This window comes from Ixodes scapularis, unplaced genomic scaffold (assembly GCF_016920785.2).
Source record: "Ixodes scapularis isolate PalLabHiFi unplaced genomic scaffold, ASM1692078v2 PGA_scaffold7__128_contigs__length_106722199, whole genome shotgun sequence".
In the NCBI taxonomy this organism is placed as follows: Eukaryota; Metazoa; Arthropoda; class Arachnida; order Ixodida; family Ixodidae; genus Ixodes; species Ixodes scapularis.
The window spans coordinates 51,613,649-51,685,737 of record NW_024609882.1 but is presented as its reverse complement, the minus strand read 5'-3'; the positions used below and the strand labels follow the sequence as shown (position 1 = coordinate 51,685,737).

The 72,089-nt window shown below is 45.6% G+C and overlaps 1 protein-coding gene across 1 annotated transcript; it reads right to left on the bottom strand.

Moving 5' to 3' along the window:
- Positions 1-12,492: 12,492 nt before the first annotated feature.
- On the bottom strand, positions 12,493-56,047 carry LOC115328376. Its single transcript, XM_029989567.4, has 6 exons — positions 55,966-56,047; positions 47,767-47,975; positions 36,820-36,961; positions 22,264-22,481; positions 20,264-20,399; positions 12,493-13,321 (listed from the first exon to the last, which is right to left on the bottom strand). The coding sequence occupies exons 1-6, from the start codon at positions 56,015-56,017 to the stop codon at positions 12,897-12,899; spliced, it is 1,182 nt and encodes a 393-aa protein (XP_029845427.2). The 5' UTR covers positions 56,018-56,047; the 3' UTR covers positions 12,493-12,896.
- Positions 56,048-72,089: the final 16,042 nt, after the last annotated feature.

Below are 72,089 nucleotides of genomic sequence, written 5' to 3'. Positions count from 1 at the left end.
TTGTCTACAGAAGACGTAATAAAGTTTGAGGAGAATTGAAAACAATCTTTTGTGTCTGTTTTCCTGTCCATTTGCAAGCACCTACGTGAGCACACTTGTTCTACGTGTTTCCTCCATGTTATAAATATGTTTATGAGTTTCGGAACGTCTTAAGTAAGTTTAAGATAACCAACCCACGAGACGATTCCCATTTACGGCTAGCGCATAATTTCCCGATTCGAATGGCACGTTCAAACGTGTCGTCACGTACAAGGTCAAACGGGAACCTGTATCAAATGGCTGCCGTTTCGAGCGGGTACGGTTTCAAATGGGTACCGTTCCGAGCGGGTACCGTTTCAAACGGCTACCCGTATCCCATAATCACGTTTGATCCAAACGGGTCGACAAGTTTGCACCCGTTTGATTTCCCAGTTTGCCACCCGTTTGAATTTCAAATGGTTTTTTTCAGTAGGGTGCTCAACATTCTACGAACGTTCGTTGGCGAACATTCGTAAACACAATGTTCTCGGAACGTTCCCTTTTGAAGATTCGTAAGCGCAACATTCTTGGGACGTTCGCTTGCAAACATTGCTAGAATGTTCGCAGGTGACGCCAACTTTACGGAGCTCTGACGCAATCTCTGGTTCTAGACACCATCCACTATATGCCACTTTGTGCCAAAAATATGCAAATTAAATGGAGTTTCTGGAACCTTAACTGAAGGGATAAGTTTTATCATATATGAGTCTACCGAGGATTGTGATATAAGGTGTAGTAGAGAAGCAATGGTTTTCAAAACTTGATAATGAGCTTGGCACTCACTGCATATGTAGAGGGGCAGTTTTAAATGGACCAGAGGTTTATACATCACATTGTGAATGACAGAAGTTGACAAGTGACAGGTAGTAGTGGACTGTCATTGATATGTGCCCAGGCTGGTGCGCTTGAAAAGCTGCTAGCTTGTGCTTGTGCCTTCTAAAAATCTGTTTTTATTAAACAATATTGCGCTGTGAGGAGGTTTATCACATCCATCTACGATAGTGCGGCTCATTGTGGCTGTAGCTCAAGCAAGCCGTAATTATGGAATCTTCGTAAATAGTCCTCAGAGAATGTTCCCTGAATGTAGTGATGTACCTACGCCACGTTCTGAGGAGATTGAAAGGATGTCCCTAGATAAATTTGCAACATTTCAAGAAAGTTGCAGAAGTTCTTTGGATGTTTTGAGAACGTTCTTAGAGCCTTGTTGGGATATTTGAATGTTGATTGAGCGTCCTGGTAATGTTCTATGCCGTTCTCAGACTGTTCTAAGAATGTCCCTTAGAAAACATTTCCCGAAGGTATTCGATAATTGTGCTTGCACCACATTCTGACAACGCTGGTAGAATGTTCTTATCTAAATTTGCACCATTTCAAGAATGTTGCCTATGTTCTTTTGAACATTCCCGGAATGTTCTCAGAACGTTCTCGTGCTACGTGGGTAGCGCGTGGACTCGCACAGGGTAGGGTGCTACATGTATATCTTTCTCAGGGTGAAAACATCCTCTGCTGCACTTAGTGGGCCATCACCTGACATGCTGGCGTGCTCAGTGCGTGACTCCTGCAATAAAATGGCGTCTCTGCCTTAGCCAAGGCTACTCGCTCGAGCCGAGTCACACCGTACTCTGCACACTTAAAAAAAAAAAGCACAATTAAAGGAAAAAGAACAAAAAAAAAGTTTGGGTGGAAAAATGGTTCAGATGTCACCACTTAGGCAAAATTTGGCGTTTTTGCAGGAGTTCTACGCATGCAAAATGCATAGCGGCATCTATACTCCATTTAATACTTAGTGTATGCGCTTACAAAGATGCCGACGCGAGCGTGTGGCATCACCTTGCGGTTAATTTTCACATGCTCGCGCGCAGCTTGATGCTATGGAAAGTATTCCCTGGCGGCCATGGCTTTGGGCGCGACTGCTGAACGCAGTCTCATGGCGAGCTTCCACAGTTGTTCTGACACGTGCATTCCACACCCTCAAGATCGGCGGTTTTAGCAGCCTATTAATGTGAGCCCCTTGTGAGCATGTGCTCTAAACAGCATCTCACATACGGCGTCCAATGAATGCTCGCTATACTCCGTTCACGCTTAAGCTGAGACTGCATCCAATGCCACATGCACGAGAGCTCGAGGTCACTGCTTTGAAGCGTTCTTTCGCAGAACGAGCGCTCGCGCTACAAAGGCATGTCTCAACGGCAGGATCGCGGGCTAGCTTGCGCTTGTAGCTTTGCCTGCAGTCTCAGCGTAAGGTTGGGCGAAGTAAAGGTGAACATTCGAGGCCGCGGCCGCAGCTTTGACAGCATTGCAGGCCAAGTATAAAACAAACTGTGGAGCATGCGCCAAGAACTACGTCTATCATGTGCGTAGCGGCGAGAAAACGAAAGCAGCGACCGGAGACCGTCGACGAACACATGTAAACAAGCGAACACGCCTCGCGCTACAGGTGCAGTGCCAAAACGTGGCTGCGCTCCGCTGTGTAAGCAGCGAGGGCCATCGAGTCCTGCGGAAACAACTTTAATTTAATATTCCAATTCGTTATTTTTTTATTTCCGTTTGGAGAAGGGAGACAGAGGAAACAGCAACTCTGTTGATGCCTGACGAGCCTCTGGCTCCACACAGCAGCATAGAGGACAGCATGTACATATACGCAATAGTTAATGATTGTCTTGCTTTGTGCGTTTATAGAGCCGTGATGTTATACGCCTCAAAGGGTGGCCAGTCTCTTAGCTGTAGTTGAGAAATTTAGCCAGTGCAGTACAACCGCTAACCTGGGTTTTTTAACGTGCATCACGCGGTAGTGATTATACGAACGCGCGCCGGTACGAAGCTCACCCAGAACGAAACTGGCGGGGGAGGTGGGGATTAAAGCCAAGAGGTTCCCAGCGCAAGCTTTTCTCTCCATGCTCCGAGCTGAGACGCGTTAGTCCACTCTGCCACCGATTCCCCCCACGCAACATTTTAACAATAATGCTTGCGACACAAAAAATAAACAGCAGGTGGTAGGGAGGAGAACGGTAATCGATTGGACCCAGGTCTTAAAGATTCACAAACCCTACGGACACTTCCTCACAAATCATTGAGCGAATACTTTGCCGGGTATTACGCAACACATCCCTATTCAGTTCAGTCAAACGATTAAAAAAACGGACCACTGCGTATTCAACAACCGATTACCATCCCTTTAAATAAATTTATATCTGGCCAGATCTGAAGACTTCAGATATGGCCCATATAAAAAATTGGCCACATATAACCTGATATGGTATACCTGCCAGGTATAGCCTCATATTGCCAGATATAGTCTGATATCCCTGGCCAGGTATGGAAATCACAGATCTGGCTAAGTATGGAAATTCCAGATCTGGCCAGGCATATCAAAAGGACACAAACCTGAAATCAGCACCCTATACCTTTCTATTGTCTGCAATTCTCCCAAGCGCCCTGGCCCGCACTAGAGAAATCATGGGAACAGTAATCCTTCAGCTCTCTAGTGATCGCTAATTTTGACGAATTCCATGGCTAAACAGTTTCGAGTGTAATTCGTAGTCACTCTGAAAAATCGCCCCATAGAGCTCGAGGACCTGTCATATCACTTTTAAAATTTCTCGTCAACGGCAGCGTGTATGATATTGTGCTTGCGATCCACCTTTCAACCTGGCTGAGCCGCAGAAATCTTACAATATTATCACTCTCGTGATTGTTGCTTTAGCAGGAATTACTTAAAAGCCGAGAAATCACCACCAAAACCGGGATTTAGCTCGGATTCAGCAGAGCTGTTTATAGCATTTTTGGCGTTTCTAAATTAGTATCAGCGTCTTTGAAGCTGTACGAGAATGATAATAATGTAAGATATATGTCTGCAGCTCATCCAGGTTGAAGGTTGTACAGAATGCACGGTACTGACATTGGCGAGAAATTTTAAAAGTGATGTGACAGGTACTTGGGTTCTATAGGACACTTGTTCAAGGTGACTCCGAATTACACTCAAAACTGTGGAACCATAAATTGGTCGAAATTTCCGATCACTAGGCAGCTGAAGAAACACCCTCCCCATGATTCCTCGAGTGCGGGCCGAGGCGCTTGGGGGATTTAGCAAATTGTCTAATCGGGTGTAATGTTAACACTTCGAAATAATTAAGCTACATTAAAATCCTCGTGAAAATTAGTGCAAACAATCCCAAACTTAAGGTTGCCAAAGCTGAAGTTTGGGATTATTTCTGCTAATATTTAGCTCGCGAACAATGAGTCATTCACAGTTTGCTAACAAAGCACTTTTTTTACTTTTTTTAAACTTTTTTATCTACTAAAAACCGGCCGCCAGATAAAGCTGTATATACACCAGATAACGAAGTATATACCTCAAGGCTGTATATATTCCAGATAAGTCTGTATATACACCAGACTAGGCTGTATATATTCCAGATGAGGCTTTATATTCGACAGATAAGGCTGTATTAGCGCCAGATAAGGCTGTATATACGCCAGATAAGGCTGTATATACTCCAGATAAGGCTGGATATAGGCCGTTTATAATCATATAATGTTTGATATTTGTTTGTTTGAATGAGTTTATTTGAGACAAACTTACAGAGAGTCTCAGGGGACATGGCTAAAGGCACTTTGAAGTGCCTGACGAGGCCACGCCACCCTATTTGGCAACAGCGGTAGCAAGACAAAACAACAAGAGTGACATGCTTTCACTGCTATACAATGAAAAACAAACACAAACGAAAACAAATAAACAACCAGTGGTGTGCGAACAGATGTGGGCTAGTTATCTATAATATTACATTTCGCTTCAACCGATATGTAATAAATTACATTTTGTGCTATTACATGCATTTATTATTCAAGAAGTTTAGGGCATATTTTTGGTTGTCTCATTCATCCGTTAATAAAATTTCTTTCACACTTTTTTATAGTTAAGGAGTGACCGAGCACTATTTAGAAAGTCTAAAATAAATGGATGTTGGTTCGAAAATTCTGGTATCTGAAAACTTAGCTTCTGATCTCCATAATTTTTCCGTGAACGAGATTTCATTATTACATCTTGTCTTACATTGTACGGGCCAATTTTTATGGGGTACTTTGCATGGAAAAACAATTTGTCAGTATGAAATTGCCGCCGAATCTCGAGGAACAGTTTATATTTGTGTAGATCTCTTAAGCTTAATATTTGGTATGCTCTAAAGTATGATGTGGCATTCCCCAAAAAATGTATGTTTCCAAATGCTCGTAATGCTCGCTTTTGTATAGATAAGAGACGATCTGAATTTTTTTGGGGCGTACTTGACCACACCAAGAGACAATAACTTATGCGGGAGTGTATGAGAGCGAAATAAATTTGAGGTTTAGCTTTTTGGGGAGATAATATCATAATATATTCAAAAGACGAACAGCTCGACAAAGATTTGTTATGAGCGAATCAATATGCGGTGTCCATAATAAGTTTTCGTGGAATAGAACTCCCAAGAATCGAATTGTTGAAGACTGTTGGATGAAAGAGTCCTGGAATTCTAATTTAAAATTTGACGGTAGTGTAATTCCTTTCGGTTCAAATAGTAAGTACTTAGTTTTGTCTACGTTTAAATAAAGTTTATTTGATTTAATCCATATGTCTAACCCCATCAACCATCTTTTTGCCCTTCCAAAGAGATCGTGTATGTCTACAGCCAGATATGCCCCAGATCTAAAATTTCCATACGGGATAGTTCGTTTGAGAGTGCGGCACTATCCGCCTGTCTACAGAGACAGTCTCATACTCAACCTCCCTCAACTATAGAGTTGGAAGTTGACATGAATACATTTTTTTTCGTTAGCGACGTTTTTAATGCAACAAAAATTTATAAAGATAGTGATTTGGGAAGTTCACAATATTTAACTATTAAATAATGGACTGGTATGTGCATCGTGCGCAGTGTTAGGTATATTGCGAACAGCTTCTCTTTTGTAGAGTATGCATTAGTTTAATGTTTGTGATGGCCGTGTTCCCTTAAACTAAGAATCAATAATTATACTTTGAGTTAAAAAGGAAATTGTATATAAGAAGCTTAACCGAAATTGTGATGGTAGTGCGACATTTAAACATAATACATACAACTCTTGATAGCTTTTGGTATGTCTGATGTACTGTTTTGTTCCATCACGTGTACTTATGAAATATAATTCCTTAAAGTTTTACGCTTTACGCTATATCTATACATTGTTTTCAAAAAGAAAGAATACAGGAATAAAAAGAGTTCGCATTTCACGATCTGAATATTACGGTTTTGGTTTTATTACATTTTATTTGAAGAGTTTTGAATCTGTCCAAGCATTTCACTTTTCAAAGAATGTACACATTTGCACTACTTAAAATCTGATCAGTATTAGAACTAGAAACAAAAATACTGGTATCATCAGCATAGATGATAAGACTTACGTTGCTATCAATAATTGCAATGTCATTTGTTTAACGTTGCTATCAATAATTGCAATGTCATTTGTTTACAGATAAAAAAAATAGTCCTAATATATTTTTCTGCTGCACGCTGGCACTTTGTGGCCCAAGATCAGATTGTTTTCTTTAATTTATTGCAACGAACTGATAGCGATCACGAAGAAAACTTCTAATAATATCCAAAACAACATCACGAATACCGTAGAGATCCAACTTTCGAATATGATTGATGCGGTCAAATGCCTTTGAAAAATCGAGAAATACTCCAAAAGTTGCCAACTTTTTCAGTCCGCAGCTCTTAGGCGCGCATTTCTGGGTTGAGCGGTTAGCGGGAACCGCTTGCGGTGCGCGCGCATTATAGGAGGTTTCCCCGCTAAAGTTAGTGGGGAAATTTTCCCGCTAAATGTAGCGGGATAATTTTTCTGATAAATTTAGCTAGAAAATTTCCCGTTGAAGTTAGCGGGAAAATTTTCCTTGTAAACTTTGCGGAAAACGTTTCCCGGTAAATTAAGCGGGAAAAATTTTATGCCATATTTAGCGAAACAATATTCCCACTAAATTTAGCAGGGAAATTGACGTCACGTGACCTCACCACAAATTCAATTTCCCCACTAAATTTAGCGGGGAAAATGACGTCACTACTTCGTGTCACGCCACCCATGGACAAATTGAGCTGGAGGAGAGGAGGAAAAAGGACGAGGAGGGGGAACTAGGACTAGGATAAAGGGGGAGGATAACAAACGGAGAGGAGGAGGAGAGGGTGCAGAGGAGGAGGAGGGGCACCACCCTTCCCTCCGTACGCTCCCCTTTTTAACCTCAAGAGCTGTGCTCTGTTTCGCATTACAGAGATTTGTAAACGCCTTTCATGTTTTCAATATTGTTTAGAATAAGTTCCTTGTGTTTTAACAGAGCATGTTCCGTAGAACAACCCTTCCTAAATTCATACCTACTGGGCGTTGGAATGAAATTGTTTCCGCAGAAATTATGTAGTCTGTAATACACTATTTTTTCTAGACTGAAAATATGGGTTGAACAGGAAGAGGTCTATGGATTCCGAGGTAGCTTCTATCCCTAGATTTATATAACACAGTCACCTGTGCCCCTTGTAATAAGTTTCGTTCTGAAGCGCTGGAGTAAAAATAAGCACTAGACAGGGAACAGTCGACAAAAACACATCCTTCCGTTTAATTTGAAAATCATTTATATAAAAAAATCGTACAATTTAAATTAAAAAAAAAATTAAAAACAGAAAATATCACATCATTGTCACTTGAAAACAGAAAGAGACTATGAGAGACGATGTGTACATTCCTAACGGCATGTGCAGTGTACATCTGGGACGAGTTTGACAAATAAATCATGAAACTTTTGCGCCAAAGCAGCTTCTTTTACGGCGATACCTTCTTTTTTATCTGTTACCCTATCCGCGTACGACCCTTGTTTTATTAATCCATTTAATTTTTTCCATACATTTTATTTCTTGTCATCTTTATGTAAATTGCTGAAATACATGAGTTTGACCTGCCTTAAACTCTTCGTTAAATTGTTTCCATGTTTCTTAAATGCAAACAAAGTATGAATGTCTCTAGTTTGTAGAATTCTATGGGAAATATAATTGTTTAACTAATTTTCTTTTATTTGAGGCAAAACCTAGGTTTTACCACAGTTTTATTGTCATTATGCAATTTGTAAGGGAGGCAACGATTATTAATAATCTTAAACATTTAAAGTAAACAATTAAACGGTTCGTCGGCAGACACGCTAGACAGCACCCACCTCCAAATTTCAGAATTTATCTGAGTTTCAAAAATATTAAGGTGTCTAGAGCTTATATTTTAAAAAAAAGTATGAGGATCACATATCTTTTCTAGATGTAGTTTACATCAGAAAGCGTGTATATTGGAAGGTGGTCACTAATAGTTTTCCAGATCACGCCAGCAACTTGTCCGTTTCTGAAACATTTGGTAGAAATAAATCCAGCAAAACCTTATTTTGAAGTGTCGTACGAGTATGTTGAAAGACAAACATTAAACAATCCATATGAGTGATAAAAAGACAACAATTCCATCCATTGTGTGTATGACGCCAGCCAGTCTATATTGAAATCACCGCCAAAATTGGCAGTCAATTTAGTTTCCCCAATAAACTTAAAATGCCCATCGAGAAACTCAGAAGAGGAGGATATATTACCACTTGGATGGCGATAGACAACAGAGAAAATAATTGTGTTTGCTTGTTGTATAGTTAGTATCTCATCGCCGTTTGAAATATTTGTAAAGTAATTAAGGAAGCTACAACACATACTGGTTTTACATGTATACATACACCCACTCCTAATTTATTGTTCTGTTTGCACTAAATATTTTGTAATTATCGAGCCTATCTTCTTCACCGGCACTTTTATACCATGTCACAGTGAGCATAACAACGTGAAACAGAAAGTCAGAACCGTCCAGAAAGGTGTTTAATTGATCAAACTTATTCCGTATCGACTGTAAATTTATGCGAAACAAAGAAAAAGGCACCTTCGGTTGGTTTCCGAAGATGATTCAGATTTCACTTCACAAGGAATAGGTCGTGCCATTCATAGTAAGAAGAAAAAAAAAAGAAGAAAAAGCATTCCACTGAAACCACCAGCAGCAGAAGTACTCAAGTATCTGCAAGTCACTCACAGTTTTCCCTACATGTGCTTGTGCCCCATGTTTCTCCCTTACTGGTACTTTTCCACGTTAGTACTGGTATCGTTTTGCCTTCGTCCATTTCTTCGTTTCCTAAAGAAATGTTTTGTCCTGTTGTGCTAAGTTTTCCACGGGATGGGCTCTGCTTTGAGCTTGCTTCAGGTTCGCCTGTTTCTTGAGCCACAAGCCCCGTCTCGCTTGGCTTGAAAAGCGAACGATGATTCCGGGCATCTTATCATGGCGGGAGGGAAGCCGATGCGCGAGTTTGATTTATCCTTCTATTAAATCGGGCACTTCTGGTTTCTTTGCTATTACATTTATCTTAGCCATGAGGTTTGCATTTTTGCACTTGGGAATCCCGTGTATTTTGATGTTTTGTCTGCGGCTCCTGCATACAAGGTTCTGAACGTTTTATTTGAAATCATGAAACGGGAACAGCGCGAAAATAAACGAGGGCCGAGTAGAAGGGGTAACGACCGACACGATGCTTTTCATGACGTCTAACCAACTCGCCCAAATTTATGCGTTGTTGCACTTTTTATTTGAGCCTGTCCACTTCTGCTGTCGGCTCCGTGTTTTCCAAGTGTATAGCCCTTTTCTATAATTGTTTTATTTTCTCATCATTTTCACCCATTTGCTTCAGTACTGCATCATAATTCGCTGACATGTGGTGAAGTGAATGCTCTTTTTCATCCACTGTTTCTTTAGGTCCACTTTAGCGTTCATGGTGACTAGTATAAGGGCTACATCTGGTTCCTTGTTTTGTTTGCCGCTTTGGCCACCTCGCTACTTAGCCGCTTTAGATTTATGGCAACGCCAAGATTTAGGTGAAGCAAAACCTGGCTCTTCCGAGATACCAGAACAAGTACCTATATGGTAAGAGTATGGGAAGTCAACGCACGTTATTTGCGAGCCTTTTTCCGAAGCGTCTTTGGTGCAGTTCAGAGAGATATCGTAAGTGTATTTTTGCCATTTTATACCATCTGTCAATATATCACGGCACAGTAACAACAATAGAACGGATAGTTGCAGCAGCAGCAGAAGCACCAGCAGTTAGTAAGAGATAAATATCAGTTTGTACAAAGCAAAATATAGTACCAACTTGCAATGCTGAAAACAAACGCGGATTAGGTTCCAGGGTAACCCGCTGCCACTGCTCTTGTGCAAAGATCAGGTTATATTTTTATTTTATTTGGTCGGCACGTTTGTTGCGGTGAATAGAAGACCTACAATTTATTTGAAATTAGTTTCTTGATCAAGACAAAAAACGCCAGCAAGGTGCAAGCTTTGCAAGGCACTTGTTCTTGCGTGGTAGAATTAGCTTCGCTGAATAAGAATTCTGGCTTGAAACGTGCTCGAACGTTAAAAATAAATTTAGCTGAAGTTAAAAAAAAAAGCGTGACACGTCGCCAATGTAATTTACCGTTAGTGAAGGACTATAATCTTAATGGAAGAGCGAGTGTGCAGTGGGGCTGAGCAACGCACCATCATAGATAAAATCTGACACACGTACACACGTGAGCGCACATTCACGCACGCACAGACACACGTACGCACGCACGCACACACATACGTACACACGGACGTATGCACACACACACAAACAGAATCAAATCTGTGTGCTTGTGCCCATCTTTTAACGTGCCTTTTCTGTCGCTTTCCTTCTCTCATGTTTTGAATGGTTTCGGTTGGAAAAAGAAGCTATAGGAAAATCATAAGTGATCGTCGGTTGAACCAACACCATCTAGAATATGCGGGGCCAGCGAACATTCTAATAATCTTCAACGTCATCACAACGGATGACGTCAACTCAAATATTGGAGCCCAGCTCGACGTCGAGTGTCCTTCGACGCGTTCCTTAGACACGAAGCCAAGCCCAACGCTCACGCAGCTCACATTTCGATCGTGTAGTTTCGCTCGATCGCGCTGTGATGGCGTACAAATGCTAATGCACAGGCTTTGATTGCAGTACTAGGTGGTGTTGATCGAAGTTGGCAAACAAACGTAAAGACCAAAAGTTCACCGCGAAGAATCTCGTTCGGCACGTCCTTGACAGCCAAACGCCCGCAGATGTGGGAACCCGCGTACCCAACCTATGCCCCAAGAAACTAGAAAAAGAGAAGACGACAACGCGGAGGGACGTCAGAATGCTGAGCTCTGGTCCGAATGATTAATGGGTGGACCGAAAACTAGCCGCCTCTGTCTAAATTGCACTTGCCGAACGCGTGCGAAGCCGAGAGGCAAATGCCGGACGCCGGCGGTTAACGTTCTAACGCACTCCACGAGTGCATTGTAGACAAACCTTTGAATTCAAGATGCCTCTTATACTTAGATCAGCGCCCTTCCTTTCGCAAGTGGGCGCACTTAGGAATCATAAATCGCCGTTTCCTTATATTGGCTCCTTTAATATACGTTTTTCCTACTCGTTCCTTTACAAATCGAAGAAAGCGACGTAGTTAACTTAGATGCTTCTTTCCTCTCCGCCTTCAAGATTACGACGTTCTGGGTTATTAGTGGTTTTTCCCACTTTCTTGATTAGTGGAACATTGTGCAAGAATAGGGGCAGTAGCGTAAACGGAACCAGCTTTTGATGGCTGTCATTACGAGCGGTGCGAGAAGGGACAGCGTTCTTTGCGTCTAATCTTCAACGCGTCTGCTGAGGGTAAGGCTGGCAGTGCACTTCTGTCTCGTGTGAAGTTCGGCTTTTGGGCCTCGTTCCGTGAACCGGCGAGGTTCGAATGTGTGCATGGACTCTATTTCCAATCAGCGAATTCCAAGAAACGTCTGCCCCGAAGCAAAATTGCAAAGGATTCTGATCTCGCGATTAGACTATGCACACCGAATCTGGGGTGAGTATATTTAGGAATGCCAAAATTTAACCTGGATGCTGTCCACCGAATTTACATAACACTCCTGCTCATTAGGTAAAAAAGAACGAAACTGCCATTCCAGCAAGGAAGGTACCATTGTTGACTTCAGACAAACCTGCTGTAGTGTGTGGATGAGCGATCGCAAGCGCCTCTGCTTTAAGGGAGATCACAACATCTTAATTGAACCTCTCAAACCACATTTTGATCTCTTGACTTATATGGAGCAACTCAAAAGGTATGACGAGCCAGGTGATCCTGACTAGCCCCCCTTGTGTAACAGTGAACTTGTTTCAGGTAAACCGAATCCAAAGTGGCGTTCAGTTTTAACTTACCATAGATCTCTTCAATAATTGATCTTTGGAGTCGTTGTATCTCTTTACTGGTTGAAACTCTCGACTTGTGGAACTTCTTGACTTGTATTAAATCTCTTTACGCGTTTTATCTCTTGAATCGTTGAATCTCTTGACTCATTAAATCTATTGACCCGATCCGATTCACTGGAATCTGACGACCCCTCTTATTTATACTCTGTTTCGCTACAAACATGAATAGAAGAGAATCTACAGGAGCAAGCACAACACGTTGAGCGGGCCTTCTATGCACGCGCTCTCGTCAAGTAAAAGCAGGCAAACGCAGCTCCCGCTGTTAAAAGAAATACCGTAGAGGCCGGCATCGTCGGGCATACGTAACTACCCCTACAAAGTGGCCACCGCAAAATGTGGCGTTTTGTCGCCTTTCCGTGCTGTGAAGTGGGGGTAATGCATTCAGTTGGTGATGGCATACACACAAGACAAGGAGCGCCGTGAAAATACACTTTTAACTCTGCTTGGTTGGTTCCATCAGATTGTGGAGTCGGCTACGGTCGAACTTACAGTGAAACGGGGCATATATATGTTTTTACCGATAGGAAGCCCATACTTTCCTAATGATTGAAATCAACTTGGAAAGGCACTCGTCGTCAGCACTCTTGGTTGGCGTTGTAGCATCTGCACCATCAGACCTTTGGTGAACGACCTTCTCGTCGGACCCTATGTACACGTTGGGAATGCTAGCCACGCATTTGATGGAGACTGTTCCATTGATAAATAGGTCGTCACTGATCTTGAAGCGGAGTCTGCTGACAGAAGAGTCGAGGCCTTCGACGGTCGGAGTTGCCAGGTTGCTGATCTCGGAGTTCGTCGGATCGGGGGGAAGCCCATTGAGGTACCAACTGTAGTTGACCACTGGCCTGGACCCGAGGGAAACGCAGGCGATGTCCACGGTGTCGCCTATGTTGTAATGCGTCTGGGCGCCTCTTATCTTTGGACCCACCTTCGGCGGAGCTGAGTAGAAACCGAGAAGAATAGTATTAGGACAATCAATGTATGCATAAAACATCTTATCTTCAAGTTACGTTCGAGTATATTGACCATCTCTGTTATACACACGAAAAATGTACACGTTTTAGGGTTTCATCAATGGCTTTCACCAATAGGCTGTTGGTGAACACTGAACACACAGAATGCTAGAAATCTTTGCAACCGTCTATGGACAGTGTTTTGGCGAGCAACGAGTTTAAACGCAGCAAGCAGCATATGCAGTTCTAACCTGCGCAGAAACAGCCAATACAGATGCAGTAAATTAAGCATGATAGAAGAATTACGACATTGCCGACTCCTCCGACGTCTTGTATGCCTGACAGTTAAGAGACCCCCATTCTCATGTCATCGTCTCTGCATTGAAGAACGTTACGACTGTTGCTTTGTTTTAGTGAATATATTGTCACGAATGACAGACGACGAGGTAGGAAGAAGGTCAATCAACTAAAGATTAAGAGGTGCAAACTTGTGCCGAAATAAAAGGTACGATAACTTGGCGAAAGATTGACTCCGTCCGGCGTGGCGCGGAATCTTTAGAGCCTTCCCTGGAAGCCTAGAACAGTCTATCTCGTTCGTTCTGAAAGCGTACAGTCTGAGCATAGACAAGCTACACGGCTCAACAACCTTCTAGAATTTTCTACTTATATAAAGAAAGAAAAAACAACTACAATCGGTGGCGGGATTTGAATCCTGGCTTTCTGCGTGGGAGCCAAGCGCGCCACGTACTTGGCTAGCTGCGCGCGCGGCATTACTCCCCCCTTTAAAACGCAATGACCCGATGCAACACAAAACAAAAGAACGGTAAGCTACAAAGTCCTCTGAAATACGGAAAGTTCACAGCCCTCTCGAGCGTAGAACGGCTTGAGTCGAACGACGTGAACCGCCTCGGGTCGTCGTCGGTGCCGTGATGATGTTTGCGTTCCGTCGGGCACCACTTCGTAGTTGAGCTCCCCGAGACGACGAAGTACCTTTTACGATCCGAAGTACCACTTGAACAGCTTCTCGTAGCGGCCACGGCGACGAGTGGGTGTCCACATCCACACCTTGAGTCCGGTCTGGAAGTGTAAGTCCCGACGACGGAGGTTGGAGAGGCTAACGTCGGCGCGTTGCTGGTTTTGAATCCAGAGTCGCGCGAGCTGGCGGAATTCTTCGGCTCGTTGAGCAACCACCTGGGAGTCGTCGCTACCATCGTTAGCTGGCTCGTGGGGCAGCATCGCGTCAAGCATGGTCGTTACCTTCTCACCATGTACCAGCTGGAAAGGTATAACTCCAGTGCTCTTGAACCGCCGTGTTTGGCTTTCTTGTCTGTCGGCGCTGGAAATTTCGCGACGGCTCAAGTCGTCTCCGGATCTGGGCGAACGCCTTCGTTGCTAACCACACGGCCTAGGAACTTCAGTTCGTTATAGGCGAACGGACATATTGATGGCTTCAGCCTGGCTACGGCGATTTGTATGGCTTGGAGAACAGCTCGGGAGCCGTCGCAAGTGCTCGTTGAAATTGTTTGAAAACACTACGACGTCGTGAAGGTAGACGAGGCAGATCTACCATTTTAGTCCTGCCAGTACGATGTCCATGACACGCTAGAAAGTTGCTGGCGCCGTGAATAGTTCGAAGGGCATCACCTTGAACTCGTACAGTCTATCCGGCGTGACGAAGGTTGTCTTTTCTCGATCGCCTACGCCGACTAGAATCTGCCAGTAGCTGGTCTTCAGGTCCATCGATGAAAAGTATCGAGAGTAGCTCAGCCGGTCTAGCCTGTCGACGATGTGCGGAGTGAATAGACGTGTTTCCCCGTCACTGCGTTTAGCTGCCGGTGGTTTACGCAGGACCTGAGCGTTCCAGCCTTCTGAACCAATTCGACTGGAGAGGCCAACGGACTGCTCGAAGGCTGGATTGTGTTGTCGGTCAGCGTCTCTTGAACTTGTTCCTTGATGACCTCCCTTTCTTTTACCGAAACTGTGTACGGCGATCGATTAACGGGGAGCGCGTCGTCCTCTGTTACAATCAGACTTGGGAAGTAATCCGTTACTTTTTCAAGTAATTTTGTAATTACCACGTTACGTTTTTCGGAAGTAATTTGTAATGTAATTTCGGTGCAAAATATTGGTAACGGATTACCTTTATTACTCGTTACTTAAAAAAAATATCAGCATAATGCGGTAACTGGAGCAATGCGAGCAGAAAATTCAGCAGCATAAAGAGAGCAAGTTAAAAAAAAAATAGGAAACATCAGGAAGAGGAGAGTAGCCGAAATGAAAACACGGTTTTTTGTGGGACCGATCACTAGAACCACTAGGAAAACGGGCAAGGCATGTACAAATATACGAAACACAAAGGTCAAGGAAGACAACGCCGAGTAAGCTCTCCGTCGCGTTCCATCGTGTTTTCTTCTCCCGGGCAGGAGGAAGCTCTTCTTTTTTATTTGTTTTTGCCTTTTCACAGTTTCATCGTTTCCAACTTCTTCTACGTCTCCCGCCACCTGCACAGACATCAAACGCGGGTCCGTACCCCCGCCGATTCCCGGGTTCACAACTCGCGTAACAGACGATGTAGCCTCGCGCGAGGGGGTCGAATTCTTTTTGTCTTTTGTGTGAGCTACTGTATTCTAGCTCGCTCTTAAAGCACGGCTGAGAAGCGCCCGGCGCGAGGCTGAGATCATCGTCTTTGAGGGTACGGACAATACCTCTATTGGTTTACTTGTCTGCGCATGGTGATAGAGTCCACTCCTCACTTTACAGTCAATTCTAAACATAAAAGGGGGAGGGGGGTAGGTGACTAAGGAGTGCTGAAAGAGGGAGAGAGAAAGAGAGAGAGAACGCGCAAAAATGGTGTGATCTGCTATTGCTTTCTGAGACCGATGGCCACCGCTTTCCTCACTCTCTATGCCAAAGGTGGCCAAGCTGCGGCTCGCGAGCCGCATGCAGCTGCTCGCGTGCTAAAGTGCGGCTCGCAGCTCCCCCCTTCCTTCCTTCCTCCCCCCCCCCCCCCCCACACCTCCCAAACAGAAATGTAACGCGCTTAAATCGAACTACTGGTTATACGCTGTGGTAGTCTTGTGCTACTGCTACCTTACGTACAGTTGGATTGCTTTTGACTCGGATAGATTGAAAGTAGTTCGAGTTTCGTTTATTCCTCAGCTTTGCGTAAGCTATTTTAGCATACGCTGTTTTTCAGAAATCGCGTGCATACGCAAAAAGTCTTTGCGCTCCTCCAAGGCGGATTCGTGGTGAGAATTTGGCTGAATCCAAGACGAGCACACTTAAAAAATGGCGGCTGTGGTAGGAGCCGTGAGCGCGACGTCGGCGGCATCCTCGCGACTGCGATCTTCAACGCATGATGACATTGCACTCCTACGGGAGGTGCGCGTCAGAAACGTTTTGGAAGACCCACCAAGTTGGGCAAGAATCGCGGGCAACTTGCCGGCCTGCAACGCGCGAACGTTTCTCAGCGAAGGTAGTCCTGTGTGCGAAGGTCAATATATGGTACCTTTCTTGCCGATGCGACGCAAGTGGACACGACCGGTCGACCGCTCCCGTCGCATTCTCATATTTAAAGGAATTTAAAATCTGACCTCAAAGGAATAAACTTTTTTTTTTTTTTTGTCTCAAGGTACAGCATTTCGTGTGTGCAATAAGTGTTACTGTATGTTTGTGGCGTTGCAAGCGGGAGATGCTTGGGCTTTTGCGTCGCGGTGGGGAAACGCTATTCTAAAACACACCTGCGCAGCGCGCGTTTACGCAAGCGCTAAATTCAGCGCTAGCGTGCGCTAAAATTGCGCACATCATTCTAAAACTCGCTAGTGACTGGCTCGAGCTTGCCGGACACGCTCGATAGTCGTGGCCTTCGTGACGCAATCTTCGACTATTGTCGGAGGAATGCGGACGAGACCTCCAAAGATGCCTTTCACCCCACGCATGAGGACTTGCAGCTTCTTTTCGTCTGTGGCTTGCCCGTCAGCACGGGCGTTCAGGCGCATGACATCTTCCACGAAGCCGGTGACGCTCTCGTTAGGGCCCTAGCTAGACTGTGGTTCAAAGTAAGTATTCGGCTCTCTCCCGGTGGTGTTGGTTGAAAACGTTCCTTTCAGCCAGACTTGTGCTGGTTACTTGAAATATGTAATGGATTACAATTACAAATGACCAGTCCTCAAATGTAATGGATTACTGCTACAAATTACTTTTGCTGAAAAGTAACCGATTACTTTACTCGTTACGTTCAAAATTACTTTCACGTTACTTTTTTTGTACACTTATCCAGAAAACAATAGAAACAATGTTGATATTTTCAAAAATGTTCTGGAACCACTACTTTTCATTTCTCATACGCCCATATTATGGTAGTCCTTGTAAAAATAAAATATTGTATTAAGAAAGAGTGTAGGTGCACTCCGTTTACCTGCAATCTGACAAGGCACCGAAAGCTGGAATTGCACCCGCCATCCTGCTAGCTTACGGCCTCTGGAAATGGACCCTGGAATTGTGCAGACAGAGCTAGCGGTGCGCATGCTCAGTAGCAGCGTCTACCTCCGCTACGAGATTCGGAGCTAATGAAGCGATCTACGAAAGATCTCTTTTGACTTGGGTGTTTCGCCTGTTATCCACAAGAAAAGAAAGAACTTGATTCTAACGTTACGATGTATAGCCAATGCAGAATGGAAGTGTCCCAGATTACCTTGATGTGTTTCCGTAGATTAAAGTGTTGTTCTTGCTGATGACGATATGTGTTTTTTTGGCAAGCCAAGTATGCACTAAAACTCTAGGTTTCCGTTCACCTTAATACCCTGAATTTTGAACCTCTCATTAAGAGATGGCCATGAAGACGACAGACACTCCATGACCAAAAACTCGACCAGGAGAAAAAGTGCCGGTTACGGGTTGTCGATCGTTCATCGGCTCTGACTCGTGGAGGCCAGGGGAGAGGAGGGATAGAGAGCGAGAGAAGCGGTGGCCATTGGTCTCATAAAACAATTGAGGATCACACAACTTTTACGCGTTCTCTCTCTCTTTCTGTCAGCATTCCTTAAATGGCCTAACCCCCCCCCCCCCCCCCACCCCCTGTAAAGTAAGTAGTGCACTCGTCCACCATGCCCAGACAAGTAAACCAAAAGAAGTATCGTCCGTACCCTCGAAGACGATGCTCTTAGCTTCGCTCCAGGCGCTTCTCAGCCGTGCCTCAAGAGCGTGCTAGAATGAGGTAGCTACAAACCCGTATTTGATGTTTGTGCAGGTGGCAGGAGACGTTGAAGACGTTGGAAAGGGTACAACGGTGCACAAGACGAAAACAAATAAACACGAAGAGATTTCTCCAGCCCGGGGGAAGAAAAAATTACACGATTGAAGGCGACGGAGAGCCTACTCGGTCTTGTCTTACATGATAGTTGTCTTTCATATATTCCTACATGCTTTGCCCGTTTTTCTAGTGGTTCTAGTGACCGGTCATACAAAAAAAAAAAATGTTTTTTTTTTGGCTATTCTTCTCTTGCTGATGTTTCCGAATTTTGTTGAACTTGCTCTCTTTATGTTGCTCAATGTTCACCGCGTATTGCCCCATTGCTGTATTATGCTCATATTTAAAAAAAAAAAGTAACGAGTATTTAAAGTACTCCGTTAACAATATTTTGTAACGAAATTTCATTAAAAATTACTTTCGAAAAAAAGTAACGTTGCAATTACAAAATTACTTGAAAAAGTAACGGATTACTTCCCAAGTCTGCCTTCAGCTCGTTCTTGGAAACGTCCCACGATGTCAAAGAAGGCTCGTGATTTTCATACCAGTGCCTGGCAGGCCCCTCCAGCGACAGATACACGTCTTTCAGGCGCTGCTCGTCGGTCCAACCATTGTGGCGGGCGACGCATTCGCATTGGTCGATCAAATCTTCGACGTCTTCCTATAGTTCACCGTGGAACGGAGCAGCCCTCCCTGTTGTGACGGGCTGGTATACGACGGCAGAGGCAGCGGAGGTCTGCGGCTGGTTGGCAATCCTTCCATTTCTGCGGCTGAGCGGAGTTTCAGGTTCCTCGAAGAGAGTTCTTCTCACCTGGCTTGGAATCGGACTTTGTTGACGGGTGTGCGGGGACGAATGAGTAACCTTGGGCAGTGTGTGCTGCCTCGCATCTCCACCAGATTGTCACGAATGACAGACAATCAGGCAGGAGAGAACTCAATGAACTAAAGATTTAATGGGGGCGGACTTGTTCCAAAATAAAGGGTACTATATCTGGGCGTCGCGGGTATCGATGTTGGCGTAGCGCTATCGAAGGACTGACTCCGAACGGCGCGTCGCGGCTTCTTTTGAGCCTTCCCTAGGAGCCTAGAACATTCTACCTTGTTCGTTGTGGAAGTATAGCATAAACAAGCTACACGTCTCTCCAACCTTCCAAAATCTACTTAGATAAAGAAAATTAAAAAAAGAAAAACGACAAGCGGTGGCGGGATCTGAACACCGGCCTTCCGCGCTCGTGCCAAGCGCGCTGCATATTTGGCTCGCTGCGCGCTCAGCAACATCACGTAAATCACGATTGTATCTAACTCCAAGGAATATAACTCCTAGTACAAATAATTGGTATAAACAAACATTATTCGACACACTGTGTAAATCAACCTTGATTGAATCATTTTCTGAAGGTCGAACACCCATCGAAAAAGTGTGCTCTCACTTGAGGATAACGCACTTTTTCACGCCATTTTCGCATTATTCAATATATAAAAGCTAATCTATGCGACAGCACCCTGTGTTACGAGTAACTGTACAATTTCCTAGTGGGTATGCTTAATTGTGTCATTATATGCTTTTGTGAGTGTCTGTGATTGCATGTGTGCTTGCTCATGTATGCGTGCCAGAATGCTCTACGTCTACGCTATCGTCCTATTTGTGTGGTTGTATGAATGAAAGTTCTGCGACTTTACCTGTCACGTTAAGGATCTCGTCCCCGGTCACCACTTCAAAGGTAGGAGCTTCAGTGACGACCTCGCACCGGTATGCTCCCCCGCTGTGCAAAGTCAGTTGTTCCAGAAGCACCGAGAACTGGTCACTTTCCGCAACCTGCACAGGGAGTCAACGCTGGCTCTCAACACTGGATGTAAACGTAGAAGCACAAAATCGACCTTTTTTTTTTTTTTTTGGTCTAACAAGTTCTGCCTGAAGGATTCTCGGCGAACTGCGAATGAGCGTTGCACAACATGCCTCCATCCGTTAAAACAGGTAGATATTGTGCCACAATGTCGCCAGAACATGGCGACATTGTTATTGACTGTAGATAAGCAATTTAGCTAGTGCAGTACTACTGCTAGCCTGGTGTCTTTAATGTGCGTCACGCAGTAGATCTACCCGACCGCACGCCAGTACGATGCTCATCCAGATCGAAATGGGCATGGGTGGAGATTGAATCAGGATCCCTCGGTTTTCATTAATTTTTATGCTCCATACTACCGGTGCTAGAAATATAATCGTGAAAGAAGAACAAATACGTGCCAAGATAGGGCCTGCAAGTGTTGGTCGTGCAAAAAGGTGCCCTCCGAGAATTGTTAGAGCGGGAAGAAAGGATTTGGGGAGAAGGTATACAGATGCGTAGGGTTATATGGGAAAAGGGTCATTGCCAACTTAAAGCATCATTGTTTGGTATTGCTGAAAATATATTTTCCCGCGTCCCTCAAGTGAAAAATGAGAGACGACTTCTTCATAGAGATTGACTGGTCATGTGCTTTCTGGGGAGGTAGGTGCGCAGGCAGTTTTTAGGAGTGCATGCATGTGACTCTTTAATAGTACAGGTAAAGAACTGGTAACACAGGAAGCTGGTAAATATCTTTTTTTTTTTGGCGCGGAAGCATACTGTAGCACGCAATGTATATTTTCTGGTAGTAGCAAAAAAGAAAGTTGTTAGCATAATACCTTGCTTTATCCACACAAACTGTAAATTCATTTTTGATCAACTGAGAATTAAAAAAAATTCACATTGTCTATTGTGCGCCATTTATGATCTATAAACTCGAAATAATTTGTACCGATTAGTGTTTAATCTTAAAGTACCAAAGAAACAAAGAAGAAACAAATCTGCACGCTCGAAGATGAGGAGCAATTTATGCATTCTACAGGTTTAGTCTCTCTATGCACCAACACACCATTTACAAACAAGCCTTTGTTTGCCGAATCAGAATCGGGTGAGGCGAATCTTCTGCGCAAGCTCAGTGCCGACAGCAGCGCCACCGCCGTGGCGTTACGTCAGCGAATTGAGTTGGTGTATACCCGGAACACAACCCTCGCTGAACTGCCCTCGAGGCTGCTTCATTTCTCGGGAATCATCTTGTTTTCGCTCGTACTGGTACAGAGACGTTTTCTAATTGTTGGAACCATCGCGCATGCTCCCTGGACTTAGGAGAATCCCATGTTCTACTTCTTATTTCTTTCAACATGAGCGCCAATATAAAACCGATTTCCTTTCGGACGCCGAAACTTGACACCGATAAAACACGGAATTTCTGAAAAAGCTTAAACCCCCTTTGTTCGAAAAAAGAAGTAAACCCCAAACACACGAACCCCATTTATATGTAGGGTTTTGTGTTTTCGGCTGGCGCGAACACGTTAGTCAAATACTCGAAAAATGCCCTCATAACAATAAGAGGTTGCAAACGAGAAGATGGATGAGGTTCTGAAGAAAAAAGCAGCCTCGCTGACAGTTCAATGAAGGTCGTGTTCAACTCAAAATAAAGCTATAGATACTTAAAATGTTTCGTCCGGTTAAGTTTGGGTTGCTCTTGTCCAGGGAGAGCTTTAATCCTAAGCTTTTTTGGTTCTCGCCGATTTTAAGTGACTCAGAGGCTAATAATCGGAATTTATCGGTATTTACGGGGGAAAATAAAAAGAACCCTTTTTGCAAGGTACGAAATAAGGATTTTATGGATGCACGTACGTTTACCGTAAGCCCTCTCATTGGGAAAATCTTCTTGGGCGGGTTCTCGCTCGGGAGGTAGCGAAAGAACTCGTGATTATCTTTGTACCACTTGACGCAGTATAGTGGTGCACTCCCGAGCTTGAAGAGGCAGTGCAGCCTGGCGCTGCCTCCCAACCGGGCGTACGCTGGCACACCCAGACCGAGAAGTCGAAGGTCACCCGCACTCGTGGCATCTCCTGCATGCGACGTAGGTCGAATGTTACGTGAACACTTTGAATTTGTATAACGATTGGTTCATGGGCTACATATTATCGCTGGAAGGTTGTCAGGGAAATGTTTTAGCATTGCGTTTCCATCAACACACTATTTACAAAGAAGTCAGCGTTGCCCAAATCATGTATTAACGCTGCGCTTTTTCTCAGGAACCAAATTCGCCTGCGTTGAAGCAGTGTCACGTCAGAATCACGTGTTGGACTCAAGGAGAAAACGCAAGCACTGTGCGTTCGCGTTCCGTGCTTCACCCTTGGCAAGTGAAATACGCAAGCAACGCAGCGAGCTATGCGGGGGGACGCTCGCTTTTGATTTTTGCGTGCGTGTCCTCGTTACCTCGTTGCGCGCGGGACAGCGCGAGACTTCCCCGGACTGAAACATGCGAACACACCTCAAACCGCTCGCCGCATATTTATTTAACAAAAAAGAAATAATGCATGTTCACCGTCGGTACAAAGATATTCGCGACATTTGGGTGGCGATGAGATTCGTTGCACCGGATCGGGTAGGACCGAATGCCGGCTTTGTATTCCTTGGAGCAGTTTGCATGGGCACATTTAGATGACACTGCAACTGTTTGCCGGTTGCGTTTCTGTTCGTCTGAACTAAAAGTGCTGGTCTGACTGAGGCGCCATCTGCCGTCAACCGTGTTGGACGTGCTTCGTATCGGCTCCTGATGATACCATTCTCACCAGCGGAGCCATCACCCTCGCAGCAAATTTTGGTACCGATACTGTCTCCTGCAAGGTCAAGGGCCCGTTGGGCGAAATTTTGAGCCCAGGTGAGCCGGAAACCTTCATTTTTCGGCGACCGAAAAACCTCTTCGACGTCCACCGCGCTAACCCTACCCGGCCATCGACGAGTACGGCACCCTTGGAAGCGACACTAGCGCCATCGCGCCACCGCACCCCTCGCCTCCCGTGAGCGGCGGCTCCCGCCGCACCCGCTGCCGTACTCCTCGCTAAGCCTACTTCAGGCTCAGCGCTGGCCTGCTTCCAGCATGGCCGGGGCCTCCCCATCACTTCAATCCACCCCACCGCCCCACGACCTCACCAAGTGGACTAATGTCTACTCGAGCACCAAACCCACGGAACAACATTATACCGTCATCCTCAAGCCGCAGAATGGGTTCGATCTCACGTCCGAACGCCCATCGACTCTCACGGAAGCCGTCATGCAAGCAGCCAACCTCACCCCTACGGAAATCCGAGAGACCATACTGAAGCTTCGGCCTACGCAAAACTTGGCGGTTATTGACACATTTTGTCCCTCGGCACAAGAAAAACTGATCCAACTTCAAACCGTTCGACTCCAGCAAGGGAATCAACCTGTGTCATGCTACTCGCCCGTCCCCGGCCACTCGTGCAAGGGCGTCATTCACGGTGTGCCTGCCCTCACCACACAAGAGGAACTCATAGCGCACCTCCACTCCCCGGGCCCCCGCATCATCACGCCCGTATGATGGGCCTGTCAGAATCAGTGCTCATCACGTTTGAGGGCACGTACATCCACTACCATATCCTCTACCACCGAGCCGAATGCCGCTGTCGCCCCCACCGTCCACGGGCACCCCTGTGCTACGCATGTCTGCGTATTGGACACAGGTCAGAAGTTTGCACTCTAAAGAATCACATCGCCCTCTGTGAAAACTGTTGCGCGGACACCACTACACTCCGCGACGAGGAACACCGCTGTTCACCTTTCTGCCACAACTGCTCCGGTGACCACCCCCCTACATCCAACGACTGCCCTGCACGCAACCAGGCGAATGCCAAGGTCCGACAGGGAGCGTAACACTGCCGTATAAGGCAACGCCACGAGCCGACCAACCCGCCAGACTCTCCAAAGCCTCTCCCAAAGATCCCGGTCACCACCCCATCGCAAACCTCGGCTGGACGACCTGCTAGGGACACGCCGCCCATGGACCAACGACCACACACGGTTAACCCCTCCACAAGAGGACAACCTCCATGAAACAAGCCCCACGTCCCAACCAAGGACACAAGACGTTCCCGAAGCCTCAGCCCCACGAGAACGGTGAGTGAGCCTACCCCTCGCACCCTCCCCCCTCCCTCCCCCAACCATCAACCCATCTACGACAGGGACAGCCATAGACAGGCCCTAGGCCGCACGTGCCCCCACCCTGCCTCATCACAACACCTCTCTAACAACTCGCCCAATCCTACCGCACCAACACTCACCTCCACCACCCAACACGACTCTGACATGCTCAAAAGCCTCCACACGGCCTTCCAACAGCTATGGTCTAAGCTGTACCGGATTGAGAAAGAAAACATTGCCCTACGCAGGGAGCTCGCGGATCTGAAGACTAATCGACTCTCCCTCCAGGCCCTCCTAAGAGCCCAACAAAAACAAAAAACCCAGGACCAATCCAACGATACCACTAAGTGCCGCCGTGAATCATTCTCGTCTACCCTTTCAGAGTGCAATGATGACTAACTCGACAATACAAATTTTACAGTGGGATTGTCGCAACCTCCGCCGGAAAAAAATGACCTACAACAGTACCTCCTCTCCCTGCCCCGAAAACCCTGGCATCCTCCTAATCCAGGAACCACTTGCTAAAATTAACCTCACAGTGTATATTACCTTCACTCAGCCCTCCATCTCTGCCAAACACAATACTCCACTGGTTGCAACTTACATCGATAAATCCCTGCCCACCATACAAATAGACTGCTCCCACCTAAATAATAGTGACCAAGAACACGCTGTAACTATCATGCAACCTCCGCACGCCTCCGCACGCCCCCTCCTTATAATTAACGCATACTGGAGACCTGGAACGAACTTAGCAGACCCAACAAACTGGCTCACCAATATCCTCACCTCGAACAAAAACTGCGACGTTCTCCTTGCGGGTGATTTTAACGCCCCCAACGTACTCTGGGGCTATCACCTCTCCACCCCCAGGGGCAGGAAACTTGAAAACGCGGCCAACGCCAACCACCTTACCCTACTCAACGAAGCCACAACCTATACTAGAACAGGAAACTCGGTGGAAAGGGACACTAACCCCGATTTAGCTTTCCACAAAGGCACACTCACACCCACCTGGCCTGTCACTGATGAGCAACTAGGTAGCGATCACAAGATTATCATCACCAGCCTAGAATCCCCGCACCCCAAGAAAATTCGCCGTAAACCAATCCTAATCACAGATTGGGACAAATTCCGCCAGCTTCCTCATCTCCTATACATGGGCTCCTCGACATCCTCACCCTACAAAACGAACACGCCAAACGCCTCTACAGATCCACTGAAACCCCGCACATCGACCGACACCTCGTCAACCTCTGGGACTCCCGCCACCGTACAGTCTCCCAACTCAAACGCCGAAAAACTGACAAGCATCTTAAAAGTCGCCTCACCCAAATCAACAAAGAAATGCAAACCTACGCCGACAAACTGATGGTCGAAAACTGGCTTCAGCTATGTGACTCCCTAAACGGGCAGGTCGGCACCAAACACGTTTGGCGTTTGCTTAAGTCTTTTCTAGACCCTCCCACCCTACAGAACCCCCTGACCCGCATCATGCTAGCAACCAAAATCTCCCCCCAACAACTAGAACAAGACCTGCGCCAAACCTTTTTTCCCCCTCCCAAACTCCCACTCCATCGTCCCTCCACCATGGGCCCCTGATTTCCTCCTGAACGACATTGACACCCCTTTCACTCTAACGGAATTACAATCCGCTCTCAAGTCCATCACCAAAAATACTACGCCGGGAGAGGATGGCAGCACCTATGAGCTATTAAGGAATCTCAATAACGACCAACATGCACAACTCCTGGTATTCTACAACCGTATATGGGAAACGATTGAAATCCCCCCGGAATGGAAACACGCCTCCATCATCACCTTATCTAAACCCAACAAACCACTCACCATCAACAACCTCCGACCAATTTCCCTCACATCCTGAAGCGGGTAAACTCCTCGAAAAACAACGTATCGCACAGTGTTATCCTGGAACACGTCGCCTCAACCAACTGTGGCACCCGAATGTACAGCTTTATTCACAACTTCCTCTCCGAACGTACGGCCTCCTTCCAAATACCAAACCATCAGTCCACCCCCTTTCCCCTACATCGAGGAGTTCCCCAGGGCTCAATTCTTTCAACCACACTCTTTAACATAGCCATGATGCACCTGCCCCTTACACTGAATGCCATCCCAAATCTCCACCCTTCACTTTATGCTGAGGACATCACTCTATGGACAACCACCGGCTCACCAGGCGCGCAAGAGGACGCCCTCACTGAGGCATGCCACCGCATACAACAATACACGACACTATGCGGTCTCTCCTTCTCGCCAAAAAAATCTGAATACATAGTCGTCTCCAACAACAAGGACCCCAACAGGCAACTAATCCCGCCTCACCTTAACCAACACCCTATCCCGTGACGCACCCACATCAAGATCCTAGGAGTCACCTTTCAACAGAATGGAGCCACCAACCTCACCATCAACAAACTCATCCAGCACACAAATAAAGTCACCCAAATGCTCAAACGTGTAGCCAAACAACACAGAGGCCTCAAAGAACGGGAAATTGTCAGGGCCTCGGAGGCCATGATTTATTCCCGTATACTATACCATCTACCTCACCTAAACCCTACCCGGACACAAATCCGTACACACCCAAAGCGCACTCTGTAAACCCTTAAGGGCAGCCATCGTAGTCCCCTCCTATATTCCCCACTACACCTCTTACAACAAACACACCTCCACAACACCCTTGAAGAAAAAATCGCGAATCATCATCTAGCCCAAAAACAACGGCTTGAACTTACCATTCAAGGCAGAGCCCTCCTCCGCCTTCTCCACATTGACACTTCCAGTCTCCCCCCCCCCCCATCCCCCCTCCCCCAACACCCTGGTCCTACCTCCCACAGATCATGCTCTATCCCCTCCCCAAACACATGGACTCCAAATCGCACACTAAGCGACGCGAGCACAGAATACAGCGCCTCAACAACAGCTTCAAGCCCTCTCACAAGGCGGCCATGTCGTCAGCTACGCCGACGCCCACTTCAACCCCCGCGACCTCACCGCACGCACCGCCCTTTACTCCCCCCAAATACCTATCTCCCAAACACAAAACTACTCTGACGTCCCCTCCGCCTCTCATGCTGAAACCCAAGCAATTGCTGATGGCATCAAGCTCCTCTCCACACTCTCCCCCTCCCCCCTTCAACACATCATCGTAACTGACTCGCAGCAAAGCATCCGAAACCTACACACACTTGCTATCCATCCATTTTCCCTATCCACCATAACTAGCGCCCTCGACCTGACGCCCCAAATGTCCCTCCGCATTATCTGGGCACCTGGCCATGGAGCCATCGCAGGTAACGTTCGAGCAGACGCGCTCGCCCGAGTTAATTTCCCTCCGGGGCCTGCGATCTCCTGACCAACCCAGTATTTGCCTGTGGACCAAAAACGTGCCCTCCGTCGCTCCCGAAAACAAAACATGCATCGCCTCCTCCTCTCTAAGTCACCCCTCCCTGCCCCATCCCGCTCCCTCTCTCGATCGCAGTCTGCCACGCTACGACAGGCCCAAACCGACTCTCTCCCAACCCCACACATTATACACCGTATACTCAACCTACCAAGACACCCCTTCTGTTCTGCCTGCGGAGGTTACCCAAACAATGAACACGTCTTCTGGAACCTTCCACGCTCCCGATCCCTCCTCTCCTTACACCCCCCACACTCCCCCACCCCCGACCACCTGGAAGGTATGGCTCACTCACACCTCAAACTGCGAGCTCACCCAGCGCCACCTCCTGGAGCATATTTCCAGGATGTCTAAAGATCTCGGCACAGACACCCCTACATAGCCCTTCACCCTTTAAAGCCGGAATTGGCACAATAAAGACGTTTCTCTCTCTCTCTCTGGTTTGATTCAATCCGCAGCGTTCCCCCAAGAGCTCAATAGGGACTTTTGCTAAACCGTCGCCGTGTTCCGCGTACCGCACTACCGGAGCCTTTGAAGCCTGCTTTTAAGCGCGCGCCCCGCGGTCCCGGTATCACCCGGGCGCGTGCTCAAAAGCATGCTCCAAAGGCTTCAGTATTACGGTACTCGGAATACGGTAACGGTTTGCTAAAAGTCCCTAGTGCTTGCGAGGAAAGCAGGGCTAATGGTCGGGTATTTACGATATCCTAAAACTCGAATGTTTTGGAATATAAACCTTCACGGTCGCGAAGCCCGCTTTCAACCAGTCCTGCAGATATATGGTGCCTGTGCGCACTCAGAGCGTGCGCGCTATTCCCTCAGTGAATTAAAAAGATACGGATAAGTTAAGCATACTGCAACACTATGGAGTAGCGCGTAATGCTTCTTTTTGAGATGTTTTGCCTGCTTCGTCGTTCGCAAGTAAAAGATTCTTTCAGATATTCGTATTCGTTCTCCACAATCGGCGCGGCAAGAATGCTTCTTTTTGATTCAGCTCAGCCGTTCAAGGGAGAATTTCAAAGGCATCGTTTCGATACCGCAAAAACATGGGAGTGCGCACATCGGGTTCTAGTTAGGACTAAAAAACGTTCTTGTGACGATATGATAAACAAGTCTTTTGCGCCTGCTACACAGAAAACAATTGACGAATTCAACGCCTCATTTTCTCGCACATCCGGGGCGCTCCAGCCACGTGATGACGCTACTAACATTACCTTGCACAAATATAATGAAGTCTCAGCTTTTCTTCCTCCAATATCGGAAGGGGATCTACGCGATTATTTATTTTCTTTCAAGGAAAGGAAGTCCCCAGGTTTTGATGAGATCCGGATGCGCGATCTCCGAAGGAACTTTGGAAAGCTTAAACCTGCACTCCTCGCAATCTTGAACAGTATCATTGACACTGGAGATTGGCCGACAGCAATGAAAACCGCCATTGTTAAGCCACTGTACAAAGGAGGGAAAGTGGATGATGTTAAAAGTTATCGTCCAATATCAATATTATCATGCTTTTCACAAATTCTGGAGAAACATCTTTCAAAAATAATGACTAGTTTCGTAGAACGGTTTGTTTTATTGTCTATTCACCAGTACGGTTTCGTTGCGGAACGAGGAACGCGGGCACTTTTGGAAAATCTCAGCGACTGCTTACACGCAGGTTTTGATAATAATATGCTATCTTGTGCAGTCTTTTTGGATGTATCTCAAGCCTTTGACAGCATAAATCACGAAATACTTTTTCACAAACTGTACAGACTCGGTTTCAGGGGCCCTTTTCTTTCAATTCTAAAAGGGTACTGTTCAGGACGGTCCCAGGTTGTGACTTTTAGAGAGCTCAAGACCAGTAGATTCGGCCGGGGTACCACAAGGCTCAGTTTTGTCGCCTTTATTATTTAATTTATACGTGAATGATTTTCCCTCCGCCATTTCCGAGTGTAGAGTGTTCCGATATGCGGACGATACGCTTCTGGTTTCAAGCCATGCGAATTATGGTGTTGCTATTGAAAAATTACAAAAAGACCTTGTTCTCGCAATGGACTGGTTTCAGTCAAACTTAATCCGAGTGAATTCCTCAAAGACGAAGCTAGTTTGTTTTAAAAACCCACAAAAAAAGGTCGAACTATCGACTACTGTCGCTCTTCACACTTCTAGTTGCAGGTCATGTGATTGCATCCCTCTTCAGCATGTCAATTCAGTAAAGTACTTAGGGATCCATTTTGATAGCGATTTATCGTGGTCTACGCATATGATGCACTTGTGTAAACGGTTAAGAAGTGTTTCGTGCTGTATTTACAACGTTAAAATGTTCATGCCTTTTACGGTACGAAAGATAATCACACATGCTTTGGCTTATAGTTACATTCGATACGGTATAACCCTCATTGCTAGGTGTTCTCTATTTTGGCGAGATAGAGTTGATTCTTTACTGAAGGGTATTTTAAGAAGTATTGCGTTTGACCGGGCCGAGGTCTCTAGCCCCTGTATATTTAAACAATTAAAATTGCCGTCTTTTTTGGGGTTATTTAAGGAGACAGTGATACTGCAACACTTTTGGAACTCAAATTTTATAACTCCGTACACTCCAGGCCGACCAATGAGACAATCACTTCGATTTAACATGCCGCGAATTCGAACTAAATATGGGGAACGTACGCGTATTTATTATGTGCCCCATGTATTCAACAGCATGCCAGAGTCCCTGTTTGTCGCCACATCAAGACAAAAACTTAAAAAAGCACTGCGGAATTTAGACCAGTGAACGAGTGCTAGATGGTGGTTTCCTCTTTTCCCTTTGATTGTTTTTTTTTTTCCAGGACAGTGCGTATTGTTCTGCAGTGTGATGCCGTCTTTCGCTCATTTTTTCTTGGTCCCTGCTTAAAATGTTTTTTTTTTCTTTGAATAAGTACTTCGATGCTGAGTGAGCATTTTATACTAATGTTACACATACTGAATTTGTCACCTACTGCGCTGAGCCAGGTACACATGCCCCTGAGGCTTACACCGGCTCGTCATTGTACTTTTTGAAAATGTGTGTATTGGAAAATAAAACTATTCTATTCTATTCTATTCTATTCTATTCTATCTAGTATTTCTGAACATTGAACATTATTACAACAAATCTGGCCCGAGGACAGCAGACAAAAACCTTCTAGTAGGAAGCTTAGCTTGGTCAAGTCTCCCCGGACGAACATGACGCAATACAAAAAACAAAAAAAAAAAACAATATTTACCTAAATTAAATGAGCACGTGCTATTGTTTGAGCAAAAGATAAAATTAAGAAGACGAACTTGTAATCAATGTTGGCAGGTTACAGTAATGAGTCGAAGTGCATGCTTAGTAGATAATATTAAGAAGACGAACTTGTAATCAATGAAGGCAGGTTATAGTTAATGAGTTGAAGTGCATGATTAGTAGGGAAGTGAGGATTTATCCAGAACTTCTTGCGTTCATGTCATGATGAAGTTTGAAAGACGAGGAAAAAAAACAATCAACTTCGCACTTGCTGATGGCGCAACAAGGCGTAGACTCTTTTTGTCATCGAAACGATGCCAGTATCGTAGTGCAACGTTGTCGGCTCTATTCAATGATCTAGCTGAATAAAGGAAGATAGTTTGTTATTTTTTAAAGTGTGCCACGATTTCGAACGTGTACTGGCATCTCTGAAAGTGCATATTTAATAGTTTAGTCTGTATATTTCGAATTTTTCGCGCGCCATGTTCGTTACTCAAAGAGCTCTTGATCAAGCAGGGTTGAAGTAAATCGATTAATTTTGATAAACTCACTCCGTAAAGATGCCTCCTTGGCAGGTCTCAGATTTTTCGTTTTGTACAGCGGCACTACCATTTCCTAATATACTAGCATCTTAAAGCTCATTGTCGGGGCTGAATCCAAGGCGTTTTCCTACTGGCGTAAACATACAGCCCAATCTGCTCACGTTGCCGCAGATAAAGCACATGTTCTTGACTTCTAGTAGTCGAAGTCACATAACCTTTTAGAGGCAGAAGATTGGGACCAACGCTTCCCAGGTTTAGTATTCAGTCACAAAGAAAATTGTGGGACGATTACGTGGAGTGATTTGTTTAGACAGTGGCAGCTTTTTGGTTTATTTTCGTTTATGCTCATGGCGCCGCCAAAATGTTTCGCCAAATTTAGTGGGGAAACTGTCCTGATGTACAGGCCACATGGCGTCAATTTTTCTACTAAACTTAGCGGAGAAACTGAATTGGTATGTAGGTCACGTGATGTAATTTTTCCGCTAAATTTAGCGGGTAATCTAAATTTGTAGGTCCCGTGACGACAGGTTACGTAACATTAGCTTTCCCCCAAAAAATATACCTAGGAAACTGAATTGGTGCATAGGTCAGGGGATGTAAATTTTTCCTCTAACTTTAGTGGGGAACCTGTATACATTTTCGCTCGTGCCGTCGCGAAACTGGGGAGGGGGGGGGGGGGGGGGGGGGCATGCTCGTGACAGTTGCCGCTGTAAAAAAGAAATAAAAAATATCAATGTCCGTATGAGGTTTAAAGAAAAGATTTAAACTTGTCTCGATCATTCTGATGAACCCGGCAGCACAAAGTGTGTCGTGAGGGCATTACGCGTGCGTTATAATTTGCTCTGCTTGGTCACGAGGAGCTTTCAGTAATTTCGGAACCGTTGCGCTCACGACGTCTGTTCCGGGCCCCGGGTTCGTCAAAACGATCGCGACAGGTTTCATTTTACTTAGGAGTTGAGTGTTTGAGTGCTTAAGCGAAGTTTCCATGGGACCTGTTTTGTCCGATTGCATGTAAGGTACCTTGAATTATTAGTGCTCTTTGATCGCAGGGAGCCTATCCTGTTATAAATATTATCACCCGGGCGAAAAATGCTGAGTCATTGAGCTGTGGACGCATGCGCAGGATCCAATATACTGTGCATCAGAGCGACGGTACATGCACAGAACACGGTTTCAAAGTCCAGCAGAAAAAGATGGCATCAGGCGATTTTTGCAAAAGTCTATATTTCGTTTCAGCTTCAGTCCAGATGCAGTCGACGCAACGAAGTAATGGGATTTATCAAGGAGCTTCAAAAGTGGCAGCCACTGCGCATTTTATGTTCATGTTTTACGATTCAGCGATAGCAAGAGCACCAGAAACATGTCCACCACCAAAATAGTGCGTTTTTGACGTTGCCTGTTTGGCCCATCAGCTCGTAGCTACGGTCGCGTCTGGACCTAAGGTGAAACGAAGTATAGCTGAAGTAGTTACGAGGGGAGGAGGTTTACCAGGTTTATTGCTGCATATGACGTACGACGTCATGACTTCGTGCATGACGCCATACGTTCGCTGAGCTATGCGTTGATGTTTTATGAAATAATCCGCCACGTGACGTTGTTAGCTCACGTAGCGAGCGACGCTTCGTCATTCGGAAGATACTCGCGTGTGGCGATGGTAACCTGCAGGCGCCCGCGAGTCATTTTTCCTACGGCAGCCGCTTCCTTTCGTCTCTTTGTGGCGCCGAGCAAAGGCGTCGGGCTGCGGATCATTGATTCCCACTGAGCGGCGTGGTAAGTCTCGCGTGTTGCGAATAAATAGGCCTAATTATGGTCAGGTGTGATTGATTACGAGAGAGTACGTCTTCTGTATGAACCCTTATGCATTACATGCAATGGGCTAACCCCTTGGCCTACGCTTAACGCTTTTTTTACACCGGTAACTCTTAGTACCCCTTCCCGGCAGAAAGTTCTCATGTACACGTCCAAAACTTCACTGTATACAGCAGGGGCACTGCTCTCCCACTACCGGTCGTTCGTCAAACATACGCCAACTGTGGCATGTGCCTCTCGCTTACCCCCCCCCCCCCCCCCCCCCTTCCTCTCCCCGATTCCCTCCTGTAGGCCGGTAGGCCGCCGCTGTTCCAGAGAACCCGTGTGATGACTGGGAGGGCGCTGTCCGGAACCCCATCGTTCCTGCTACATCCACGTACCCTCCAGCGGCGTACTCCCTTCCTGAACCTCACCCCTCCGGCAGCCGTCGAGTGTTTTACCCGTTACCCTGATCGAGTAACAAAATGGCGTTACTCGTTAACTTGGAAAAAAGCTAACGCGTTACAGAACTCCGTTACCATTTTTCATATGTAACGAAATACCGGTGTCGTAAATTGCCGTGACTAACGGACGTTACTTTTACGTTAGTTCGTCGTTTCTTTGTGTTTCATTGTTTGCACATGACAGCTGTTTGTAATAAACCGCCTATATAAACTGCGGCAACAATACAATTGTTCAGAGTGATTGTTTATTTATTCATTTGTACTTAGCAGCGCCGGAGCATTACAGCAGAAGAGTGAAGTAGAGATCACATTTATACGTTGGAAGCTCACAGAGACAGCACAAATAGGCAGAGATTCTATAAGATGGTGACGTCTTTCTGGTGACGGTCGCCGGTCAATGCTCCGGTAACCTTGCCACTTGTTAGCTGGGCCAGCTTGTTTTTGTGGGTTCGGCAGGATATGTAATGTATATACTCGAACACGTGACGCTTCGAGAGCGCGATTCGCACAATTGTAATATACATCCTCAACACGTTTAGCTGGTCCCGCTTGTTTCTCTGGCTTTGGCAGGATGTGTAATGTACATCCTCGGACAGTCGACGCTTCGCGAGAGCGATTCGGAGAATAGAAATTTGCCCGTAGCACCTGCCTGAGAAGAAGAAACCGCTCTGAAAAGAACGACCGCATGCACGACACGTAACAGACGCAAAATAGAGCTCTAATGTAATCAAAGTTAATACGGTAAAATGAACGTTACTTTATTCTTTCACAAACCAACGTCGCCTTTCCAATTAACGACACGTCAGCACAAGGCCACCGCTGGCACACCTGTTTTGGTTCAAAGCGCGGGAAAGCCAGCATCTTCCAACCTAGAGTTTATCCTTTCTGTTGTTGAGAGACCGGGAATGTATTTGTTTTGAAGAGAAGGATGTGACCAGCTGGAGTAGCTAGCGACGCTACGAAAAACTCCTTTGAGCGGCGGCAGACTGTTGCCTTCGGAACGAATATCTCTTTCTAGCGAGACTGCTGCTCAGGGTACGGCGACTGTGATCTTAGCACCTTCTATACAAAGACTGCACGAAGGACGCTTAGGGGTTCCGCGCAGCGATAGTCTCACACCTTTCGGGCACGGTCGTGGGAACGTTGAAATTGCCTTCCGAAGGAGTTTGAAATGAGGCCGCTTGTACACAGTTTTGTTGAGGTTTTTTCGCAACTTTTACGTAATGTACAAAATAAAAATTATTTTGTTTTAAAAAATCATGGGGCCATGTTTAATTAAAAGTAACCAGTTACAGGTAACGTAATTTTATAGGAGATACCGCTCGGGAATCTAACGAGTACGTTAGTGCGATAGCGAAACAACTAACGCGTCACCAGTAGCGTCGTTACTTGGAACGCGAAATACCCACGTAGTCGCGCTATGCCGACAGGCTTCCTCGCCTCCCGGCTGCCGCCGCCCAGGTTCCGTTCTCGTGTGCTTTCCGCGTCTCAACAGAACAGCTCGCGTACGTACTTTCGCTTCTTCCACCGCAGGCGCTGTCAAGGGCGCCCCCGTTCTAAAGCAGCGTTTCAGCAAAAGCAAGGCATGACTTTGTGATATCCTCCGACACATGTAACCTCTCGCACCCTCGTTCTACCAGAGCACACATCTCGTAACACACGCCTCATACATCTACAGTCAAACTCGTTTATAACGAACCGCAGGAAGCGCTACGATCAGTTAGATAGAGCAAGTAATTCGATATAGCGAAAACCATTTACAACAAACATCCGCGATAGGTCGGTTGTAAGGCCGAGAGCTTCTCTTTCTTTCTCATTTCTTCGCTTCCGACTTGTAGCAACGCGCTGGAAAGTTTGTTTTCTTTTCTTTTTGCATGCTTGCAGGGTTAGTTATGTTAGCTTATCCCCCTTCTGAATCGCTTTTTTTGGCTCCATTTTGTTCGCACCTTGAGCTTTTGAACTTTTCTTTCTTTCTTACTTTTTTTTGGGGCGAAGGGACCGGCTAGAAAACGGTTGTTTGCGCGTTTTTGGAAGCCTTCCCGGAGGGGGGGAAGTTCGATATAGCAAATATGTTGTTCGTTACAAAAGGTACTTTTGACATGCATTTTTATATAAATTTCCTGTGAGTTCCATATCAGCAATAATTCGCTGTACGTGGGTTCGTTCTAAACGGGCTTCACTGTATTGCACTGAAAGCAAAAAAAAAAAATCCATTGCAAGCATTCTACATTACACTGGCAGGAGGCAGATCTCCAACTTGCTTTTCCAGAACGCACCTGCTACCGCTGTCAATCGGAGCACGCTTTGTGGGGTAGTTTGCAAATTTTCGGTTTCACTCAAGCGTAAAGCTGTTCGCGTTAAATCCACCCTACGAACAGATTTGGTGTTAACAGAAAGATTTAGTGATGTGTAAGGGTGGAACCGCGAGCACTGTGCGTTCCTCTTGCGTGCTCCAGACTGCGCATGTGCGTCGTCATCATGCGGAAATTCAAGACTGCTGTTTGGACTCCGCGCACAAACACTCAAGAAAGCGTAACGCTAACGCAAAAAAAAAACATAGGGTTTCCGTTCGCACGTCTACGCAATGCTAAAACTCACGAATACTTCCGACTGTCATGGCTGAAAATGAAATAAGAGCCTGGTTGTCTCTCGGTAACGGGCAGTGACGTTTCTTTACGGGTTTATTCGGCATGCCCTACAGTGGGTTCATGTGTTTGCTGGGGCTGCGGTGTGCCGATGCGTGCATGGGTTCTATCGAAAGTCGGCTAAAGGAGCGAAGAGAAAGAAACTTGCGTTTTTCGACGACGCTGATTGGCCCGCTTCCTCTGACGAGGTGGAAATGTGGTGCTGCGGTGAAAACTTCGCAGGCGTACTGTCCTTCCAACTCCTTGGTCACGTTTTCAAGTAGCACGGATGAGGCGCTACTTTGGTGCAGCTGAAAAAAAAAAATGATTCACGGAATACGAAGTTTTAAAATGACCATAAGGAAAGTAGGCTCCACCAATATGAAAGACCCTATTCCCGTGGGAGCTTATTCAGCGGTGATAACGACATTCTGGTTAGAGGCACATTATTCTCTGATTGAATAAAGGCTCATTTATTAACGCATAATATATTTGATCAGCCCAATTATATGAGAAGACCGTCATGAAGAACCGTCACAAAGTGCTTTTACGTCAGGTGTCATCAGCATACCGCAATGGCATCATTCATGTCATGAATACGTTATCGTAAAATTGAGATGTCGCGTGACGTAATGCTTTCACATGACCCTGTGACGTTATGCAACACCATTACGTCATCTCACACCATGACGTCACGTGGCGCAATGAATGCGTGTGATGTCAGACTCCTGTGACCTTATGACAGAGGGCATTTGTTAGCATTGTTAAGGTATATTTTACGTGTTTTGGGAATATTCCAGGGAAAGCTATTAAAGTCGCAGGTTAAGGCTGCGGTCCCACGGTGGCCATGACATATGACGCTTTCAGCACGTTTTCGAAATGCGATCGTGGCGTGTTCAAGCTTGCTAAAATTATGTGTTATATATCATCTTGTAGTGTACAACATTATCTTTTATCTGATGTAGGATTTGTTTTCCTAGTGCAAAAAGCTAATTCAGAGGGCACCCGCGAACATTGACCTTTTCGGCAAAACATGGTTTCGTAGTACAGTGGTACAGGGTGCACTATTGGAGCAATTTCTTTCTAATTTTAGAATATTATAGAAGAAGAGTGCGTTCATTGTCAACGGAGGCCCTTTTTTCGTTTTTTATTTTATTTTGACAGATATTTACTTTAGAAAAATTGACTTTGCGGAAGCACTTCAGTCGCGAAGTTTTGGGCGCCTACTCGGTCATTTTATTTGAAACTTTTTACATCAGTTTGTAATTATGGTCGAAAGAGTTACGCTAAATTTCATTATAATATGGCTTAAACTTTTTTCGGAATGCTCACGTGAAAAGTGACAAAAACCGTTAATTTTGGCAAACTTCATTTGGTAGTACAGTGGTACAGCGCTTAGGGATTGGCACACATGAATAAAATTGTAGGCCCGCAAAGAAAAACATATTCCGCTTTGCAAAGCGAGGCCCTTTTTCTAAATTTCACTTTTGATTTTCCATAAAAAAAGTTTGAATATAGGTGAAATCACGTATTTGTTGATAGTCAAAAACGAGTATTTTGACCCCTTTTGGCAGACATTTAGGCCGATATTTTTAGTATTAAATGGAGATTACTGTTCCAGGTCCTGATTATTAGCCCACATTTTCACTAATCGAGCCTATTTATTAAAAAGAATCATAAAACACACAGAAAACACAAATTGGATGTCTGGTTGCGCCCTCTATGTGGCGGTGGCTGAAATGTGACTACGCGAGGTTCAGGAAACTGCCGAGGATGGCGCTGATTCCAGCTGTGGTTGCCAGCTTCGGAAACTGGTTGTACACTTGGCTTCTTCCGTTTCTTGCAAAATAACGTGCTGGAAAACTTGGTCGAAACTCGTGAGGTCCTTTATAACACGGTACTTTCTGCTAATATAGCTTTTAGGAAGAATTTCAGTCGCTTTCATATTGTTAAACGATTTTTTTTTTATGCGAGGCTCCACCGGTTCAGTTTGCTGAATAAATTGTTCACGGAATCGATATCGAAGTTTCAAATTACCGAAATGCCAAAATCGCCAGTTCTGCGTAGATACGCAGCGTGACGCACGTGCTTCTGGTGCGTGTGCACGTACGTGTTTGCTGCGCAGTTCTTCGGTTGCTGCGAGTTTTCGCGTATTTATTGTGCACTGCTTACCTCCGTCTGCGCACGCATCTCATCCTTGTAACTATACCCCTGCTCTGTTTGCCTAGAGTGAAGTTTGTGTCTGTCTTTTCGTTCGCTGACTAAGCTCGTGTCGGCGTCCTTCCTACTGGCTGCTGTTCGTGTTTGCGTACCGTGTGTGTCGCTTTGATTACTAGGTCCCCTGCTTATGGGGTGGAGCAAGCGGTGGGCGTCGCGTCAGGGGTGGGTCGTGATTGGGGAAACAGCTTAGCAGCCGACGCCGACTTCGGCGCGTTTCTTCTGCGCACGCGCGTACTGTCATTGATATCGCTACTTCGCGCCGTGACGATGCGCTGATCTACAGGCCGGTCGGCGCTCGCGTGATATTGTTGAAAATTCTCGAGCGTGTATTTACGTTTCGAAAGCCATAATAGAATTAAAGTGGACATTTGGCCGGCAGCCGGCATACCGTGGCTCTGAAAACAGATTGCTAGGAGTGCCCTCTCATTCGCTGGTTCCACGCTGGGTGCGCGCAGTCCGTGCTTCTGGCCTCCCCGGCCGCCCAAATGCGTTTTTCTGATGCTTGTTTTGTTTTCAGTAAACAGACAATAGATTCCTGCTGATATTCTCCTTTATAATCTTCACTCTTGACAACTCTTTAGTGTTGGAAGGAACTCCGTCAAATTTGACGATAATGCATGTGTAAGTACAACTGGAACCTCATAGTTGCAAGAATACTTTTCCTGGATTGTCCGCATTAGAGTGCCTCCATGTGCGCTTCGCGCACATGAAGGCTCCCTAGTCTGCACCTTTCTGATAATATGATCGGTCTCCATAGATTGCACTTCCCCGCTTCGGGAGCACGGCCAGCGGTGGTTCTCTGTCGGTCATCGAACCTCACACACGTGAAGCGTTGTCAAAGCTGTGATATACCGGGCGTTTTATTATTCTGTTTTGTTTTGTTTTGTTTTTTTTTTTTGCTGAAAGAAATTATACTTTTGGTATTCCCGGGGATAACATTATCGGCTGCGGCGGACGTAAAGGAACGAGCGTAAATTGACAGTTAGTGGCCTAATAAACTAATATTTGCCATTTGCGAACGCTGGAGAGGGGGCGACCTCCTCTCCCCCGTTCGCTCCGCTGAAGTGGAACAGGGTGGGAGGAGCTCCCACTTCGTTCTTGACCTGTCACCGACTACAGTTGCGAATTCCACTTGTCATTTTGGAGCGATGACGAGATAGAGCTGAGTCATGTATTGCGTTCTCTGAGATGAAGAACGCAATGCGCGCGGAGTTGCTCCACGTATGCACCAGTCACCAGTAAAAACGACCTGTCCTCCAAGGAGGTCGAGCGAGACGCCAGCTGACATGGGGGTCGGTCACCTCACCGTCACCACCGTCTACCGTGCCTTCAAAAACACGGGGCGCAATATGTTTCTGCAGTATAACAAAAAATTGAACAAACAAGGTGCAAACTTTCATTTTTTTCTCAAGTGTGGTTTGCAGGGCTGAACCGAATTACGCCGTGCTGGGATGACGTCGACTACAATGGTACACGATCATAACAAGAGCACAAATCCTGCCACGTTATTTTGCTACAGTGATAAGAGCATATATATCTTTGTCTGAGATGCGGCAGCAGAGACATTATTTCCAAATTAGAGTTCGAAGTTAGCCTTCGATGCTAGCACTGACCAACTCGCTTCACTCACAGGGTGAAAACGTGAAACTTTGTATCATTCGGACAGAGATCGAAAAATAACACGCACCGCTTCAACTTGGACACCTCAAAATAATTAACTGTAGTGGATCGCACGCAAAAGCTTCGCGTACGCAATAAAATTGCCGGTCAGAAGTACGGTTCCGCAAACAAAATCAACATATGAGTCATCAAATTATGAAGAAAAACCAGGTGTGAGCGTGCCAAAAATATTCGACAATTATTGTTGTCAATATTTGTTTTTCTATCCACGTGCTTATGTCGCAGTGGAAAGCCGTGAAACTCCCTATAAAATTATTTTGGGCAGTGTTTCCGACGGTGCTCGCTCGATCGTAAAATGTCGCTTTGTTGCTACTTTGGCGAATCAAACAAGGAAGCCACGTTCACCTACAATGCCCTGTCCACAAGAAAGGAAATCGAAATTTTCGCTTCGTTTTTTTTTTTTTTAATATTCTTCTCTTCTGCACGATATAGGGTATGAATTATTATCCTTCCCTGTACTCTCGCTGCGACGAACAGTCCGATAAACGAGTCACCCTATGACAAAGATGGGGGTCCCGAAAATCTCCTAAAATCGTGTTTGTTCTCAGAGACACATCCGTGTGTAAGAAAAACCGCGGCCCTCTCCACGAAGTACGGACATATTTGATAAATAGCGTTGACTTGAGGTTGAACTTTTCATTTGCTTTGTAAACACAAGCGTGACGTCACGTGCGCATCCCACGCGACCCGACTGAAGTCTGAACTGGTGTACTATGTGTAGACAATAGGGCATTATTTTGACTTCCCGGCCGCGACGACCTTGGCGAGGGAGGACAGATGGGGGTCCCGAAAATCCTAGAATCGTGGTTTGTTCGCAGGGACACACACATCCGTGTGTAACAAAAAACGCGGCCCTCTCCACGAAGCTTACACAGGCATTGTTGTGTGACTACTGAAGATGCCTCCCGCAAGGGAGGCGAAACTGGTCAGAACTTCAGCTTGGGCGAGTTGGTTATTCATGATTCATGGAGGCGTTTATTCATGGAGGCGAAACGTCTAGTGAAATTGTTTTTTCCTGTTCTGTGAAGTCGGTGCTTTTATTTTAATTATGTTACCAGTCGGCCTGTGTGACCAGTGCTCATTTGAAGAATCGCCTTTGTCTTTTTTGAACCCTAACAAAAACACCCTCATAACATTTTTTTTTACTGTTCGGCTACGTTGGCATAGCCTATAATCGACATAATTTTTGCGAAAGCCTACTTTTATTTTATAATTATCTGTAACCATTTCTAATTGAAGAAGTGACAAGTATAATAATTATATTATGATTTCATATCAAAATTCGACGAACCGGGAAATGCGAAATTCGGTGAAACAGCTTTTCAAAAAAATATCCGGTGCCCGAAACTTGCTTATATTAAAATGTCTAACATGTGTATGTGTTCTAATACAGAAGATGAGTGCAATGTGGAAACTGAATGGCCTCACAAACAATTGTCAACGAGTTGGAATTTTTGATGAATTACCCTTTGTCGAGTCATCCTACTACCGATTGGCCTCTTCAATCAATTGCCCGTCGACAAATATTGTTGTTGGTTTATTTGCCATCTGCTGTAAGGGGAGAGTATGGGGCTCGTCAAGCCGACATCTGCCAGCATTTTCATCACGCCTCCAGCGCCTGTACCGACTGACGCCGACGAGTTGGCCTAGAAATAAATACCCACGGGCTATACTATAGCCGCTAAATATCTCTACGCGAACATGATTTGTTTTCAAAGGGGCACCCGCCTGTCGGTGCTTCTTTGAATTATACATACGTCACGGTCAAAACGTTCCGCAGCTAATGAGTGAAGGCCGACCAACCTATTTTGTCCAAATGTCCGTGTATGGGAGATGAGATTGCCACTGCGTCAAAGGCAAGACGTGTGCGAGCGTCGCTAAAAATAGAGACCACTATCGATGTTTTAGTATACATGGTTTCATTCTTAGTCAGAGCGCAAACAGAGGTTAGATGTCACAAAAACACATACACAAAGACAAAAAGCACTTTATCACGGCGCATTGTATGGGTTGTTACATTAGTGGGTGGAATCACCCAAACAAAGATAGTGAACGCCGTGGCGTTTAGGTGTTGAGCTGTTGGTGATGCTTGATCGGCGCAATGTGTCAGTCGAGCTCCAACTGAGGGTGATATGAGGCGGGGCAGCTCTGTGGTTTTACTTGTTGTGTTGCATAGTTAGTTTCGGCCGTCAGCAAATAGTGAAAAATATTTATCTATCTATCTCTCTCTATATATATATATATATACAAAGGCAAAAATGCGTACTGTCAGAGTTACTAATTCGAACTTTACTACGACGTTTCGAGCGGGGACCACTCTTCATCACCTAATGAAGAACGGTCCCCGCTCGAAACGTCGGAATAAACTTCGAATTAATAACTCCGACAGTACGCATTTTGACTTTACATATATATATATATATATATATATATATATATATATATACATTTTACTAATACAATGTCTGGACATTTACACTTACCAAGTAACCATTTTCAGCTGTGATTTGAGACTGTTGCGCTTATCCCGCTCTTATTTATTTATTTTTTGTTTCTCTTGTTTCTGACCTTTTTAGTATAGGCTTCCACCAGCTCGCTTGCGCGTGAACTCTAATTTCAAGTGAAACAAGTTTGTAAATTAGGGCGACACTATATAGGTTTGAAATCCTATACCAATTTTATTGCCATTTGGTGAGCCACGTACGAATTTTGAAATATATCTTTTCATCCAAATAATCGATTAGTAAATCGAATAGCGATTCGGACGAATTTACTACGGCGGGAAGAACGAATTTGCAAATCTCATGGCAATTAGGAAATTTCAGCCATCCTTGGTTTGCGATTGGTCGCGCTCAGTTGCGGCTCCCTCCGCACAGAGTAGCCTCGAGTCAGAATTCGCGGAGTCTCTACTGACCGGCCAAAAAAGTGCGGCGCTTCAACTGCTCCCGCCCAGACGACTTGATGTATTTGTATACGCCCATGACATCGGCCGCGATCGGCGATTGAGGTTCCGCTAGCCGACGCAAGCGTCAGCGGACGTCTCATATTTCCATACTCTCACTACAGAAACAAAAACAACAACAAAAAAATCATCCAGTTCATGCTCACTATGTTCACCACTGACAAGATAGTTGGTAGTTTACGAGTTTCCGTGCAAAGCCGATCAAAACGAGGCACCAGATCAACTTTTACGGCTGCCATCAGGAAAGATCTGGCTTGTCGCGTGCCCTGAACGTCACTCCGAATATTTTTTGTGCCCCACGCACCATCCTCTTGTAGCAATATTTTTATTGTCCCCATGTGATTTCTTTTTTATGTTCTTACTGGTGTTTGATCATAATTCGGTCATTGAAATAGTTTTTGCTGCCGACCCTACCATTATTTTGACCCTCTGGCAGCAAAGGAATATTATGCCGGCATTACACACGAAATAAGAATGTAGACACTCCGTCCCATATCTCAAATTACATCACAACGTGTTTACACAACTGTAGTGCAGAGGTACGATGAGCAGGGTCTGAGAAAATACTAGTTTCAGTATTTTCAAAAGAGCGACGAAACAAAATAAAGAAAGGACCGCCAATCGGCAGCGCGTGCAAGCAGAGGCAGTAGTGACAGGAAGCGCGAGGTGTGTCTTTCGTACGGCCGGCATCAACTCACGCACTGTCCGAAGATGTACTCTGTTTTACTCGTAGGATTGCAACGCTGCGGAATGTAGGCGTGTGATTTCAGAAAGCGCGTCCTACCATTTCTACGCACGAGTGCTCCTGCAACCCAAGCATTGTATACAGTTACGTCCTCGCGCCCGTGCCTTGGCCAGCCCCGTACACAACTAATGCAGTATCGAAAAGGCATAGTTCAAAATTGACGGTCCCACTTTTCCATACCGCTTCAAAACCCCATCTCGCTCAAATCACTTGACAGCCGGACAATTTTGGCAGGGGGCCTCAAGTTGGGGATTATCCGGTACATTGTCCTCCCAACAATGAACGTGGGCGCGACGCGCCAGAGGGTGAACACGTGAAAGGAGGGGCGTAAGAGTGGAGAAGGAAACTCAAGGTCGCAAGCGACGGGAAAAAGGGTTTCGAAATTGGCGCGCAGGTTTTGCAGCATTTGCTCATACGGACAGCCAACGCCGCCCTGGTGGTTCAACTAATGTTTTGTTCAAGATGGCCGCCGTGGTACCGCAGCCTTAAGTTGGTGACAGGTTGAGAGTTGAGGGCGACGGAAAGGAAAGCTGGGTAGGAGGAAGCAGATGGATTGCTGGAGAGGAAGAATTTCCTCTCGCTCCAACCTTCCGCCTGCTTCCTTTTAGAATTTAAATTCGAATCAGGTGTGTCACGTGCTCATTATTTTTCTTTTGAAATAATAGTGTTATAAGTGTGACAATTTTACACCGCGTGCTCAATATTACATTGACAAAGTGGACGAGAGCTTTTTTTAATTGTTGTTTTATAGGGTTTTTAAACATAAAATGTTTCGCGGTACAAAAAATGTACCTTTAAAAACACTCTTTTAAAGAAAAAGTTTCGGAAGAGCTCAATTGTCCACTTCTTTAATGTAATACTAAGCATGCGGTGTAAACATATCACCCTCGAAACTCTAATATTAGAGAACAATGAGAAGTAGCCGGCAATATTTACGCGTTTATTAACATATTAAATAACTAACTTCTGACTATATTCGCTTGAATTAGAACTGCCATTCACACGGGGAAAACATTAGCAAAGTAACTTTGGAATATGCATTTTGAAAGATTCTCTAATAAAATGTTCTTTTGCTTTGTCAAGATAGTTATTTTAAGGCTGAAGCATTAACATTAATTTTCAGATGGTTTTCTATATTTCTTTTCTTAGGTTATTGAGAAGATTTTAACGAACAGTTATTTATTCAACAAGACATGCCAGTCTTTGGCCGACTGATGCAGTGGGTAGTCATGGGTACTGCGCACATTTTCGTCTCCACTGTTGAGTCGCAGTTTGGCCTATGCAGATTGGCCGCCGAGTGGGTGATCCTTCATATCGATGCAGGAGTCAGACGAACACGCACACTTCGTTACAATGCTCGTAAAATATTATTTACCTCGCATTTTGTTTTTTAATTCCTATTAAAAAAAACCCTAATTCGCAATTATTTTGAGTAATCAATGATTAACCACTCGGAAGCAGACTTTCCTAAGTCAATCAAGCCTCCATACGCAGAATGACAATGCTTGAGAAACGGTGGATTTTGTTATTTGTGTGGGTTTACTGAGCGTGTGCTGACGCCAAGCATTCCACACCATCAAGATTGGCGGTCCTAGCAGCCTGTAAATGGGAGCTCGTTGTAAGCATGCACTCTAAACAGCAGCCTCAAATATGACGTGCCGTAAATTCCCCCTACGCGAAGCTCAAGTTCACCTGTTTCTTTTGCATTGGTTGCAATGGCGTCAGAACGCCGAGCTTGATAATGAAGAATAATGGCTAGACCTCGGGGCAGCTTGCTCGAGGTCTACCCACCGTCACCCCAACTCCTGCTTAAAGGAGCGAGCGGTGCAACGATATTGAATTGGAATGTTTTTAACTTTACACGAACTTACTGGCACTAGTGGGACTCAAGGATACTTGCACGCAACGCCACTGGCCAAGGAATTTCTTTGTTGCGGTGTAATTTTAAGGACAAAAGCGATGATTTTCATTCAATCTCTCCTTTGCAAATTTTGATGACGTAACGTGAGGATCGCAATACACCCCAGTGACGATATTTGAATGCGGCTCATTGATTAGACCCGATCAATAGAGAGTTTTAGTAGATCGTTCCGATACCTCCGATAGCCCTGATAACGATACTATGCATGCACAAGGGAGGCGGTGGCGGAGTATCGGGTATCGTTATCGGAGTCATGGGAACGATCTACTAAAACTCTCTATTGTGTGCACACTCGATTTGGGCTCGTGATAATTACCAGCCCGAGAAGCATTCGGGTAGTCACCCGTGTCCAATCGCTGCAACGATGACAATAGCCGAGCCATATAACAATGCCTGGAACTCAGCGCGTGTCCTGTGCGTCGCCAACCTCAGCGCGTGGCTATGATCAACATTGGCGGCATATAATCGGCTCCAGATCGCGTGGCCGCTTGTTCTGGCTGCGAGTTGAGGGGGTGAACGCTGCTCGTTTTTCCTTAATTTTTTCTGGGACTTCTATTGCGTGGGGTGAAGAATGAACTCGTGTTTTATGGGTCATTAACGTCAGGGATTCGTTCTAAGCGGTATTTGCGCAAAGTACAAAAACTGTTGCATCGCCCCTTTAAGAAGCAGACGACTTGCTCTCCGCATGTCCCTTCTGACACCGACGTTCCGATATCTAAGTCAGTTGTCGAGCTTCCAAGGTCGCCTGGTGCGCTTATGTGGCGTGCGCGCTCGGTGGCGCTCGCTACACCATCAGCCCCGCCCTATATATGGACAGAAGCGGCGGAGCTCGTAGAGCGCTGGATGCCCATTACCTGCGCCGGAAATGAATTCTATCGTGGTTTTTATGGTAAACATAAAGTTTCCGCAAAAGTCGGCCGGCGCTAAAAGGGCACTGTTCGAACACAGCCTTTCTTCGGTCGTTGCCCGTGGAGAAGTTGGCGCTGGTGGTGCTAGGATCGTTATCCGCCCGCATCTGCTCGCGTTCAGGGAACAACGGAGAACCCATTTCGAACGCTGCTCTCCCGTACAGCTTGCCAACAGATAGATCTAAGAACGCAGCTTGACACCTCGATGTCACGGGGCACTTCGTCTGTGCACCGCGAGTCACCTGACCCGTCATGTGCGCCACGGAGGAATGCGACATCTGAGTCAGTTTCCTTTAAAATTCAACTCTGCGACCGTAATAATGACTATAGTGACCAGAAAGAATAAAGCGAGCAGGGCGTGCCTTTCCGATGCCCGGCCTGCAGCACGCGCTGCGTGCCTTCTGCCGTGCATTGACTGCGCGCACGCACTCGAGGAGCAATACACGCCGAAGATTTGTCGAAGGTGATATTCTCGTCTTGGAGACGGAGCAACTAAAACTCCACCCTGTCGTTCTCACACTGTCAATGACCATATAAATGAAAAGCCGCAAGCGAAATCATTTTAGTTGCAGTGAAGGTTGGATCGTGGTCGGCCTTCACGTTTATAAAGTTATTTTTATCTGATAACTCTCCATAATCCAAACTGGTGACATCTATCCGAATTCTCGAAATCGACATACGTTCACATCAGCTCCGGAGAACGGGGACAACTTTCCGCCGGATTGAGTAGATTGGTAGAACACCCCGCCGTTCTTGGTCCACGTGGTTGAGTAGGGGAGTTCTCCCCCCAGGTCATAAGCGCAGGTCAGCCGAACCGCTTCGCCCTCTTTGACTGTCCGTGGTATCTGAACGTCGAGGAGCTTCAGCGACGTCGCGGTCATCAGCGTGCCTGCGCATTTAGTTTCATTTCATATTATTTAATTTGATTTTTATTTTACTTCAGAGGCATCTAGCAATGCATCACATGAGCGTGAAAGCCCAACATTGGGAGAAGAAGTAGGATATATACATACATCTAAACAAAATTTATAACTAACGGTAGTAGTCCAGCTCACTTACATAAATACAATAATTGTAACAAGGAAGCTGCCAATACTATACGACGTGCGAAACACTAAGAAGAATGGACACTGTTTTCACAACTCAACGTATTAACACACGCAACGAACACTGCTATTTAAGCTACAAAAAAAAAAAGGAATGAACACCTTAACAAATAAACGTCTCACAACTTAGTTTGAACAACATCATATCTAAAAAAAAGTGACAACGTTTTCGGGGAAACTATACTTCGACTCGGCTTAAAAACCGACATATATTTCGCGCTTTCCACTTTTCCTCGATTCCATCTTTCCAATATTCTCTTCACCTTTCGAGTTGCCCCAACGCCCCAACACAACTGCCCTCGCAGGTTAGGGGAGATTAGCGCTGACAGGACTATCTTCCCTACAGAAGACGGAGCTTGTACGTCGGCCTTTAGCTACAGACGCGGCCGACTCTACGAGGTAATGGAACCAGTCAAACAGCATCAAAAGCGCGATTCTCCAGGCCTGCCCTCTACATGATTGGTCAAGCGTTGATAGAACACGTACAGAAACATGATGAACACCGTGTTGGTGCACTTCTGGCACCGCCTGTCTCATTTGAACCATCATCTCGTTGAGTCGGCTTTCTAGTGTACAAATAGGGGGAGTGGGAAAAACATGAACAAGTTCGTTTGTGATTTAATGGGTTCGTCTTTGCATGAACAATCAACCCTGGCGGATGTGAATCGAGCGGGTGTAAAGTAGTCCCCTTTGAGAAGTGATTCGGTGTTATATACTTTCATAAAAGGAAACACCAGCGAATATTAGTTTTTTTTCCCACGAGCCAAAGTGCAGGAAGCCGTTTGCAATGCTGCGCACGAACTGCTAAGGCTGGTTCACACATTTTTATGAGTGTGATCAAGTGCATTGCTCGCGGACGCATACGACGAAAGGACACACTACCACAGCGCCATCTTCAAGACTGCATTGGAACCATGGAGGTCGGAAGCTTCTGGAGGCGTCATGACGTCACCAGAGGTAAAGCCGGGGAGGTTTCCGGTTTGGAGGGACACGCCCCCCAGTGATGACCAAAAAAGACCAAAACCAAAAAACGCTATTGGACGGAAAGGACAGCTGATTTGGCGCTAAAAGCTCTTTTGGTCAGCCTTGGGTGTGTTCCCACCGACTGCAACCTCTACTTCCGGTTTCATTTGGGAGTTGCTCGTACGGATGGATTGAGCCGGTATGTCGCCTCCTGTTCTTCCTACCTCCGTGCCTGAAACACTTCCGACATGGATATAACGAGACTGAAGGTTTTGTCGTATCTACGCCTTCAAATCTACGCAAGATCTACGGAAAATGGTCGCTCATAACAGTCTCTAAATTATTTTAATCTCAAGTTAAAAACATTACGCTTAAAATTTGAAAGAAAACATTTACGCAGATCTCAATTGTTCCAGGGTTACATAGTAGGTGACGCCAGTGTGCCAATGCATTCTTTAAGCGCTTGCATGCGGACAGAACACACTCGGCCGCACTTAAACGCAAATGTGTGAACCCGAAACCGTTTCACACTTGGGTCAAATTGTGGCGGCATCGCCACAACGTGCTCGTCGAGATGGGCTCAACTCGTTGCTTGTTCGCTTCGCTGCCCCGATAATCCTGTCATATTAGAGAGTTTTCGTAAACCGCGTTTTCCCCTCCTCTAAGCACACCGCAACGAAGAAGCCGCTTCTGCGCCTGCTCCCTGATGGCCTGGACTGTTGAGTTTCGGGTATCGTAGCGTGTTGTGGAGAGCGTTGCAAGTCCGCGAAAACGACCTACAAAAGCTCCCTACTGCGAAGTATCGACGCAATGCGGAAGACAGCGGCAATCTTGCCTCGGTGTGAAAGCTTCCAATAATGGAAACTGCAGCATCTGCGTGCTAACAACGCGTGTTGCCATGGGCTTGCCGAAAATAAAGGATTACAAATTTAGTTCCCAGAATTTTCAAGGGTCGGGTAGTGAATCGTGAAAATTCGGGTCGTTCAAAATTATAAAAGCCTGGGTCTGCGTGAAACATTCACTCGACTCTATCATCATGGAATTAGGGAACACTGAGCAAAGGGCTAATCTTTTGATTTAGGATGGTTGGCTAGCAACAATGGTTAAGAATCTCGAAGGGACGGTTATCGCAAGAAGACAATAAAACCTGTTTCCGCAATTATTTTTTCAACAACTTTGTAAAGACAAAACTTGTACGGAACTTGAAAAAGTTACTACACAAGCCTTTTGGAATGGGATTCGGTGGGTGAGCGAATTTTGTGCCGGCAACTCGACAACACATCTACGCTTGGCTAAAAGAGTGCCCGATCAGTAGAGTGTTTTTCTTTCTAAAAATTCGCGCCACTGGTGGCCTAGTCTGGCAAATGCTATTTAGCAATAATGAAGAGACAATAATGAATGCTTGCTATTCGCGGGGAAACTTTGCTAGGAGCGCTTCTGTGTCACACACGATGGATAGTGCGCGTGCTACCCACGCATTTATGTTTTTTTTTTCATAGTGCAAAAAAAAAAAATTGGCATTGCACTTGCTTGCACCAACTGAAAGAGTTGAAATATCTTCACTATGGGTTGTGAAAAAATTCCACCAGGTGGCGACACCCAAACTTCTTGCCGTGTTTATACTCTGTTCAGCCTTAAGGGCAGAGGGTAAGTCCTATACTCCCCATGCATTTGAGGCTATGTTGAGGAACATTTTTCTCGGTGACTATTAGGAGTATTCCTGTCATGTAAATATCATTTTGTTCGAAATATTGTGTTTTATCCACTGAACTAGAATTATTTGAACCAATCTAAAATAAGTTTTTTTATATATTTTTTATTCTAGTACTGAAATTTTAGTTGTTTTCATCTATTAAAAACTTTATAACTCAAAAACTGCTAGGTGCACATTTTTAATTTTAGTTCAGTATTTTTCAACACCCATGTATGTGGTAGGAATAAAAAATCAACCCTCTATAATGTCGGGTTAAGGAAAAAATGGTACCTATGTACTAAAAAACACTGTTTTGAGATAATTGAGTTTAAAGGAAAAAAACTGGTGAATAACGAATTTCTATTGGCACCAACAGCCTCAGAGTCATTTTTTCAATAGCCGCCAGCTTGAAAGGCATTGCTAAAGTCACGTCGTCGCCTTTAGGCTTATCGCCTTGCTTGCCGGGCCTCTTTCGTGACCTGCCATGTCGCTTGGTCCGTAAAGTATATTAGAGTGACGTCAACTTCCCTCAGCCACTTGATGGCTTTCCAAACAGGGTTCCATCCACAAAACTTCAAAACATTGGCTTGTGCAATGCTGCCACCATTGAAAAAAGGAACAGCATTCGATGGCGCCATTTTGTGGTTACGAAAACACAAACGCTTGAATGTACACAGGGTACACACCTGGGAAAAACGTGCACAGCTTCTCGTGATTGTCTTGGTTGAAATAAAGCTATGCAATAGTTGCAAAATCATTTTTTGAGGTTATCTGTTACTGGACAAGCTTTTAGGACTTGTGTTGATTTTGTTTTGTTGGAGAATTCATCGTTTAGCAGGGAGTGTATCCGAAAAGGAGGCGTGGTCACCTGCTACTTGCTTTCGGAAGAAGTGATTTTCAGCCCGAAATATAGCTTTCTAAAAACACTTGGACAATGAAAAATGTGCAGAAAGAACTAAACTTTTCAAATTGCGAAAAAAACTAAAATCGATTTTTTTTTTAAATTTTACTTTACCCTGTGCCCTTAAGCTGAGACTGCAGCCAAAGCTACAAGCGCGAGCTAGCTCGCGCTCCTGACTTTCAGACGTGCATTTCCAGAGCGAGAGCTCATTCTGCGGAAGAACGCTTCAAAGCAGTAACCTCGAGCTGTGGTGCTTGCGGCATTGGCTGCAGTCTCAGCTTAAGTGTGAACGGAGTAAAGTAAACGATTTCAGAAAAGGTGCCAGCCACGGCCATGAACATTTAAATTGCCCTTAAACTTCAGATTCCCCGCAATGATCGTCCCAGATTATCCCAAAATAACGTACTACCTCACTCGTAAGAAAGGGCCAAAATTGTTGTTGCTGCTACGCTGATTCTTGAAGAAAGTTTCGCGCAGCGGTTATATATCAAAGCATAGTGCTGAGCCTTTTTCCGCAATGTGAGTATTCTTGAAACCCCTCTTCTCCATGGTGCAAGCTGATCAGTTCACTGAGCGTGTGCACCAGGGACGTGCGTGCGATGCTCCTAAAAAGACAAAGCCATTTCGTTGTCAGTATTTCGTCCCCGCAATCGTGCGAACCTTGTGTTGCTTGCATGTTCATATAGCTTTGAAGTTGGCACGCCTCAACGGGTGAGTTACCTCCCAAATCTAGATGATAAATACAGTCAGAACAGCCGCTACTCTGGGTATTTAACCTGCACCACGTAGTAGAGATTACACGAACACATGCCGCTACGAAACTGACCCAGATCGAGACGGGCAGGAGATGGTAATCGAACCCAGGAGGTTCTGCATCGCAAGCTTTCGCTCCACGCTCCGAGCTGAGACGCGTTAGACCACTCCGCCGCCGGAATAGCTCATACTATTGAGATAACCTTTTTCTTTCCATGGTGGAGTAGTTCATTTCTGCCTTTCAAAGGGTTCTGCTCGTATAGGCGAAAACATACCTCTCATGTCCGGCCTTTTGTTGGGCCATTACCGCACTTTAACTAAATCCTCTAGCGTCGGTTTTAATCGATGCAGGAGCGGTGTTGTCGAAGTGCCGCAGTCGTGGCCTCCCACGTTGCCCAGGGGGCGCTGTTAAAAGGAACGTGTTAGGACTGGCTTTGAGTGGTACGAACTTGAGCCTGTCATAACTATGAGTCATGTAGAAGCGTGCCTGCTATGATACGGAACGCGAGATTTCGAGGAAAATACAAATAAACAACAAATTTTAACGCCTTCGAAGCACAGTTTATAAGGCTAAGATTCTGAGAGCGTGAGCCGAAAGATGCCGCTTCACTTGTTGCAAGGTAGAAAGAAAGGGAAGAAAAAAAAACCGCCGGGAAGCAAGATATTTTGATGCCAACACCCAGAGATAAGAGACGCGTACCCTAGCGGTGGTGTAATGAACCCGACACTTTCGATTTTCTTGAGGCGTTGACTCTAAGCGACTTGGGACGCCGAAAAGTGATTTTCCGTTCTTCAGCACTACACATAATGAAAAACGCTCAGCGAAAGAGGCACAAGTAGTGCGAGGCCCCACCAGTTGAGCTTGTACTACCCAAAATGAGGGCGCCGTAGTTTGTTCAAAGCTTCAGAGCAGGAGGCGTATGGGGTCAGACATAAATATATCTCCGGTGATATTTTTGAGCTACCTTATTTAACTATACTTTCGGAATCTTCGGCTTTTACAATTTGTGGTATGCTATTTTGTATCGCGAAATTTAAAATAGTTATTGTGAAATCAGGAAGTGAATTGATGCTAAGACCAACATTCAAATGCACTCCGCTTTTCTACGTCGGGACGTCAAGGGAAAAGCAGGCTTGCAGGATGAGCGGGTACTCTAAAAATAGACTATGCCGAGCATTTCTTTTGTGCTGCTGCGCCGGTGCTGGAGTGAGCTTCCAGAGCAATCATTTGACACCATAAAACTGCTTGTAATCAGTTGAGAACAAAGTCTACAGTCCAAGATGTGAACGCCTGCCTTCCGCTGAAGTCACTTTTTTATTGTTGCCAGTAGATAATTTCACCTTGAAAAACATTGTGAGGAACAAAATTGTAAATCAAACAAATTTGCAAACACAAATAGTTTGGCCCAATATTACTACCTTTTACTATTCGAACGATGTGTGTTGGTGTATTTAGCAAGTTTTCAGGGAAATTGGGGACAATGAAGAAAATTCTCAAGGACCCCTTTACCCCTTCCGTTGAGACGGCAGAACTGTCAGTCACAATTATAAACAATGTCAAAGATCAACTGAACGACACTCTAAAATGCATTGGGGTGCTCTTAATACTAGGGCCTTCCTATTTAAAGTAATTGTGTTGCGTGTATGCTTAGACAGCGGTACGTTAGTCATCTCCAGTGGGTGTCAGGTGTTTCAGCTGTAGATGAGAAATTTAGCCACTGCAGTACCACTGCTAGCCTCGGTAGTTGACGGACATCACGCAATAGTGGCACACGACAGCACGCCGGTACAATGGTACCGCAGATGGGAATGAACAGGAATTGGAGTTGAACATTTTGCTCTGCTCTGAAACGTATACCACTTCACACACTCTGTCATAATTCAGGAAAATGTTAGCGATATCATCATCCCTTGTCAGGCCTAACTGCTTCGTCAGCAAATGGAGAATGTTCCAATAAAATAGAGAGAGAAATATACAGAATTTTGAAGAGAAAAACAAAACATGTTTTTTTACCGCAAAAAAAAGATTTACGCATCGACGAAGGCTTAGTCCGCATTCAAATGTAACGCTAAAGCGCGAGACACATGGACGGCAGAATCGTTCGATCCGACGTCCGAACCGACAGTCCGAACGCCGCTACAGTTTCAGACACGCTTCCGACCTTGCATGCGACACGACGATCCATTCGGCTCCCCCCAGGACCCAGGAGATCCAAGCGTTCCAGCTGACTCCGGAGGTCATGTCTGGTCCCAGATTGACGGTTCAACTCGCACGAGCGAAATTACGAGCTCGTTCTCAATAGCGCGTGCATTCTTCACGGGGGCCATCTTTCTCGAATGGGTCAGCGGGATCCACGCGTCCGGCTTCCCCTCGCCCGTCCCGTTATCGCGTTCGCCTCGTCCCACCAGACCCAGTACGTCATCATGACGTTCGCGGTAGCTGTGCTGTCATTGGCTAGACGCTTCCGACAGTCCGTCTGCCGTGCGAAACTATCTGGCACGTTGAACGCACGCCGGATCGCCGATCCGACGCCTGAAGCGACCAAATTTTTCGGATCAGGCAGTCATGTTGCCGGATCGGACGTCGGATCGGATGGATTTTTTCCGCGCATGTGTCTCGCGCTTAACTGTTCGAACTAGTGACCATACATTTCATAACTCATCGTGGTCTGATTCAAATGCTACAAGTGATTTTCGGGTGTCTCAACGGAGAAGATGTGGTAGCTTCCCCGTTAGCAGACGCCATTTATCGCTCTGGATTCGTTGCCTTCTTGGTCACCATTTTCTTATTGAATATTTCTGTAAATCGCTGATAATCTTTGAATCCCGTGATAGTAAGTTCTGAAATGTTGGCCCCCTGCTCCAAGCGCTAGTGCTATACATTCGAGTCGAGACTGAAGGCCCCAACACACAGTTGCTTAAGGGAGCGTTTAAATCACGGTGTTTCTTTCACCGTGGTTTGAGTGCATTTGACTGCGTTGCGGCTGCGAGAAACCAGGACATCCATGCTTCTTATATCGCACGCCAAGCTATTTCTTGAATTGGATTCCACGCTTCATACGAAGCACAGATGTGCCGACCCAACACAGTCGTACGCACTCAAACACAACTGTGCGTAGGGGGCATGAGCGTTCGATGATGCGCAAATCGGTTTTAAAATGAAAAAAAAAAGTATGTACATATATATATATATATATATATATATATATGTATGTTTAGACATGGTAACTTTTATGGTAACTTTTATGCTGATGTTAAAGACTACGCACGGACCTAACCTATGCGCTTTGCATACTCGTTCAGTCGACCCAATTAGCGGAAACATTGAACACGCCGAATTTCTGTTATTATGCACTGTGTGCCGCCATGAACTCAATCGATACGAAACGTAATGCCACTGGGAACGACGAGCTGCTCAAAGTTTCGGGAGCTCACAAGACACCGAGGAAAAGGTTACGCTCACCCGTGAATAACGAAAGATGGAGCAGAAACTCAGCCAAGAAGATGCGAGCCATTCCGTCGTGTGATATCCGCTCCCTGGCGTGAATGGGACGCTGCGCGAGTGGGGTTCTCTATATATCCTAGCCCCAGCCTTTCTGCCCGTCTAAAAAGTTAAGTAAAAGCTGAACACGTGGTAGTCATCGACGACACCGGCCATGGCTTCCCTTGACCTTGACATCAGCCTAATGTTCAGTGTATAGTACCGTGGGAAAACCCGCGGGCGAAAACACTTTGGCACCGTGGGAACGAGAGGATGTCTCGGAGAAAACAACCTTGACGCTTTCGTTTTGCGCACTATGGAAAAAAAAACAAAAAACCTCTTAAAGACAAGTCTACCATAAAGATGGCGATATTTATGGTACGATTCAGCACTTTGACTTTTCGCAAGCTTGGCTTGTTTATGTCGCGAGGCCGGGTAATCCAATACAGGCAGATTAATCCTTATGTCACGCCAATTCCCCATCGGGCGGCTGGTAAGAGGATTGTAGTCTCCCTCTCCATCTCTCTTTCTCTCACTCTTTCTCTCTTCCTTAATCACGCATACTCGAGCTTTGACCAACACCCTCTAGAAAACAAGTCCTACGGGTGACGTATTTCTTAATGGATCCTCGAGCTACCCCCAGGGGCAAACACCCTGCAGCTTGATGACGAGAGTCGCAGCAGAGGGCAGACGCATCCGTCTTGTCGTCCGCGTGTGCTTGCGTAGCGCTCATTTGTGAGAGACCACTAGACGCGCTGCTGGCGACGCTGACGCAAGCCATTTATGTCTTTGACTGTCGGAGCTCAGCTCTTGAGGGGTTAAAGTAACGCAGACATGTTTAACTCGTCGTCGACTCACTCAGACGAAATTCAACAACCTTGAACACCAAATAGAACTTGAGCGAATGATATTTGAGAGGCGCACGCGCGATGCTAGTGGACAAAAGGGTGCACTGACTCGCCGGTCAGATAAATGTCATTCTATGAAACTGACATTATATTTGCCGTGTGGCACGGGCATTACAGGGGGCGGGTGTGTTCTGTTCCGAAATGTTTTACAAACCTCAAAGCTTTGAGCGAAAAAAGAAATTGCTAAAAGGATTATTGTTGGTAATCCTTTATGTGTTTTTTGAAAATGAGGACAACCAAAGCTCATGTACTATAAAGCTGTACTTCGGTGGCTGCGTTTGTATTGCTGTGATACCTTTCCTAGTAAAAATCACGACTTTGGGTTGTAGCTTAATGGGAAAAAAAGGGATATAAATTCTGAGGAGACTACTCCAAACTACGTGCATTGAGCGCTGCATTTAGACACCTTTTAAAACACCAAGCGCGCCTACTTTTCCTGGTAGCACTTGAAATGCAAGTCACGCAATTTACGGCGCAGGTAGTCGGCAAATGCTCAGCCACCGTTTTCACCTAAAGGTCAGGTGTACACTGTGACACTAAGCTTGACATTTCCCACGATCACATAATGTTCAGTGTAGAAGTATTACCTACTTTGTGGTCGGAACTTTTTTTAGACCTTTCTTTGCCAAATTTTTCTCTTTGTGTTTCGCGGACTGACTCAGTGCATGCCCTGGAAATGCCAGGAATATTACGAACTTTAAACAAAAGGCGTTTATATAGAATCGGTGAATGAGCGCACGTCAAAAAACGCGCGCAGAGTCGAAACTAAAAATAAAAAAAAAAAGAAAAACAACAACACCTGAGATTCGCTTAATCCTATATATCTGGATTCGGACAATTTCATCCTACGGTCCAAGTGCGCATCGTGCAAGTCCGAATTGGGGATACAGAGATTCTTAAATTTATTTCACTTTCCAGAAAAAGATCTAGTTGAGGCAACGTCTCGAATGAGATTAGCCCATGTCCGATTGATGACTGAGTTGACTTGGAATTTTCACTAACCGCCAATTTTGAGCTTGTCCCAGCCGCTGGTGCAGCAACTTTGTGATGCTGTCATACCTTGCGGATGGTTTTCGGTGTGTGTGAACTTGGCTGTTCAGCAGCCGTGATTCTCTCGCGTCGACATGATTGATTGAGGCTCCAACGTAAATAATCGGTCGGCTTTGTCTGGTTCCACGAGCAGTGGGCGTCTATTGTATCGCCGACGGCGTAGGTTGGTTTTGGGTCTCGTTCTGGAAAATTGTTTTCGGTATACGGCTGTGACGGACTGCAATCCTGGTATGCGGCCTCTTTATTGTATATCATTATGAATAGTAGAGTAATTGATTCTTTTCAAAAGTGATCACCATCTAGTAGCTGCTGCGCAATCAATCCGAGTCCGTCAATGTTCAAGCAGATACGCTGAGCATGTATTGGACAGGAGAGTTGCGTCAGCTTTCAGTGACGACTATGGCGCACCGTGCATTCGCAAGGGCGCCTATCAAACCACTCTGGCACAGTTGCCGCGAGGCGGCTATGCTGTTGCCTCGCCTCAGACACGATCACACGGTCGTGTCGCCGCGGGGCCGATCGGGATCTCGAATTCGGCTCCCGAAGTGCCGCTTTCTCTTCTAGCCACTGGATGGCGCTGCAGGCGCCCCCGTGGCGGGCGAGGAGAAACCTCCTCGCCCATCGATCGAGAGATACTCGGTGGGCCAGGGGGCGAGAGGCCCAGTGTTGGCAGATTGGGCTATATATAGCCAAATCGGGCTACATTTTTTTCTAGTGTGCGCCGAAATTTCGTGGTTGGCTATGTGGCTATTTTGGGCTATTTCTAAGAATCTGGCCAACTTTTGTCGAACCTGAGGTTCGACGCCGAACTTTGAGGCTTGGCTAGTTAATTTTCGAACTTTTAATGAGTATCGAAAAAAAATAATAGTTTCTCTTTTGGCTAGTCGAGAGGAGAGAGAGGAAGGAGAAAGGCTTTAAACTTCTACAAACTTCGGGGTTTTCACAATGCACAGTGAAGCAATGCTTGCAGAGTTCAAGCCGTCGCCCTACAGTGCAGTGGAGCAAACCAAACAGGTTGCACTATTTCCACAGGCCCGGTAGCGCGCTTTCAACTCGGACCCATATGGCCCAGACATGTACAAGTTACTAAAAAAAAAGTAATTAAGTTAAGTTACTGAGTATTGACGTCAAAAGTAATTTGAGTAGAGGAGAAATTACTCAAATAGAAAGTAATTGAGGAAATTACTAATTGCCGTAAAAGAGTCGCGAATTACCTTCCAAGTTACTTTTATATGTTTTTTATGGTAAAAAGAAAGTTCAGAGGTTTTGATCCGTGAGCGAAATTGTGTTAGCCAAATATGAATCGGCTCGTTTTTTTTTCACAGAAACGCTTTAATAGCTGGTTCTGTTTCCGTGTGCCTAATTGTTTTGCACTCTCTAGTTTGTTTTGCCAATGATGTACTGCGAATGTGTCATTTCTACTTTAAGGTTTAGCACTGTCTGAGCTTGATTTTTAAGACAGTGCTTGCTTGTTTACAGTGTTTCGTAAAGTACATCTAAAAGTACTTGGAGTAAAGTACAAAGTAAATGAGAGCCTGTTATGTACTTCAAGTAAAGTGGTATGTACACCGGGTGCAAACTACTTGAAGGAACGTATATAAATACAATATATTTTAAGGTAAAGTACAAGCACTTTTAACACAATCTTTTATGATGCCCTTTCATTCCCTATACAGTGTTGTTTTTAACTGGTATGCATTGCTCCATCGGAGATGCATCGGTTTTTTTACGGAAATGGCAGCAAATATTGTATAAGGTCAAGTCGCCACAGAGTAGTTGTTTTACTCTCGCTGACGAGCTATTTGACACAATCAACTTATAAGGCACTGATTTCCATCGGTCTTACAGCCGCCATTACTTCACTCAGAGAAATGACCAGATGACGTCACGAAAGAACGCGTTTTTACACGACGACACCGCCGTTTTTTTTTTTGTTTTCATATTCGAGGAATGTACATTGAAGTCGGGAGTTTTCTTCGGAAAATACAAGTACATGCTCAAAGAATTTACTTCAAGTAAAGTACAATTTTTTCTAAACAGTAGTACTTTAAGTACCATCTACATAGAGTAGTTCCCAACACTGCTTGTTTAATGTTTTTTTTATATAAAAACGTTGGGAGAATTACTACAGGTTTCTCGAACGATCTTTGAATCTTTGAACATCTGCATAATCTGAGTTTTGAGAGGAAAGGCAACGCAGAAAGGTAATCTTTGCGTTGCCCTTTAGCACGCGACTTTTCGAGTACAGCACAAACTACGGGAGCACCAGATGAGTTTCAAAGCAGGTGCTCCATTTTGTTGCCTCCTTTGAGTGAGGATGCAGTGTGTGTACCCCTGTAGTGGGCAAGAGTTTCTACGTTGGGGAGAATGAGAGACCAGCCCTTTCTTCAAATGGGTCAAGTCTTCTTGAGCTTCGGGACACAAAGAAACGCCAGTCTTCGGCGCTAATCCAGCATTTACTCGGCCCCCCTTGCGTCGTGTCTGTTCGCTCTCCGCGCCTCGTAGCAGTGTTGTTGCAGTGTGTGTGTGTGTGTGTGGAGGGGGGGGGGGGGCTTGTGAAAATTCGGGGGGTTTCGGTCTCTCCAAACCACCCTGCGCTACATGCTTCTCTTTCTTTGCAAATATCAGCTGATCTTCCAACATCGTATCTCCTTTGTGCAGGAATCTTTGTTGATTGGCAAAAAAACCACTAGAATTCGAAAATAATTTGTAACTTGAGTAGAAGTTACTCACGAAAAGTAATTAAAGTAAACTACTAATTACCGAAATAAAAATGTAATGGCAAGTTACTAACTACCGAGAAAAGTAGTTAAACTACAGTAACTTGAGTAGAGTAGTTGAACTACGTACAAGTATTATGGCCCTGCCCGGATGTAGACTGAACTCCCCAAATGCTGCGTTGGTGCCTATTGTGAGAATCCTTAGGCACCCAAGTTTGTAAAAATGAAAAGCCCGCAGTTTCACCGCTAACCACATGACTACCTCCCAGTCGTTGCCCACCCCAAGAAAGGATAACACAATCAGAAATGACGTGAACATGAATGGGTGACACTGATATTCTTCACAAAGAAAAAGGGACGGGCGGGATATTTCTAAGGACCCTGGTTTGAAACACCCAGTCTTCCGACTGTTATGCTTCTGTATTTTGTTCTCTTACCGTATGGTCATATCTCCCGGGCTTAACAATAAAGCTGTCTTTGTGTTTTGTACTTCTGAAAACCGAGGGAAGGGCCAGTTTTGTGCGGACTTTCATCCTTCCGAAGCTTTTCTTGAAAAATTTACAAGTAACATAATGTACACAAAAGGTGCTGCATCTGAGGGTTGAAACCACTGATCTCTATGTCTATTTGCAATTGTCATAGAGATCAGTGGTTGAAAAAGAGTTTGTAACGTGTATTGTATGGCTTAAAAATCATTGTTTTTAGTCTTGGCTATTTTGGGCTATATTTATTTTACGGCTTTGGCTATATTTGGGCTATACCACCCAGTCGTTTGGCGGTTTTTGGTGGGACCATCTGGGAACACTGGCTCAGAGGCCTCTTAGAACTCCGGACGAGACCGAGACGCAGGCGCTGGCAGGCAAGTGGGTGGCGACCGCATCTAGGGTAATCGCGGAACACGAGGCCTGGGGGCCTTCTTTGTGTTTAGCTTGTGGTTTAACGTGCGTTTGTAAATATTTGTGTAATGTCGCGTGTATTTGTAGTTTAGGTTGAGCGTTTTGTAGCGCGGTGTTTTAGTGTACCAATAAACGGGGAGCGGAATCCCGCTCCCGTGAAAAAACCAGGCTGGACTAGGTTTGTTGACGGACCACGTGGGAAATGGCGAATCGGCGGTGGTACGCGATTTCCTACACGACTCAGGTTCAATCACACGTTTCGTGGCCCCAAAAATTGTGACTGTCATTTTTGCTTGATGAAGTTTTGAAAGGGATTAAGTTTAATAAGAGTGCCCGTTATTTATTTTCTTTCCTCTTATGAACGTACTCCAAACAAGCATTCACATCGAGGGACTTTAGATATGCATGAAGCCTTCTTGATGTGTTTGTCTGAGTAACAAGTCGAGTCAAATGCGCCAATGAAAAACGCGCATGCCACGTGCGATCCTTAGAAAAAAATGGCGGCGCAATAGACGAAGTTAGATTTCCTTTGGAACCAAAAGGGGGAACAGAGCTCGCTCGTGGCACGTGTCTCGGACCTTTGCACAACTATGTCTGTAGGTACTTGTACGCAAACTTGTCAAGTAATCAAATTACTTGCAATTTGATAACTTTTTGTAATTTGTAAATAATTCATCAAAAAAGTAATCGCAAAATTTATCTTAAAACTTTGGCAAGTCCTAAACTTACATGTAACTATTACTGTTTTTTCACTCTCCTTTCTTATGGCACCGTTTGTTTATGCAGCTTTACTACGGACGAGTACTCAAACCAAGCCTAGACAGGGCGATAGTTTATCAAATTTGATCCTATTAAGGAGATGAGGAGCTTATAGTTCGGTAATCATCATCCAGAAATGGACTGTACGATTATCCGTTTTCAAACCGGCAGAAATATATGTTGCTTTGATATTGTGAGGAAACTTGAAAAGTAAGGTTTACTTTTCAAGTAAAAGAAGATTACTTGTCTTATCAAGAAATCAAGTAATCGAATCGAGTACAGATTTCATACCAAGAGTTATTGTGATTGTAATCAATTAGTTTCTTAGACTAACGGGTACAATACAGCTTGCATGAAAAGCAAAGCGTGAGTCATATCAAGGGGCTTTAGACATGCATGGGGTAGGGTGCCCATACGTGTCTATCTGTCTCAGGGTGAAGACATCCTTTGCTGCATTTGGCAGACCTTCACTTGACGCGCTGGCGCGGTCACTGCGTGACTTCTGCAATAGAATGGCCTCTATGTATTAGCCATGCTGAGTCACACCGGATTGTGCAAAATTAAAAAAGGGGAAAAAAAACATTAAGAAAAGAAAAAAATATCGATTCGGTGGAAAAATCTTTCATGAAAATGATCCCTGAGTTTCTATTGAGTTTCTAATGTATTCTATACACCAACTCATGTTTACAAACAAACCGGAGCGCCCCTAGGGGACGCCACCGGCGCCGCGCATGAGCGGTGGACGGTGGGCAAGAAACTCGCCGTCGCCCATAAACAAACCATTGAATTGCGTTGTTGTCGGCGTCGGTGTGAGTCCCCGTGATCTTTTTCGCGGTGGAATTGTTGATTCTACATCCTCCTAACAATGCTTGACTACTTGAGCGGCTTCAGCAAAATTAACGAGCCTCGTTACACCGCAAAACTTTGCATGAATAATGTGACGAGCGGCGATTCACTTCACGTGGACGCCGCAGAATGGGCGCTAAAGCGTGACTCCCACGATGAGATTCATCTCGCTATTTTCAGTCGCGAAGGCGTTTGGGCTGCAAAAGCGTGGACCGTAGCTGAGATGGTGGACGTCGATACTGAAAACCGCAAGTAGAATCGGGCATTACAAGTAGGTGACGGCCACTGGTAACAATGATCAACATGTTCTTGTATCTGCTGTTTACACTTAACCTACTTACCCCAACCAACCTTCAAAAGTGTTTTGAGGCCTGCACTTACTTCTTATCGCAATTATCGGGTCAACGTTTGGTCTACGGGCCGCTGTCGTTTGAACGAGCAGACGACAAAAAGCAAACAAGTATGAAAGAGCAGACGACAGTTCAAGCGAATGCGCAATGGAGTGCGGGCAAGAAGCACCGCGTCCCGCGTCAACAATCCACTGGAATGTCACGTTGTCGGCGTCTGTGTGAGTCTGCATACTCTTTATCGCGTTGGAATTGTCGATTTTACGTCCTCATACCAATGTCTTACCACTTTAATCGCCTGAGCGAAATTATCAAGGTTCATTACGGCGCTAAACATTGCGCAAATAATTTGACGTGCGGCGATTCATTCGCATGAACGCCGCAGAATGGACGCCGAAACCATGATGAGATTCTTCTAGCTGTTTTCGGTCGCAACGTCGCTCGTGCTGCAAAAGTGTAGAAGGTAGCGGCGATGATCAACGTCGATACTGAAAATCGGAAGCGGGAACAGATCAAGCGTAACAAGTCGGTGATGGCCACTAGTACCTATGATCAACATCTTGTATCTACTGTTTACACCGAGCCTACTTAAGTCTTTTGAGGCCTGCAATTACTTCTTATTGCAATGACTGGGTCAAAGTTTGGTCTACGGGCCACTTTTGTTTGAACGAGCAGGCGACAAAAAGCAGACAAGTTCGAAAGAGCAGACGATCAGGTGGCCGTGTGAATTTGAAGACGCACTGAACCCGCGGGTGGTCCGGACAACTTGACGGTTTTTCCTCGTTCATGTTGGAACAAAACAAATACATCTGGCGACCACAAAGTGTTGCACGGATAAGCAATCATAGTTCGACAGTGCCTGGTCTGCCCTTGTCACGGCCACTATCCACGTTCTCGGACGAACGGAGGGGGCAGAAACACATGAAAACTGATCTTCAAACCTTTCTAGACCCTCTTGGTACAGCCCCCGTCGCAGCATTTCGACAAAAAGGCAGTTTTTTTTGTCTGGTTTCTCCCAAAAGAACGCGGGAATGCATGTCTCGCACCGCGACTTCTGCCCACCACCCCAGACCGGAAGTGCGACCGACGCACCACCACCGCGGCGTGACGTAGGAGAGTTGAGTTCGTGTATAAGAATAGAAACTAATTGATGATTTCTGTAAGGGATATGGTTGAGACTTCAGCACTCAAGCAAAATCGGGTGTGTTTGCAGGCACTCTACACATGCAAAATGCATAGCGCCATCTATATTCTGTTTCATACTTAGTGTACGGCGCTCACAAAGCTGTAGACGCGAGCGTGTGGCATCATCTTGTGGTTAATTTTCACATGCTCTCGCACACCTACAGCCGAATTCATAAACGGGCCTCGACTCGAACTCGACTCGAACTCGACTCGAAACTCCACTTGAGGCCGGTTTTGCGCTTCATAAACCGACCTCCACTCCAAACGGTCCTCGACTCGAGGAAATACTCGACTCTTTCCTCGAGAATCTCGATGTAGGTCCGGCGCTTCCTCGAGCCGCTCCTCGATTTGAGTTTGGAGTGTCATGGCGGCCGGCGAGTCGTTCGCGTAGTTCGTGCACTTCGTTTTACGCGCAGAAGAGATCCTCTACGACGACGAGGCGACAGCGAATCGAGACGTGTGACGAGACGAAGTTTCCGAGAACGCCTGAACCCGCTGGAATAATTCAGTGACCGCGAATTTCTTGTGAGGTACCGCTTCACGAAGGCGACTGTAGCGAGCACTCCGCTGTGTCTGCCAGGAGCGCGAGTGCTCAGGGCCGACCGCCCAAAACGATGCTGCAGCTCCTCGTTGCTTCGAGCTTTTATGGTGCCAGGACGTTCCAAATTGTTACGGGAACCATGTGAACATGCCGCAGCCGACAGTGTGCCGGGTTGCGGAGCGAGTTTCGCGGCTCCTCGCACGGACCATTTTCACCCGCTCGGTGAAGTTCCCGCACGGCGCAGAGCGGGGCTGCTGCGAAATGAAGTTTCCAGGGGCGACTGGGTGCATTGATAAGAGGACCCGGCGGTCCCGATATGGAAGTGTTCTCGAAAAAGAAATGGATACTTCTCCATCAACGTACAGGTAAGTTCACCCCTGTTGTTCGCGCTAGTGGCGCCAAACTTAATTAATCAAACTATACGCTGAGATGCGATATCGTAGGTCTAAACTCTGACGTAACGATATCAATCAAAACTTTAAAACAAATCTGTGTACCGCGACAGTTTGCACGACCGGCGTGCACGTACTCCCGTTCTTATGAAAAAAAAAAAAAAAGATGTCATTAAACTTTTGCCGGCTCTTGTGAGAGCACAGAAATACGTTAAAATAAAACGAACTCCGGATCGGGTTACCGAGCACAATGATAGCAGCGGCCCGAGCGCACCCTCCTTGCAAGAATGATCATTTACCAAAGCACATTTCCAGTGACTGTGGGATAAGACGATGTTGTGTTGCAACACAGTCTTATCCCAAATGACCCTTTTTGATCGTCAAATTCTCAAATATGAAGACTTAAAATAAAACTAAATTGAAATGGAAAATGATGATCGAGTGTTTACTTTCTCCATATAGACGAAAGCATTCATTTGGTGGCATTCACTAAATCGTCTGTGCAATTGGTACTACAATAGTCTCATATGTAAACAGTTTTTGTGTCTGCATGTGTCTGTGTCGTGTTCACCAAAGTGCACGGCGAACACCCACTGCTCAATAACATTTGTTGTTTCTCGAGGTTGTTTGTTTGTTGGTTCTTGGCATTTGTTGCTTAAATGAGACCGCGGCCTACGAGTCCACAGAAATATACAATAATGTAGGAAACGTACGCCGATACCACACCATTCGCAGATTGAAATCCTTCGGCAAGCAGCAGAGTGTACCGAAAATACAACTAGTACCAAAAGCCCATATCATACAGCATACCACCCGAGTCGGACTGATGCCTGCAGCCATCTAAAGGAGACTTTCTGAAGCTTAATGTGCACGAAGGGACATTATCCCCTCACGACAAAAAGCTGCGTACATCTTCAGAGTGTTATCGTACACAGTACTTTTTATCAAAAACAGTAGTCTGAGCATTAATCGGACATACACTTCTCCACAAACTAGTCCGACATTTTCTATTCAAACAATAATTGTGCTGTATTGTTCTTCATTCTTGTCTTATTTAGGTACCAAAAAAAGGATGTGTATTGGTTCTTCATTCTTGTTTATGTAGGTACCAAAAGGCCCACTTCCGGACTAGGAACTCAGTGCAGCGAGCCAAGGCCCTTTCCGTGCCTCGACATGTGGTTGGAGAACAAGCCTGAATGGTCAGCTGTGATGATCACTGGTGGACTTTCACTGCAAAACTTGGCCCACCTACAGAACGAGCCACTTCCCGCTCTACCAGCCCCACACCCCACTGACGATGCTAAAGGCAGTCTCATCTCCCATCGACTCAAGACGCCGTGAACAGATTCAACGGGGCAAGGGTGCAGGCTCAACTCATTGCGTGGTGCTTCCAGTAGGCACTGAAGGCAGAGCATGTCCTTTTTAGCTTAGGTCAGCGAAGAATCAAGTCACTGGCCATGTTAAAGCTCAACATGCAATCGGGCCAGAAACAAATCAACCTTATACTATGGCCACACACCTTCTAGTTTGGACCGAAAAAAAATCCGCTGGTTTCTCAGCTAGTTGGTCACCACGGATTGATGCAATGTCTTTGTTCTACTCAGGTTCCCGCTGGACGACAGTGTTTAAAACTATGCTGGTGGTTGCTGTTTTGTGAATCTTCCAAAAGAAGCGTGACCAACTTGCCTTCTTTGTTGTGAAAACGTTTTGCTTGAGAACTATTCAATCTTTGTTATCACACAAAGCAGGGTTGGGGGGGGGGGGGGGGGGGTAGCAGGATGCAAAGGAAGTGAAAAGCTTCAGGTAATTACATTGAAATAACACAAAATTTCGCATGTTCAGACTCGAGACTTTTCAGCAAGTAGTTCAGTGCACATTTGTTCGAAATAAACTTATACATGAGAATGTCTGAAATCATGTCTTGCAGCTGTGACCCCATATGAAGAACTTTCGGTTAGAATAAATATTGCAATAGTGCAGCAATTCCTTGTGAGGACACCCTCGGATGTTAGGCAGTCAAGGGTGTCCTACCTAAGAGTACCTAACACAAGCATGCAGGGCCCATGCACTCAAACTGATGGCATCACACTACGTATTACTGAATGCGAGCATGAATGAGGTGAGCACCGCTGCTCAATTACTGTATCACTATGTGGTCAGCTGCAAACTTGGGCCCAATTGCTACGTCGGCACTGTAGTAGTGTGCAGTGAAAAGGCAGTGAAGTCGAATTGGGGGGTTTTGCGTGCCAAACCAACGACGGGCATCTGGCACGCCCCAGCAGAGGACTGAGGATTAATTTTGACCAACTGGGGATCTTTTGACAAGCTACCAAAAGCTCGGTCACACGGCGCCACCTCCGCAGTGAAAAGGTAGTGGGCAAGCCTCGTCAATGTGGTGTTGACTTTACTCTGGTAGGCGGTGCAAGTCCATAGAGGATTGCGAGGCACAATACCCCGGACAGGAAATGAGATGTCTGAACTCAATTAAAACTATGACAAAACTCTGTAGCAACAGCATTTAATGAACTAGGCTGCCGCATGGACTTCACAGTAATAAAAGAGACATTAAATATCACAGTGGCAATGTTTAGGAAACTCCTGGCTGTACATTCAAACAGATTCCTATATTTCTTTCAAGGGGATCGGTGGTCAATTGCATTAAGGCATCACAGCTTGGAGCACGTGGAGTGAAAGCTCGCACAGTTGAACATGGGAATCGTGAGTTCAATCTCTGCCTCTGCCTGTATCGATCTGGACGATCATTGTAACCGCATGCGGTTGTGTATCACTACTGTGATGTAAGTTAAAAACCCCAGGATAGCTGTGGTACGGCACTGGCTCAATATCTCGTCTACAGTGGAGATAAGTTGCTCACTGGGGCTGACTAACGTCCCGTTGTCTAAACATACGAGCAATGTAATTAGTAAGAAAAAAAATACTCGGGTACTTTTTAAGTTTTAAAAGAATAGATTTAAAGCTGACATAACTGCCCTTTTGCATGTTCACTACAAATAGCCAATAGAGAAACCAGTTAAAAAATGCTAGGCTTTACTGAACGAGATACGGTCAATACTCGTAACAACTTCAGGTCAGGGATAAAATGAAGCAAGTTACAGACTTTAATATAGCATTGTTAAACACAAAAGAGAATGGTAATTACTAAAGAGGAAGATGAAACAAATCAAATAAATCATCCTACTGTTGTGGCTGGGCCCCGAAAACAAGCAGTTGTTGCAGCTTGATTAGTTTGTTGAGCTGGAGCAGCTCAAGTTCGAACCAGCTCGTTACGCTGCTGCTGATGGAAAACCTGGGCCTGCGTCTGCTAATAGGCAACCTGACACTGACGTAGCTCCAGCTGCAGCAGGTGCAGCTCCTCCAGTCGGTTCACTCGGACAATTACACGTGGCGGCTGAGGAGGTAGAGGAGTCGGAGACTTGGTTGGTGACGCAGCAACCGCAAACTCCGTGATATCAACCCAGTCCAGTAGCAGTGAGGCAGGCGAATCTAGGCAAGCACAACACATTGACGCCGAGTGTTACAGGCACGGTGAAGACACCGGAAAATGGTAGAAACTGTTACAACAACCCCATTACAGAAATGTTAAATGTCAACTGTTGGTAAACATGAAAGTCTTCCTTCCTTGTTCTGACCGTTCCTTTCTGTGATACTGTCAGTAGCGGCAGCGCAGGCTCCAAATGGTGATACCGTCAAAAGAGACAGCGCTGTTATCTCGGACTTCTTGGCCCTCGGGCAAACGTGTGGCGTATTCGTCAATAAACATGTCATTATCCAGACCCAAGGAATTTACTGTGTTCCTACGTGGCACCCCTAACAAGTCGCATTCATGAAAATGCGGCTCATTGTCACAGTTTTTAGCGTTCCTACGAGACGGTATGCCAAAATCAAAATAATAAACGGAAGAGCAGAGACAGATTTTTTCTATAAATAAACCCTGGAAGCCATGTGATCAAGTAGCAACCAACCTTCATGGGTACGTAGCAAAGACAATCGAAAGTTTTTACCAGGCATCATGTCAGTCGTCACGCTCGTTCACTGTGGCTTCGGGAATGGCGGCTGGCAGCATTGAGAGCACCGGCTAACCAGCGCGGGTGCTGCCACTGTTGTACGGGCTTGGCACCCGCATTGCCATGTCGGACATCAGTGTCCCCACAAGCTGGAGGGACGGGCTCATTGTTCAGCAGGTGCGACACCAGTGCCCCCTCCTGCAACGAAAGGCCAAAAAATATCCTGTGACAGCACCCATAAGTTGAGATGTACGGAGCACAACGTAGAAAGAAAAACAAATCATACCACAAATTATGCGGTACAATTTGTTGTTCCACACTTAACTGCAAGAATGGAATGCGAAACAAGTGATGCCATACCTGTGCTGTTTTTTGATGTGCATGGAAAATAGTGGAGTAGCTTAGTGTGACCATCGACTACAGTCATATTGCGGACACACAATTTTTCAAATCAATAATGTATACTTCTACCCGTATTAATATTGTGCCGGCTTAATCATGTCAGTACAATGCGCTGGTTAACCTCGCAAATAAATGACAATGGTTGCACACTAACATGGACACCTGAAAAAAGACAGCTGACAACAACTTGACTCCAGCACGTCTCATGTTCACATAATGGCATTTCTTATGAGGTAAAAATGAAGAAATGAGAGCTGGTAGTCAATTAAACCAGCACAATGTTTTTTCTTCAAAAGATTAGCACATAAGGCGAGGAGGTGCTAGGTCTAATTAACACATTCTAAACTCCTACTTAGCGTAACTTCTACGTGCACTAGTGTCAGTTTCGTCCGTCGCGTTTTATTGATACGCCCAGGTTGCCTCTCTAATCTCAAGAAAGGGGCCGGAGATCAAACTAAGGTAGTGTGACGCAACCAGAATGTTCGCTGCGTAATTTTCGCTTGGATATGGCACAACACGCAAACGTAAGTTGTCGATGTCGGGACAAGAATCACTAAAGATAGCGACAATTCGACGTCACTGCCCACCTACGGCCTCAACACTAACGTGCTTGACCAGCTCCTGCGGACGCTGCAGGTAGCCACAGAAAAGTCCCTTACAAAGGTAATTAGTACACACGTCCTGTCACGTGATTTTGCGAACGCGTTGCGTTATTCTGCCCAAATATAGAAATTGCTTACACACCTGTTGCATGGATGCCCTGCTTCTTCTCGGAGTCTGTTTTCTTCCACTTGGATTTACCGTTGTCCCAACACTCGTGGGCGGACATGCGGCTGGCGGTTATGCTTGGTGCAGACTCGTTTACGCGTCAATTTCAGCTTCTTTCGCGTAGTTGTAAGGATGACGAAGAAGCTCCTCTCCTCCGTGAAACCACTCGCCCCTTCTTGTCACCTTCGTGGAACGATATCGTTGTAGGGCAAGGCACTCTAGTAGGACTCTGAACAATGAGGAAGGGTGAAAATGCTCGTTCTAGGCGGTAACAGCGATGCAGGTAAGCAGTGAGGCAAGGTGAGACGGCGAAGAACGGGCGAGTCGTCAGCAGCGAGCTACAGCTGCCTCTACGACACAGAAGCGGGAGAGCGGCCGCCACTGTTGCCAGACTGGAGAACGCTTGTGCCTGTTTGTCCGAAAACCGGCTCAAACGCATAAAACCTGCGCGCTGCGAAGCAGAAATCTTGCAGACTTCCAATTCAATGTTAGTAAAATGTGTCCCTTCAAATAAAATGAACTAATATGTTCATAAATCACACCACAATATTGTTTTTAACTTTGTTTTTTACTACAACCTCGTAACCAGACGCCTTTCACGTCTCCTCGAGTTTGCTCGAGTGGAGGAAGCTTTCTCGAGGAGCTCCTCAGCCGAGGAAACGCCGAGGCGCGTCTGTGAAGCCCGATGGCTCCTCGAGTGGAGGCGAGCTGCTTTCCTCCACTCCAGTGAGTCGAGGTGGAGTGTCGAGTCGAGGCCCCTTTATGAATACGGCCGCTAGATGCTGTGGGAAGTATTCCTTGGCTGTCATGGCTGTGGGTGCGACTGCTGAGCACGTGCATGCTGATGGCGAGCTTCCACAGTTTTTTCTACACGTTCATTCCACACCATCAAGATCGGCGGCCGTAGCAGCCCATTAAAGGGGCGGTGCAATGATATTCGATTGGAATGTTTTTTACTTTACACGAGCTTACTGGCACTAGTGGGACTCAAGGATACTCGCACGCAACGCCACTGACCAAAAACTCCTTTGTTGCGCTGTAATTTCGAGTACAAAACCGAGTGTTTTCATTCAATCTCTCCTTCGCGAAACCTGATGACGTAGCTGGGCGGTAGCAGTACCGCCCAGTGACGATATTTGAATGCGGTTCATAGATTAGACCCGAGCATGGCGTGGTCACTCTATTTGGGCTCGTGATAATCGATAGCTCGAGAAGCATTCGGGTAGTGTCCTGTGTCCAATCGCTGCAATGACGACAACGGCCGAAC

Bases quoted from the DNA above. Each gene is read 5' to 3' on its own strand.
- LOC115328376 (XM_029989567.4), bottom strand. From the start codon at position 56,017: ATGGCTCGCATCTTCTTGGCTGAGTTTCTGCTCCATCTTTCGTTATTC. The intron at 47,976-55,965 runs GTGAGCGTAACC...CTAAATGCGCAG, and splicing joins CCATCTTTCGTTATTCACGG to GCACGCTGATGACCGCGACG. The intron at 36,962-47,766 runs GTATGTCGATTT...TTTTTTTTTCAG, and splicing joins TCTCCGGAGCTGATGTGAAC to CTGCACCAAAGTAGCGCCTC.